Source organism: Gavia stellata, chromosome 9, assembly GCF_030936135.1.
Source record: "Gavia stellata isolate bGavSte3 chromosome 9, bGavSte3.hap2, whole genome shotgun sequence".
Taxonomy (NCBI): domain Eukaryota; kingdom Metazoa; phylum Chordata; class Aves; order Gaviiformes; family Gaviidae; genus Gavia; species Gavia stellata.
In genome coordinates, this window is record NC_082602.1 from 22424395 (window position 1) to 22496337 (window position 71943).

The following is a 71943-nucleotide window of genomic DNA, read 5'->3' on the forward strand; positions in this document are numbered from 1 at the left end:
CTTTGCTTCCAAGAGCAAGGCAAACCACTGCAGGGACCAATTAGACAGAGCTGAGAAATCCTCACAAGATGAAGGGCTCACAGCTGAAAATCCTACATCTGATGGACTGCCTTGCAGATCAGTATGGACGATGTCTCTGCCCATAAGCAAACTTTAATCTCCTAAGCAGAAAGGAAAAGGGTTAATTTTTAAGGCTGCCTTAGTCTGTCCATACCCAACAGTCCCTTTTTCTCTTTTCTTTTTCTCTTTTCCTCCTTTTTCGTTTTTCTTCTTTTTCTTTTTCCTTCTTTCTTCTTTTCTGCCCTCTAGCGACCAACCATGTTGCTAAATAAACTGTTTAAGCACACTTCAAAAACACTTTCATATATCTATTAGGCCAGGTCATGCCACTAACATAAATATGGTCCAAAGGTAGAGGCTATAGGTATGTCACAAATTACACTAAAAAAAAAAAGCAGTCAAATGCTTCTAAGCTGCTAATGGGTGAGCCTCAAGGTGGTGCTAATAACAGGTGGGTTATAAACCTCCCCCTTCCTCTAGAAAAATCCCTACCACATATATTGGGTGGGATTTGGCATATATTTCAGCTATGGTTTTCTAACCATACTATTTTACAGAAGACTGGAGGAAAGCACTGGATTTTACAGATTATTTGCTCATAAAAGAAATAAATCTACTTTTTATTTTAAGTTTATTTTATGTAATGTGAATCTCAAAAGTCAATGTGGAGGCTATTAATACACCAATCCTAAAATATGCTGAGAGTCTTTGTCTCACTAAATTAAAGTCTAATTGAATCCTGCTCTTACAGGATAATATTTTTTAAAATTATTTTCCATTCCAAAACCTGCCATAGTTTTACACTCAAGCTATCAGGAAGCCATACTGGAAAAGGAAGTCAGGCTATAGGTAATTTAGCATAATAGCATCTTTTTGGTGTAATGACATGGAAAGAATGGGGAGTTTGTTTATTTTAGATCATGCTTTTTATTTTTATAATCCTCCTCTTTTTCTAACTCACTTTTTTTTTCCATTAGCATTTGATAATAGCTTTTGCCAAGGAAAGAAACCTAGATAAGCGTTTATAGTGAACTAGTGAAAAATTGTTCTAGCTTTAAACTTCTTTAGAAGACCTGGCGAGCAGGATGTGTTTGTATTTACACTTCCACAGCCTTTTAGATACACAGTCCCTTCTTCAGTTTTGAAATGGAAGCAGCCAAGTTAATGCATTTGCTACTGCTGCTGTAGGCCTGAAGAAGGGTTTATGAACTCAAAAGCTTGTCTATTTTTTCCAGCTATGCTAATGGCGCTAATAAAAGATACAAATGGCAGAACTGCAGATCGTGTTTTCAGTCTGTGGAGCCTGCACATAGAAAGGTCAGTTTTCATCATGCGTATTTCAGAGATGCAGGGAAGGTCTGAGATGGCTGCAGGCCTATGAGCCACGTTTGATGACAGTTTATGCCAGAACATTATGGCCACATGCAAAGCAGTGGATGAATTATGTATGTGTGACAAAGCTGATAGAGGGACTCTGGTCATAGCCTGACTTTTCCCTGCCTGCTGAGCACAGCTTGTAATTTCAGTGGTGATGGGGAGAAAAGCCAGTGGGATGACAGAAAATACACATGACCAAGGCATCATGTGTTTGTCAAAGCACATGGTTTCTGTCCCTGTGCTGGCTGTATTCTTCTGTCCCGCTTCTACTGTAGCTGTGTGTAAATTAGTAAACTAAACCGTGCCAGAACATGGACACAGGCATTGGTCCTCGGCCTGTTACTGTAGCATGGTTTTGGCCTGGGACAGCTAGTAGCCTCCCCCCAAAAATTCCTGGACACCGTTTAGGCATTAGCATGGACCAGGGACAGGCAACATGAATGCAACTGCCTTGTTTCAGAGACAAGGATATTTAACAGAATGGAAGTGACTAAACTGTGGAAATTACCAGCTGCAGCTCTTCCTGGTTCTTAGGCCATTTACTAGTGTAACAATAGTCTGCAAGTTCAATTGAGTTTGGAGGCACTTTCCTGCCTTTGGAACAGGAAGCTTCTGACCCTATTCAACTACCTTTTCCAAAGTAAGTGTTTTATTATGGCATGAGTGGAGAAATACATTTCAAAATTACCAAATGAATCCTCTAGTTTGTCCCATCTGAGCTCAAGCTTCCCCATCATGCTTGTTAGTTTTACAAGAGGGAAAGAGATGCTGTTATGATCCAAAACCTTGAACTGGCAAGTCAACCAACAGTATTTTCTACTATCTGTTTTCTGAGATTAAGAAAACTATGTAATTTATATTGCTTAATTCCCATTTCATAGTTGTTATGCACTTCCTTTTGAGCAAGGTATTTTGCTATGTAAATAACTATGTAAGGATTTTGATTACATCATAAAGTTATTAGCACCAAAATGTGGTCTTACACATTTTACAGGAAAAAAAAAATCCTTCAGTAGTTTCCACCTCCTAATCTACATTCAATTACTGTAAGCAGCAAAGGGATATTTCTGTTTTTCTGGGACAAACCGCTAGCTCTGTATTTTGAGATTCTGTGCTGCAAATCTCCTAAAAAGGGGCAGGCAGCAGGTTAAAGACAAGACTACATGAGCAGTATCTTTTTATCTTGCTTCCTCCTCAACTTTGAAAAAAAGCGTACTGAAAAACTGTTCCGTATTAACAAGAATCCAGTTTTCAGATCTTTTCCTCAACAGTGATGGCCTTCGGGGCTGGGGGGAGAAGAGAGACAGCGCTTTGAAGCAGCAAGAGTTCTGTGAAGTGGAAATGGCCGGTAGACCTGCAGCCCCCCTCGGTTCACGCACACCTCCCACAGCCCATACGCGCCTCTAGGCCCCAGCGATGAGCGTCCGCCCCGGCAACGCCTCCCAGAGCGCAACGCAAACACCGGCCACTGAGGTAAGGGCCGAGCAGTGCCGTGCGACCCGCGGCCCCCTCAGCCCCCAGACTACGTTCAGAGGCGCCGGGAGGCCGCGGCGGAGCCACAGGAGCTCCGCAGCCGAGGCCACGCCACGCACCCGGCACAAACGACGCCACCCAACAGCCCCTGAGGCAGCGGCCCGCCGCCCCACTGCGCATGCTCGGTGCGACCTCGATGCGTGCGCGTCTCGCGCGCGCCTAGCCTGTCGGGGGGGGCGCGTGCGCAGCGAGGCGCTCCGTGGTGCTGCTGCCGCGGCCGCTCCGCCCGGATCCCTCCGCCGCGATGCAGCGGGCCCAGCGCCCCGCCCAGCGGCGCGTGTCGAGGGCTGCCGCCGCGGAGGGCCGCGGCCTGTGAGCGGCGCGGCGGGGGCTGCTCGGCCGCCTCCGGCGGGCCCAGCATGGCGGGGCGGCGGTGCGCGGGCGGCGCGGCCGCCTTAGCCGAGGCGCCGGGCTGCGGCGCGGCGGCGGAGCCGGCTCGGGAGCTCTTCGAGGCCTGCAGGAACGGGGACGTGGAGCGCGTCAAGCGGCTCGTGCGGCCCGAGAACGTGAACAGCCGGGACACGGCGGGCAGGAAGTCCAGCCCGCTGCACTTCGCCGCAGGTACCGGCGTGGGGCCGCCGTTACCGCCTCTGTGGGGAAGGGGGAGCCCGGGGGGCAGCCTCGCCGGGCGCCAGGCCCGCTGCCGGGCCGCGCATCTCCGCCTCCCCCTCGGCGCGGGGCCGGGGCAGGGCCGGGCCGGGCCGCGGAGGAGCACTCGGTGCGCTGTTCCCCGCAGGCCCTGCCGCCGGGGGCAGGCCTGGGCGCAGCGGCGGGGTGGGAGCGCTTTGCCGTTCCCCGTGTGCTTCCGGAGCCCGTCCCGTGGCTGTGGCCGTCTCTAGGCGCGACGCCCGCTCTCCCGTGGCTGACTAGCTGTCACCCACGCGGTGGTGGTTACTGAGTGGTACAAGTGGTATCTTGTTTCTTTCTGTTTTAAAAAGAAGACAATAAATCTCAGTTGGCATTGAGGACATCTGGACTGAGGTTTAGACTCTTGGTATTGTGGCATGTGAGCTCCCACAGGTGACACATGTCCCAGGTACTGTTTCCATTGATTTCAGCAGGTCTGCTCATTTTTAGGATTTCGCCCATGAAGGGTGCCTGTAAGATTAACAGCGTTTCTAAGCTTTCTGCGTTATCTTTAGCAAATAGACTTTGTTAATTCAGGACTTAGAAACGCAAACAACTGACATCACAGAACAACTGTTTTCACTAGCAACAGGCCAGAAGATTGTATCCCACCTTTTCAGACAAACTCCTGACTGCAACTGTTGTTTTCATGTTGTTTGTTTTGATTTTATTACAGCATTAGATGTAGGACCCCAAGGCTGGCAGGCTGCAGAAAACAGTAACTTCTTTTCAGCTAAACAATTATGGGTAGTAATAAAGATGTTTGTTTCTTCACTTAATTGCTTTGGAAAAGGTTTCTGCTTAAGGTGTCCTTTCCTCGCATTCAGTAGACTTAATAGGTTCTTGAAAGCCTCTTCAGGACAGCTGCATTTCACAGATTTAAGAAACTTGATCAACAAGAGAGCCCAGGAAACAATTTAAAATACCCTGTCAGAGGAAAACAATTTTGCAGCAATCCTGCCTGTTCGCTAATAAACTCTGAACTTCTAAACAAATTAACATGTTTGACAGCCTTTTGGAGAAGTGAGGGTTTTGTGTTTGGTAGGGTTTTTTTGTGCCTAAGGAGTTCCTCATGCAATGTAGTGATCTAGTTTATCTCTCTGGACAGGAGTGATCTGTCTTGACTTTAAAAAACAGAACTCCTGATCTATAGAAAGCTTTTTCATTAAAAAAATGCATAGCAATAAGTTCATGTAGTTGTTAGACTTCTAATGTAAAACAGATTGGTGCGTAAATAAGAGAGGCTATTGTCATGCTTGTATCTACTTTGGACTTGATACAGAGATATTAATTGCTCCTTGCAAGACTGTAGGAGATGCAGAAAGCTTCCGGTTAACATGTGGCACAAAATGCTTGTGTAATTTCTTGATTTAACACTCCTCCATTGTTTCAGGTAGAACTCTGCTGTTGTCAGCTTACCTGCAACGGACTCAGTGTGAAAGATGGACATAAGTAACTCCTGGATTTTGGGGTTATTGTTTTTGTTTTGTTTTGCTTTTCCCCTGTTATTCACAGTTGGAGTGATGCTAGCTTCTTTTGTCTCTAAAGGAATTACGTTCCAAGGATTAAAAGCAAAATATTGTAGTCTTATTTTCTTTAGCCTAGGTGGCTAGGTGTTCTTAGAAAATACATTACAAAACTTCTCTGACTAGTTTCACTCAGTTTCAAGACTTGTTTTACGGAAGAAGTGGAGCTTCTGTATTGCCCTCTTTTCTTTTCTTAGTGTTATTCTAGGGTGTGAACTTGGGTTCCATTTTTTAAGTCTTTTCCCAGATCTTACCTAGCAATTTAAAGAAATGAAACAAATTCCTCTTTTTCCATGTGTCATTTTTTAAAGGTGGATTTTAAAATATATTTTAAAAATACTGCAAGCTCTCCCTGGGCATGTCTCATTATTAAAAGTAATACACATTGGGATCTCAGTGAAGGTTGCTCTTTGGATTTTTGTAGTACAGAATTTGTGTGGTAGTTAAGTTGTACTGAAGCTTAAGTCAAGAGCCCACCACCCTTCGCAACACAATAGGCTCAGTCCTCTCTCACCATAAGCTGCATATACTTCCTCAAGTCAATCCTTTCCATCACAGTGTATGTCAAACTTGAAAGTATCACAAGGTTGTAGGGACTTGGCAGGAACCAAAATGCCCTTCCTGCAAACTAAAATTCATCAAAAAAATGAGTGCCTGGGGCAGGGGAGAAGAATTGGAGCTCAGGTGTTTCTGTAGCTTTTCATCCTGTCAAAATTAAGTGGATGACAATTATGACACAACATGACTGTAGATAAATAATTTTTTTAAAAAAAATTATATACAGTTACAGGTTTCTATTGTGATTAATATTTGGGATTTGTCAGCTAAGAGTTTGTAACTTTTTGGGGAACAAGTGCAGTATGCTACTCAGCTGTCATAGATAGTAGAAGAGTGTCAGCTGGCGGCCCTGACTAGCCCTTCTACTTTGCAATAAGAAATAAAGCATTCATGATGATGAGACAGTTATCTTGCACAGTTGCAAGCTGTAATACCATTTAGTTTGACAGAAGCTCAAGCACAAAAAAAAACCCCACCCCTTAAAAATGACTTTTTTTTTAAGTATTGCAGTTGTTTTTGCAGCAGTGGACTAATGGCAAAGAGGAACTGTTACCATAGGTAGTGGCTCCCTTCCCTGTGTCAGCAAAGGCTGTCCCCTCTTTCCACTTACAGTGAAAACAAGAGAGAGGAGGGAGTGACCATCATACAGAGTTTGGCCACCTCCTCTGTACACGTACATCCTTTAGAAAATAATGAGAAAGTACTTCTCTTTCTATATATGGTGCCCTCTTGTACAGATGCTTCCACAAGGAAGTAAGGAATCCCTGCTGCGCACTCAGTGCTGAAGAGAAGTTACAAAAATTGGTGTGATGCAAATGAGCCCGTCTCAACATTAAAATAATTACAGGTAGTTTGCTATACTTAGGGTATTTTCTGAATGGATGCAGGCTTTGCACAGAGAGAAGCTATGTGTTGCTCATGAACTGTATCTGATTTAACCTATGTACTGAATAGAGGGCATCCAGGTGAATTCTCTATGTCTATAATGAGGTTTACTACAGCTGATTTTCAATTATGGTATTGATTCCTGCTAAGGTTGGCATTTTACATTCAAAAATGTGGCTATACATCAAAGCTTTGAGGGACAGGAGTACCTTCTGGACAATGAGTGGTTTAGCTACCAGGTATGTAACTTCTGGACAGAGAATTTGACCAGAGCCTTTTCTAACATAACTAAAGCAGTTCTGGAAAACATTTTTTGATACTGAAAGAAGATACCAAGTAGCCTGTCTTGTGACTGTTACCTGAAAATACCTTGGAGTTCATTCTGGGATTAAAAAGTTTCACATAAAATTGTTTTTATAATAACTAGAAATCTGTGGGGAATGTGGTTTCTTAACAGACTTTTGAGGGAAGAGGAGAAAAGATAGAATTTGACAAAGGCATTTCTGAATACCTTTCCTGGCCTCTCTATCTTTGGCATATACAGCTTGTATACGAGATCTTCTCTCAGCAAGTAGGTTCCAGAAATTGCTTAGTAATGGCAATGTTTGTATTTTGAGCTCTGAATAGTGAAGGTGAAAGTGCTTCTTGCTCCAAGATTTCAGTTGCTGTCAGTCAGGGAGAAGGATTTACTGAATAGTCGGGTTTAGTGAAGAACATGCTGTGAAAAAGTTGAGTTGCAACTAAACTAAAACGTTCAGCTGTAACTAAAATGCTGACACTTCTCATATGCTTCTGTGACTTTGTCACTGAAATGCTGTGTAGTTAATCAGGAATAAACTTCATTTCTAGGTTATGGTTGCAGGGACCTCTACCTACTGACTGGCTGTGTAACAAAGTTTAAACAAAGTTTAAATTTGCTACCATCCCTGGTGTTGGCAACTGTATGATGATTCAGTCTGAGGGAGAAGAACTGGGTGGGGATGAAGTCTTGAGCCATACCAAAATATGGCTCGTACCTGCCCTAATAGTCCCCAAGACCCAAAAAGACCTTCATGAAACCTTTGAGGGATTTCTGTAGGCAGTGGCCTTTGGAATGTAACCAGATGGGCATAATGGGTATAGGCAGAAGTCCTAAGTCTTTCTGGCCTCTTGTGAAGATATTAGAGAAAACATGGATACAGTTGATAAGTTTGATGTCCTGGTTTATTTGCTGTTATATAAATGTGCAAGATACAGCTGAAATTAAACAATCGTAGCTGTAGAATTGCCTTATAAGAGCAATGACCTTATTTATGATGTGTTTCTAGCCCCAAGTGTGCAAGTGGGCATATTTTTTTGCTGTCTACTAACTAGAATGACAGGACTGTAAAAAAAGTGCCTCAGAATATGTAAGGGCATTTTTGTGCTTCAGTCATGATCAAATACTTATAATCATTTTAGGCATCACTGAAAATAGACATGAATATCTTTAAATTATGGTTGTGCATGCTCTCATAATAAATTTGGTCACTAGAGAATGGTCTCAGATAAACTTGTTACGTCCCTAAGGGTTTTCTTAAGGGATCTTTTCAAAGATGAAAACTGTGTGCACGTTATGTTAATTATTCCTTGGAAAGCAAACAGCCATGCTTCTAGATTTAACTTGGAGAGCAGTGCTGCTTAGTTGTTTTTTTAAAGAAACAAGCAACATGTTTCTGCAAAATACTTTTCATGTTATATGAATCTTTTTTTTTTTTAAAGCTTAGAATATGAATTGTACATGCATTGGCTTGTAGCCAGTCTCATCCTTATCGCTCCCAGGGCTCATCTATTGGGTCTTCCACAAACTGGCTGTGGGTTGGCAGAGTATCATACAAAATATTGTTCAGTTTAATAGCTGTATAAAATGAGTAAAAAAGAGGTTTTGTTGTCAGTGTTTTGTTCTTTTCGTAATGTTTTCAAGAAGCTGTTGACTCATGGGGGCCTATCGAGATATTCATTGTTCCAGTAATCTTGAACATTATTTTTCTATTGATTTTAATCTAATTTTTAGGGGTTTCAAAAACAGCCTTAGGGTATAAATGCTCCTTTAGTAAAGAATGCCAGTTCTGATTGTTATTTAGAATGGTTACTGTTATTTAAGTTTGTTTTAATCTGTGTATGTGGGACAGGGAATTCTCTTACCCCAGCCTGACACCTTTCCTCCCTAGCAGATGAAACAGAGCTTTTTGTCTCTTCCAGGTTTTGGTCGGAAGGATGTAGTTGAATATTTGCTTCAAAGTGGTGCCAATGTCCATGCACGAGATGATGGAGGCCTTATTCCTCTTCACAACGCTTGCTCTTTTGGTCATGCCGAAGTTGTCAATCTTCTCTTGCGGCATGGTGCAGATCCTAATGCTCGGGATAATTGGAATTACACTCCCCTTCATGAAGCTGCCATTAAGGGCAAGACAGATGTCTGCATTGGTAATTTTCTCCCACTCTTCCATTGACTGAGTCATTTCTTTTCACTGTGAAAAATCAAGAACATTTTAAAGACCATTTTTACTTTATGAAGCTATGGCTGGTATAAGGATTAAAACTAAAAATCTTTCATAAACTTAAATTCATATGGCAGTTTTATAAGAAACAAGTTTTTAGATCCGTCTTTGTTATTTGCCTGAGTATAAAGGTTCACATTGACATAATGGGGAAAGAACTTCAGAGTGATGTGATGGAGCTAGATTCTCTTCTACTTCAGCCTAGACTCTTATGCTGCCTTCTGCTGCTACTCACAGTGCAGTGGAAAGAACAAAACCTGGTTTTAATAATGGGTTCATTCCGTCCCTATGTGTAGCAGCCATGTTAAATTAGTTAAGGATAGGAGCTAAACTTCAATTATATTAACCACTTGTTTTGCCCACACAGTTCTTAAGAGTTAGGAAGAGGTAGAAAGTTAGATATGTGGTCAAGAAACTTAATTTTTTGATTGTATGGTTTGTTCCCATTTACTTTATTGAGGATCTGGAGAGTTGTATATGTAACATTGCCTGTTTGGCCCCAATATCAGTGCAAGATGCGTGGCCTGCTAGCGCTGTGTACAGTTTAGGGCACAGTCACTTGTGGATTCGAGGCAGCATGCTCTGGAGCTGATGTGAAGTAGCTACTGGTTTTTGTGGTGTGTCAGTCACAGTCTTTAAACTGAGATTGCTTCCTGCCAGTCTGTGATTGTTCCATTTCTGCTCTGCTTTTTTTCTCATAAAATGTGTCTAGGCTTGTTTCACTAGTTAAACTGTTCACAGATGACTGTAAGGAATTCCGACATTAAAAATTTGAGAGGGGGAGTTGGGATCAGTAACTGGATTTTTCTTTTGTTGCTTGCAGCTTACAGTAATGATATGTCTCATAAGCCTTGTCTTATAGAATTGTTTTCTCATGAAAGACTTTGGCATTTTGTAGTACTGCTGCAGCATGGTGCTGAGCCAACCATCCGGAACACAGATGGAAGAACAGCTTTGGATTTAGCAGACCCATCTGCAAAAGCAGTGCTGACTGGTAAGTGATAATCTTTAGATTATCTTCTGACTAATAACAGTCAAATGAATGTAATACATTATTTTGTTTTTTGTCTTTCTGATATTACTTTAACTTCTCTCTGTTTTATAATTCTAAATAGAAATTCCCATACGGCCTTCATCATCTCAGTCATGGGATGTGTTCTGGATAAATAGTTTATTGTGCTAGTTCAGTAACAGACTGTCAAACTTTTTGCACTTACGTTCTCTAAAATTTTGGAAGAGGAGTATAAGTAGAGAAATTGACGTATATAGATATTCATTTAACAACTAAAGAAACTCCCTTTTGTCTTCCAGGTGAATACAAGAAAGATGAACTCTTAGAAAGTGCCAGGTATGCATATTTGGAAGATATCTGGAATTTAGTTATATTTTCAGAATTGTATGCAACGGATATGTATGTGTTGCCTTGTGAGCTGGCATTCCATCTAGATGGCTAAGCTTTGGCTGTTAGCTGTGAATAAAGCTACAAAAATAGTTATATAAGTGCATTTTTGCTTTCCCTTTAATACTGACAATACAGAAGTGAATATATTACTGCTGAACATTATAGCAAGGAAAAATATAAAAACATAATAAGCTACTAAAAACTGGAATAAAAATATTTCTGCCCGTTTCATATCTTGTTTTTCAGGAGTGGAAATGAAGAAAAGATGATGTCTCTTCTTACACCATTAAATGTTAACTGTCATGCAAGTGATGGCAGAAAGGTATTTTTGTTTAAAGCCTGATTTAAAATTAGTTCACTCGTACATGTTTCACAGTTATTGTTTGACCAGATTTTAAGAATGTTAAACATAGAATCTATCTATTTAATGTATGTGGGAAAATAAGATTGTACCTCTCTGGCAGCTAGCTGATGTTTTTGGGGGTTTTTTTATCCTTAAAAGGACTATGTAGGTATTTCCATCTAGGAGCAATAAACAAACACCTTTTCAATTGGAACTTCTGCTTGACCTTCATAGCTACGGTGATAAAGAAGGGAGGCCTTCTGATGGATTCTTGTCGCTAGCACAAAGAGATACACACAGGCCCCTTATTTGCCATACAGCCTAGGCAAGTTATCGCTGCTGTTTCAGGAGCAAGCTATTCATCACTATAAGTATTGGTAAAGAATTACATGAAAAATGTTCAAAATCTCCATTCTAAACAAACCTGATAGTCTTCTGGGTTCAGCCCCTAGCCTACCGAAGGTTCAGATTATTGAGTATCAGTTTTTGGCATCCTCATGTTCTTATTAAGTATGTGTACTCATTCATTTAAGTTTTGTTCGAATGAGTTTCCCTGTTTAAGGCTTTGTGGTAAGATACTGGGATCTCCAAAACACCTATGCACCTCTGTTTTCTCATCTAGTTATGAGACTCATCCTCTAGGAACTCCACAAACCCAGTTCAGTTGATAGGTTTGTAAATGAAGAGGATAAGATTTCTCTTCACTAATTTGTAGCTTTGCCCTTGGTGCTGCTGATGAGTATGCTTGAGTGGGTTTTCTAGAAAAGATCATAGAGCAGTTATCTGACTGCTCTGTGGAGGGTAAGAATTTAGAAGAGAAGATTAAGTTTCCCACACAGCCCACTAACTTACTGCACTCACAGATGTGGATAACAATCTCTGATAATTTCTAAACTTAATCTATTGAATGGCAGGGAGACCTCTTTATAATTTAGCAGTCATTGTTTCTAATGGCCATCTTATTTCCCCTTTCCCAAGGGACATAGTTTGTCCCAGCAAATTGTTTATAGTTACGGTAGGCTAAAAGACAAAAAGGGACTGCAGGACTCAAAAATCCTTTAAGAGGGCCTTCGTTGCCAGAATGTATTAGTGATGGAGTAAATTCAGGATTTGTGTTTACAATGACTGCGAGAGTAGTCGGTTAAAAATGAACATAGTTATCAAATGTCTGATTCAAGCACTCTTTTTTTTTTTGATGTTGCAAGTATTTTAAGGACTTCAGTATTTAGTACTGTTAATAAGTTTTGAAAAAAATAAATATAAAATCAACCCTTAATTTTGTGTTAATGATTACGTCTACATTCTGTCGTTTCAGTCTACTCCTTTACATTTAGCAGCTGGATATAACCGTGTAAAAATAGTACAGCTCTTACTGCAACATGGGGCTGACGTACATGCTAAGGATAAAGGGTAGGTTCATTTTTCCTTTGCTCAAAATAAATAGAATTTGTTAAAAATTGAGATGAAGTAAAGAATAGTAATACTATTTTAACCATGAAGAATTTCTAACTTGAGACTGCTATGCCATCTTTAACCTTTCTGTTATGACAAAAATGCAAAGTGTACAGGCTTAAGACTTGTGAATCAGTAGAATCAAAGTTGAGCTGACCATAGAACATGCTGCCTTTTAGGTATCACTAGCCAAATTATTATGTCTTCTGTAATAAAATATGTTCATACACCACTGTGTAGTCAGTAAATATTTTGATGATTGAATCAATCTTAATTTTCTTCCTACTTTTTAAGCTTTTGTGCTTCTTTTTGCAAAGAATGTGATAAAAATTGAAGATCTGTTTCCCAGAGGTTTTATTTGGACTACATTTTCAAGCATTTGGTTGTTATGTCAGGAAATGTAGTGAAATATAGACAAGCTAAGTTTATTTAGTTACATAAAATACAATGAAAAACCTATTCTTAAAATGTGTATTTATGTACATTAAAGATTATGGAAAGCAAACTCTTAGTCCTCCTTTTTCCTAGGATCACTTCACAGCTGCATAAATAGCTGCCTGATCAGACAGCTTTAGTTGTCCCCTGTGAGTTGGAATTCACTGTTGTCATTTCTCCCTTACACAGTGAAAGAATTCACTTTGGGCAATTTCTCACTTGCCCCTAAGACCACTGGGTTTGAGAGAGTATGAAGCTGGCTTTAAAACCTCTGTAGCTCTGCTGTTACTGTAGAATATTGTACAGTTACTTAAAACATTAGCCAGTAAGACTTCTTTAGTTTCCAAGGGAGAAGACAATCTTACAGCAATGTTCTTGTGAAAAAGGAGATAATTACTGTCAGTCCTGAAAATCCCCTGCAGATAGTTCTTCCTCACTTAGGTTTCCGAGTCTGAGCGGAACCATTTCATTTGCAGTAAGACAGTGCAGTTAATTTCTAATCTTACTTAAACGTTTATTGTTCTGAAAAATGCTGACGGGATTTTCTGGGTTCTTCTCCAGCTTTTTATTTCCCCTCAACTTCATTTGAACATCTCTGATACTATTTTCGTAAAGTGTTCAAGGTGCAACATAGTGCTATTTGCAATGTTATAGATGCATTTGGAATTGAAATATGCGTATTAAGGTAATTATCCTCCCCCTTTCTCTCCTCTATAGAGATTTGGTGCCACTTCACAATGCCTGTTCTTATGGTCATTATGAAGTAACAGAGCTTCTAGTAAAGGTTGGTTTTTGAAGAGATTAAATTGCATATTATTAAATAAGAACAGTTTATAATAGACTAATGCAAGTTGCTTTTTTTTTATTTTGTACTTCGATTTACAAAACTTAAAGAATGATAGATTGCTTTTGCTCTACATGTTAGCTCATGATTATTAAGCTGGAGCTACAGAATATTCTGCTTGCAAGGAAGCTTTTTCCTTATAAATGTGCTTTCTGTTTTTAACTCTCTCTGCTCCAAATTTGAATGTTTTTGTACCACCAAGTAAGTACTTCCTATCTCAACCTTCTGACCCTCACCCAAAAAAAACCACAAATCCCCCCCACAAAACTGAGCAATATTGTGAGTTTGACAATAGAACAATATTTCAGAAGGCAAAGTATTAAGAGGTTTTTGAAAAGAATGCTGGTAAAGATCATAATGTTTTAAAATTAAAGAGTAATCAGTCTCTTGAACTTTACAACATCAGTTCTGGCCCTGAATTGTAGCCTTCACCCCAAAGAAAGAAAAATGTGTTAATTTTCCTAATGTAAGTGAACTCTTAGAACTGAAGTGGCTTATCTGGATTATGTTACTCTTGAAGATAAAGTATGATGCGCATGAAACTAGCGGCTCGAAGATGTGGCCTGCAAAAATCTGAGTGTTGTCCACCAAGGGGCTTTTGAACTGTGCCCATTCTCAGCTGCTACAGCAAATCGTGATCATTGTAACAGCTGGGGGTGTTTTGTTAGATGTTTGGATGCTCAGGGAATAGCTGCTGTTGTTCTATGCTGTAAGACTCAGTCCCCACTAATTCCATGTGTCTTTTATTTGTTTAGCAAAAATTAAGTAAAAAATTCTTGAAATAAGCATATATTGTAGTAAGTATAAATAGTCGAGATTTTTTGTTTTCTTCAGAGGCCAATTGTAAAGTGAATCTTTACAGTTGTGGTTCTAGACCAAAAAAACCGTCTTGCCTAGACACTACTGCATGTCTTAGCAGTTAAGCTAGAGTTGTATTCCCTGCTGTATTTCTGCTCCAGTGAATCTTGAGGGTTTTTTTGCAAAGCACGACAGCTTTAATGGAAGCAATGGGAAAGAGCATGTCCTATCAGACTTGCTTACAAACAGAACTGAAGGTGCATACAGAATGTTACTGGAGAGGAATTACACAGATATTAATCATCCAGGAGTATTACTTGCAGAACCTTGTACTTCAATGTTTTTAACTGAAGTCGACTTTGAGTGCCTGTTTCCTTCTAGATATCTTGGCATTCATATCTTGAGGGGCATTCACTATCTTAGTGCAACTGTTTACTCTAGACATTTTCTAGAGCAACAAGAAACAGGAGGTTGTTCAAAGGTGATTTGGAGTGTATGAATTAGGCTCTTTCTCCTATTTGACCTGTAGCAGAGCTTCTCTCCTTTTAGACACGCTGGAGAAAGCCTGAAGAGACTAGCCTGCCTTCGGCTTCTTTGAATGTACCTGTGAGACACTAGAGGATTAAAAACTGCAAGGTGCTGGAATGTTGTGTTACATTGAAATTGAATGTCTGGAGAATGTCTTGGATACACTTTGCATATGAGCATTGATTTTTATTTTAATAGTCTACTGCATTGAAACTAATGACAGAAGTCTTTTTCTAATGATCTGGTTTTGATGTTGCATCTTTTTTACCCCTTTCCCTTTCAAGCATGGAGCATGTGTGAATGCAATGGATCTGTGGCAATTCACCCCTCTGCATGAAGCAGCTTCTAAGAACAGGGTGGAAGTATGTTCTCTTCTGTTAAGTTATGGTGCTGACCCAACACTGTTGAACTGTCACAACAAAAGCACCATTGATTTGGCTCCAACACCCCAATTAAAAGAACGATTAGCATGTGAGTATAAAGTGAGATCAGTTCCACAGTTACAGATTGTAATGTGTACTTAGGTTCCCTAGACAAGTGACCTGCCAGAAATCAGATTTGGAAAATGCTTACACTTTCCAAGAAATTGTGCAATATTGGACAGTACATTTCATGGTTTATTATTTGAGATTGCTAGATTTTCTGAATGTAGGCATTTAAAATAATTTTATTGTCAGTTTTATAGTCATGTGGTTGTGATGGGTTTTGTAGCTTTTCTTACCTGAATACATGCTTTCCCTCATGACCTTGCCAGTATGCTTTCATTTTCCATACTTGCTCCTGTCATTGCATTGAGACTGTTATTCCACTGTGTTTTGTTTGAAGAAAAGAAAAAACATAACTGTTTAGAATGCTGAATATGTTTGAGTATGCCACAATCGCTGAAAGTTCAAAGAAATTTATGAAAGGCATTGATTTTTGTCCAGCAAACTTAAGGAGTTGAAAAGAATATCCTCAAATTCTTTCCTTGAGTGGTCAAACAATAACTCTGGGATATGAACAAAAATTATCAGTAAATACTACATTAGACTTCATGTTAGCATCTAGAAATGGGTTTCCAAAGACAGGTCAGAAGTAGAAATTTATATATGCTTCAGTTGGTTCATATGTGAAGAGTGGAACCTAGAACAGTGGTGAGTGACGTAGATCTTGTTCAGCCAGTTTGGATATCTTTGGCTTTGGTTTAGAAACAAAGCACATTCCTGTAGTGTTTTGACTTAGCTAACAAGTTCTGTCAAGTGATGTAAAAGCTTAAGTCTGAGTTGGAAATGTCTGCACCATGGTCTGCTGAATAAAATGAATATTTTTATCTAACTGAAAGAAACAATTATCTTGATCCTTCTCAAGTTAAGGAGTGTAACCTTCTGGTATGTATGTATTTCTTTTTAAAGATGAATTCAAAGGTCACTCACTGCTACAGGCTGCAAGAGAATCAGATGTAGCTCGTATAAAGAAACATCTTTCTTTGGAGACAGTGAACTTCAAGCATCCTCAAACACATGAGACAGCATTGGTAATATCTCAGGATTTATTCATTAATTTGCATATATTGTGGCTGACCTAAACATACTAGGTAATAGTTTAGAACTAAAAATTTCAGTGTCAGTGTAATTCAGACCAACTTGGAATATCCAGTGTCTAGTTAAACAAGTAACATAGATTAATATTTTGTTCTTAAGGTTAATGTTAAGACTAATCTAGATTGCCTGTTTAATTTAGGTCATCTAAATGACTTTTTCTGTAGAATAGTCTAGTTTTAAGCAACAGCAAGCTACGTATATTAACTTTGTTTGCAAAGCTTAAAGGTTTCCAGCAATTATTGGAGAGGGGGCTCTGGAAAACACCGGAGTAAATCCAAAAGCCCATGTGAAATCTCCCAAATTAATAAGCTTCTACTTTTTTTTCTGTTGACTTTGCACACGACCAGCTCTTAACTGCCAGCTGATCAGCAAGCAGTAAAACCTGTATATTGCTAGATACTTGTTAATGCTACAATTTTTAATGTTCTCAGCACTGTGCTGCTGCATCTCCATATCCTAAGAGAAAACAAGTATGTGAATTGCTGCTGAGGAAAGGAGCCAACATCAACGAAAAAACAAAAGAGTGAGTAGTTACAAATGAATGCTCCTAAGTGTTTGTTTAGCAGATTTTGCAAAGTACATTTTGAATTATTCTTTTTTTTTTTTTAAAGCTTCTTGACTCCTCTGCATGTGGCATCAGAAAAGGCTCATAATGATGTTGTTGAAGTAGTTGTGAAACATGAAGCTAAGGTATGAGTTACTGTTCATACTTTTTTCTGAGTGCCTATTATATAGGTTTTCATAGCATCAGAATGGACAGCTGAGTAGACAGACTTTTCTAAAATAATTCATTCTGGAAGGTTGTAGATTTATACACTTAAGACATAGTCCATCAGTACAGCCCTATACATTGAGGCATCATCATTGTTTGGTCCTATTTTATAAGAAATGTGTATGTAGTTCTTCTCACTGTTGACTGAAAGCTTGTAGAGTGTCTTATTCAGTGCTTCATTGTCCAGCAGTAGTAATGAAACATTTAAGGGAAAAAAAAGTAGGGGATATATACAAACAACAAGAAGCTAGACTGAACTGTAAAACAGGTAGACTTTATGTGATGCTGTGTGCAGTAAAAATTACAATGAAGGCAAAATGTTAAATCATAACACAGTGTTTAGTTCAAATACAGGGTGTTTAGTTCAAATTTCCATAAAAAGTGGAAAGGAGATATTCTCTATAATGCCTGAGTCCTCCAAAACTAGGAGTTGAATATCTCTCTCATGTAAATTTGATTACAGCCTGACTGCTGTGAAATTTCCAAGGTAATAATCAAAAACAGGAACAGTAGGGAATACAACCTTCGGGTGCAGAATTTTAAATTGTTAAATACGGTTTGACTGAAACACATAGAAAGTCCTCAATCTGAAAGACCACAATAAGCCAATGCAGGTAAAAGTTGTTCTACATGTTGGCACTGAGGATTTGTGCTGCCATGACCAAAATAGTGGCCTACCTCTGTATGTGGTAAAATTGCTGTAACTGTTTGTTTATGCTGGATTATTCACATGCCTCTAAAAGGGGGCTATTCTTCCTCAGTAAATGTAGTTATAACTTTATGAACTGCTTTTGTTTAAATTTTATCTTTTGAAATGTCATGACCTTTGGAAGTATGCTGAACATGGTTTTTTAATTAAAAATGAATACTTGTGAAACTCTCCCAGTCAGCAATGAAATCAGCTTTAATACTAAGTTTTGATGGTGGTATTTTTTGTCTGTGTTATTTTTAGGTTAATGCGTTAGATAATCTTGGCCAGACCTCTCTTCACAGAGCAGCACATTGTGGTCATCTTCAGACGTGCAGGTTGCTGTTGAGTTCTGGGTGTGATCCTTCCATTGTGTCTTTGCAGGGCTTTACAGCCTTACAAATGGGGACTGAAAGTGTGCAACAGCTACTACAAGGTACAACTGATTTATTCAAGATACACTTCTGAAGTAATGTGGTGCTTTATTTTACTTGCCTTTTCAAGTACTGTCAAGAAATAATAGTGAACACAAGCACACAAAAAAAAAGTAGTACTTTCTCCAAAAGACAGTAGTGGGTTGTGCAGTTCTTATTCCATAACCACATCCACAGGGAGAGTGCCTGCTCTAGGTGTAGGTAACAATACAATTTACTTTCTAGTATTCAGCTACACAGATTGTCAGAGATGCTCAGAACGTTTCATGGTATAGCCACCTGGAATAATTTTGGAAGAATCCTGACATACGAAGTGGGGAATCTTGTAAGTAGAAAATGAGTTTCAAAAGCAAAACATGGCAGCGCTGCATTTGGGAGCAGAGGCAACAGGGTACAAGGATTTTCAAGAGTAAGGTTTGGACATTGTACACTAGTCTACTACTGAAACTGAAATAAGAATGTTTAGTTGGTTCCGCAGTACTTCAATATGGATAGGAACATGTTGCTAAAGGCAACTTTGCAAACACTGTTAGAGCTAATAGCTACAGTTGTAGACAGTAATAAAAGGCAAAACATGTTGGTTAACTTTTTTTTTAAGGGAAACCCTTGAAATATTCAAGTTATTTCCTGGCTTAACAAATTCCTTCAACTACATATATTTACCTGTCATGCAACTGCATTTATTTTGCAGAAGGTATCCCATTAGGTAATTCCGATGCAGATCGACAGTTGCTGGAGGCTGCAAAGGCTGGAGACGTGGATACTGTAAAAGTAAGATTAAACCTGTCCTAAAAATAAGATGGAATTATATCCCAAACTATAATTTATCAAAACAAGCAATGAAACAGCCCTTTGCTGACTGTTTTAGAGTTGTGGTCCCTGTCCTAAAACCTTTGTATTTCACAAATATTACAGTTGACAAACTGTAATGTTCACTACCTCCAGAAGTTTGTCTTACATAAAAAGCGTAAATGAGAAGTCACAGGTGTGGATCTGGCGGGAGGGAGTATTTAATTTTTTTTTTCCTTGGGACACAATCTGTGAAAAGTAAAGGTTTTATGTAAAAATAAATGAAGAAATAAACTTTCTTTTTAATGAAAACAATTTTTCAAAATTAGATGTCTATAACAACATTTTGAGACTAAATTAAAAGTGTGCCAATGCTATATATAGTGATGTATGTTTTGTTTTGGGGATTTCACAGAAACTATGTACAGTTCAAAGTGTGAACTGCAGAGATATTGAAGGACGTCAGTCTACACCACTTCATTTTGCAGCTGGATATAATAGGGTATCTGTTGTCGAATATCTTCTTCAGCATGGAGCTGATGTGCATGCAAAAGATAAGGGGTAAATACTCAAATGTATATTTTCTTAGCAATTGTAATGGCTGATACCTGTCAGCTCTTGAATATTGCTAACTGACAAGCTTCCCATCTTTCTTCGGACATTCAATTTTTTTATATTCATGGAAAGTTCTGTTAGAATGAAGCTGTTCAGAATATCCACAAAAGCATTTTGAAGTGCTTGACACTAGAGCGTCAAGAATTTCTCTGGCCTTGTGTTTTTACTTCTCTTCAGTGCCACTGCTGATTGAATTTTTACCACTCTGGAAGCAGATATTCCTACTATATTAGACTATTGTGGAAATTTTCTTAAAAAATAATGTTTTGTTATGGTTTGATTGTTGAAGGTGCACTGTGTTTTATCACTTTATATCACTTTGTGAAAAAAGACCCAATTTTTAAAGAGAATTTTTCTCTTTTTTGAATTGCTTCCAGAGGACTTGTCCCTTTACATAATGCTTGCTCATATGGTCACTATGAAGTTGCAGAACTGCTGGTTAAACATGGTGCAGTTGTCAATGTAGCTGACTTGTGGAAATTCACTCCCTTGCATGAAGCTGCAGCAAAAGGAAAATATGAGATTTGCAAACTCCTGTTACAGGTATTACATATGCTGGAGACAGCTTACTTTCTTTTCTTTTCTTGTTCAGTCTGAAACGTGATTGGACTTCTTTGAGAAATTGGTCTGTGTTTTGTGGTTTCTAAATGATTGTAGTCAACTGTATGTTTTCAGTAAAAGAGATACTATTAGCAACTATTTTGTCCTTTCTCACACAGTAAATGGAAGGCTGTCTCTAAAGGATTCGAATATGTGTCAGAATATTTGCTCAATAAGGCGTAAGATCCTCAAGATGCAACACGTTTATCCTACTTATGTACTTACCACCTGTTTTTGATGTTCACAGCATGGAGCTGACCCTACAAAGAAAAACAGAGATGGAAATACTCCTCTAGACCTTGTTAAAGATGGTGATACTGATATTCAGGACCTACTTAGAGGAGATGCAGCTCTACTAGATGCTGCAAAGAAAGGTTGTTTGGCCCGAGTAAAAAAGCTGTGTTCACCTGACAATGTCAATTGTCGCGACACGCAAGGACGGCATTCAACACCACTACATTTAGCAGGTCAATGTTTTAGTTAACTGGTTTGATCAGCGTTATTAGTTACTGTGGATGAACTAGCAATAGAATGAGAAGAAATGGCCTCAAGTTGCACCAGGGGAGGTTTAGACTGGATAGTAGGAAAAATTTCTTTACTGAGAGAGTGGTCAAATATTGGAACAGGCTGCCCAGGGAGATGGTGGAGTCACCATCACTGGAGGCGTTCAAAAAAACATGTAGATGTGGCACTTCAGGACATGGTTTAGTGGGCATGGTGGTCTTGGATTGATGGTTGGACTTAATGATCTTAAAGGTCTTTTCCAACCGTAATGATTCTGTGAACTTCCTATGTCTAAGCAAATTTAAAGTGTAGCCTCAAGCTAGAGGATTCCACATTTTCTCTTTAAAAAAAATACTAGTATTTTATGCATATCAATCTTATGTTCCTCTTCTAAACTGTTTAACGACTTTGATTTTCTATTCTCTTTACCCAAAGAGGATCTTTTATTGTTTATTGACAGAGGTTTTAAAACCAAATACTCCTTAAATAGGGTGAAGCTGTCTTCACTAATAGATAATACACTGTCTTCACTGGGGTTGACATCCTAACTTTCAAGTAATTTAAGTGAATTATTACTTCTCTACAACCTGTTAAGGATGTCTTTTTAATATGTTCTATTTATTCTGTCCTTTTGGAACCTTCCAGCTGGTTACAACAATTTGGAGGTTGCAGAGTACCTGTTACAGCATGGAGCAGATGTAAATGCACAGGATAAAGGTGGTTTGATTCCTCTGCATAATGCAGCATCTTATGGGGTAAATATCTGAAACCTTCTGCGGCTTTATTTATTTTGCAAGTAAATAAAAGTGATACGTTTCATTGACAGCGTTGTGAGTCAATACTCTCTAGAAAGCTTTTGCCATTGAGTTATAGTGTAATCTTATTTGTAAAATGCGAAAAAAAATTCGATCATAGTCAGCTCATTGTATAGGTGAAGACTCTTTCGAATTTGTAAAATCATGGGTGGAGTTTACAGAATTGAGTTTGCTGAACATGAACACTTGGGAAGCCAGCACCTGAAAGGTGTTCCATAAAATGCATTTCCTTACCCATGCCGGTCAAATTTTATCAGCAAGATCTCGTTTTCACTTACTTGGCTGGAGTTGAGACACTGATTGTTTTTGTGGGCTTCCTGGATCTTTGTGCTTGGATAGAGTCTTTAATCAAAACGGTTGGACTACTTTCCAAACTGGAAGTTCAAATTCAGGCTTTTTTCCTTCAGATTCCCCTGGATTTGGGATTCTGTTGTAGTCTGTTCTTTTTTCGTAAGAGAAGAAATCTTAACTTTTTACTGGTATGTTATAGGTGAGGAAGAAAACACCTTGTTTTAATACTTTTTTTAATCATAATTACAAAGTAAACGTATTCTAAGAAAATTCAGACTGAGGATTACAGAGAAGTATCAGTAATAGTTCCGAGTTAGTTTGATACAACATGGTACCTTGGAATTTAACAGGTGTTTTTATTTTCCAGCATGTTGATGTAGCAGCTTTACTTATAAAGTATAACGCGTGTGTGAATGCTACGGACAAATGGGCTTTCACACCTCTGCATGAAGCAGCCCAGAAAGGAAGGACACAGCTTTGTGCCTTGTTACTGGCACACGGGGCTGATCCTACTCTGAAAAATCAAGAAGGACAAACACCGTTGGACCTGGTTACTGTAAGTGATGGGGCTGTTCATGGGAAATTTACGCTTACCTGCAATTTGTGGAAGCTCATTTTAAAAACTATCCTTTAAAAAAAAAAAAAAAAAAGGTAGTACAGCAACTTCTGCAAAATTTAAAATACTGTGGTTTCTATGGTGTTTATACGTTCCTGGCAAGAAAAGTCAGTAGAGCCTTTGTAAACCTTCTTTACGTATTTTCTTGCTCAAGAATTGTTATTTCAAGATGGAGTGGAAAAAAAACCAGCAACCAACAAAAGAAATTCATGCTAATAATTTGGTGCTTTTAATTCGATACTTATAGTTTGACTAATACAAAAATTGTGGCAATAAAATGTAAGCAAACTTTGTAGCAACATAAATTTAGGAAACTTATCTGGCTGTTCAGTTTTTTGAGTGTTTTTTTCTAAGTATTATAATACAATTTGAGCTATGCTTAGAGTAACTGGTTTGTTTCATAAATTCTGGTTGCCAGTAGAAGCTTTTGTTTGTTTTTCCTAGAAAATTAATTCTGTTTGACTGTCCCTAATGTTTTTTTAGAAATATTGAAGTCTTTACTTTTTATCTTATTACTGTTTTTATTTATAAACATTTTACAGTTTCATGTATGCTGTTGGCACAAAAGGCCATTTGTAAACTGCATTGTAAAATGCATATTTTTCCAATATGCATTTCTTTATTTTGAAGTATACTTAAGAAGTCTGGAATAATGATAATGCATTCCAGGAAAAAACATTGTGTTAAAGTTCCTCTGTTGTAATAAATTGTATTCTGCTATTTAGGCAGATGATGTCAGCGCATTATTGACAGCGGCAATGCCTCCTTCCGCCTTACCGACTTGCTACAAACCTCAGGTTATAAGTGTGTCTCAGACTACAGGTTCTACAGCTGATTCCCTGTCTTCTGTTCCATCCAGTCCATCTAGTCTGTCTGCTGCAAGTAGTCTTGACAACTTGTCTGGTAGTTTTTCTGAACTTCCTTCTGTTGTTGGTACAAACAGTGCAGAGGGAGCTACTGTTCTGGAGAAAAAAGAAGGTGAGGCTTTCTCGGTTAGGAATGAATGACATTTTCTACCGTATGGTAAAAAGAATACACAAGTGTGAAGTTTCCCACACGTGCACACAGTTACTGTGACACATGCAATATCCCTATTCCTTACAATGTCATTAAGAAGTCTAAAAGAAGTCTAACAGAAGTCTAAAAGTCTTATACTACAAGATTTTAGTACTTTCCCCTTACAGAATCTTCAAAATGCTCCTTTTTTTGCTGTACAGAACCAAAATGGTGAATTGTGTTTTAAAAGAGAAGTCAAATGAAATTTGGCTCCATAGCAAGCAGTGTTTTACTGCAAACTTTATCTAGTTTCTAAGAGGCTATTCTTAGATCAGATATCTTGAAAAGGTTACTTCTATAAGATTTTAGTTCTCAAAATATTTTCTGTTTGAACATGCATTTCTGGTAGCTAGTTAGTTTCTTATTTCATTGAAGCACAAAGACTGCTCCTGTGGGGGGTAAAAATCTTAGAGTACTAGGGTATATTAAGTAATAGTTGCCACTGGTTAGTGATACAGATATTTATTCCCCATCTTCAGAAGGCCAGGAATTTCTGTCTCTCAGCGCCACAGACAGTGTGAGATGTGTATCCTTAATTTTACAGTACGTGTATGAAAGTTCATTCTGAGTTTTTCTTCTTACCCAATTTCAGGTGTAGATTTTAGCATAAATCAGTTTGTGCGGAACCTCGGCCTTGAACATCTAATTGACATATTTGAGAGAGAACAGGTAAGTAGCTATATTTATTTCCATCTACTCAGCTAGAAAGCAAGGGAATGAATACTGACTGTTTAGAATAAGGTAATGAGACAGATTTGAAATAAGTGAATGTCAAAATGAGTGGAATCAAGGAAAGGAGCGTAACTGTGGATTTTTTTGATTGATACATAATATAAATAATGTATTAAAATATATGTGTATGTAAAAAACTGGGGTCAATAATGTCCAAATCAGTTTGAGAGTGTAGGCATGTTTCCTTTCAGTGGTATAAACGGTGGAGTAAATAAGTAGTCAGTGTTGATTAGTAATTTCTGGCTTTGTTTCTCTTGGCTTGAATACATCTAGAAAATTGTATTTCTCAATCAGAAACATGATTCTTGCAAGCAATGAGAGTTACATGATTGTAGTTTTTAGCATATTTATTTAAAGACAGAAGTTTGGAGAAAACAGTTGAGTAAAAGTAAATTGCAAGAGTAATACACTAAAGTCTCCAATGTTCATGTTCTTTTCACACTTGCTTTTTATCTCAACTAATGTGAGGTGTATTTTCACTGTCATTGGCAGCTGTTCTAGTCTGTTGATGCTGTTGTACAAAAAATGGTGTTGCTTTCATTATAGATAACACTGGATGTATTGGTTGAAATGGGACACAAAGAATTGAAGGAAATTGGAATTAATGCTTATGGCCATAGGCATAAAATCATTAAAGGAGTTGAAAGACTTATTTCTGGACAACAAGGTATATACTTGTTTCAAATTACTATGTAACACTGCCTTTATAGAACCCATTTTTATAAATGCTTTAGATTATTCCAAATTGTATCTCATTAAAAACAATTAATAATAAAACTTGTCCTAGAAAATGGCACTTCAAATTATAAGAATGTCTTCTGACTTGACATGAGCGCTTTTATTTGTGCTATGAATTACTGTGAATCTTGCCTTTCTTTTCTCTAATTTATTTTTTTTTCTTTGTGACACGGTTTTGTGTTTATTTAGGTAAAGCGTAGATCTAGTGCAAAATGATTGTAAGCTTTTTGAGGTGGGGAGTATTTCGCTTCATCGGAGCACTTTGGAGAGCAGAGCACATTCGCTGTTCCTGTACTGTTCCATTGCGTTCTGCAAACAAATACTATGTTTGCTTTCTTAGAAAGCCAGCTGAAATTCTTGTATATACTTTTCTTTAAAAATACAGTTGGTGTGCTTCCAGGGAACCAAAATTACCATAATTGCTTCGTTTAACAGCTTCAGCTTGTATTGAAGACTTTTTATTTGTGCAGCACTGTCAATACCGGCACCATCCTGGGAATAGTACACTTCATTTAACTATGGCTGCAAAAGAGACACAAAAAAAAAAACCACCAAACCTTTTTTTCCTTCTTGTGTCACTGAAACACCACTTACTATTGTTTTGCTGTTTCACAGAAATGGAATAAATGAGTTAGAATTGGTAGGATTTTTTTCCCTCTTGAGACATCGTCTGTGAATTCTCATTCTGAAATCTGCAGTCCATAGTAATGAGAGTGTCACTATACCAAGCTCTAAATTATTTTTTGCTCCTTAAAACAGTATTAACCAACCCTTAAGATAATCCTTTTCCTGGTAATGTAGTATTTAAGTGAATCTTCGTAATTTTCTCTTAATTGTCAGATATTTTTTGACAGATTCATTGAGTATTTTGAATAGAAGTTACTTCTAAGGTGTCATTTCAGCCTCATGCCCTGTTTGAGTTCTGAGTTTACATAACCAGTAATCATGTACTGGTTTTGTCTTCCAAGTAGGACTGATGTGTTTTTGAACATTTGTATTTGTACATACTTTAATATGTGTGTATATAGACAGAATGTCAAACACCTAAATCCTTCACCACTCCCACCCACATTCTTTGTAGACTCTTGCTGTCTTGCCATAGAAGGCCTGACATTTTCATTTGTAACATTAACCACAGGCATAAGTACTTAAACTGAGTATTTCAACAGCTCTTAATTTTTTTCTAGGGTGTATTTTTGGGGCAGGGAGGATTGTTGTGATTTGGTGGTTTTATCAATTTTCTATATCTTGCCTTTGTGCTCTGGCACTCAACTCTGTTTGCACTGATATTTTGGCATCTCTTCCTGAACACAGTATAGCCATTATTTCGAGGTTAGTAGGGCTTTTGTGGAAGAGCTTTATTTTGGTGCTTTCTTGCTAGAGTTTCTTGCTCCTGAACACTCTATTCCCATTGCACACTGCTAACATGAGGCTCCTGACTCTGGATGAATCTGTAATTTCCCTTTTCCCCACATTATTGCTTTCTAGAGAGATTATGGCAGACCCAGCATCTAACTGGTCACTTGCTAGTCGTGTGGGAAGGCTACGGACAAAAAGACACCTGATACACGCTGTCTTTGTATTCTTACGTCCAGTAATTACATTGCCATTACTTGCCAGTTGAGATTGAAGTCTGTATGTAAATTGACAATGGATTCTGCATAAAATTCCGAAAGTTTTGTTGGCATATTTGGAACGATAGAGAAGTTTCCTTTAAGCATTCAGTATCAGGCTCAGACCTTTTAGGTTCACATATCTTACTTCTTTTGTCAGCTCTTTCTGCATGATCCATGGGAAAAATATTCCTACTGAATTAGCACTTCGAGTCAATTCTCTTGTTCATGATGCCATTGCCATCAGCAGTCATGGACTCTGTACAGGGGCAGGTTGCTCACTTTTTCACTGCCTAGAGTTGAAATGAACTCTTAAGTAAGCAACTGCTTACATGTAGTTTCCCTGTCATGTACATTAATGTACTGAGCTAAGCACAGACAAATGGGTTAGTGTGTCTGAAATGTTTATTCTTGTTGAGAGAATGATTGATCAGTATCCACAGATCAATGAAAATGACTGCCATTGATCTGCATCCAGACCCAGCTGCTGTGCTTCTGACGGCATTTATAATGTATGCATGGTAATGTATGGTTAGAGGTTATGAACAGAGAAGCTGAAAAAGTTTTAAACTAATGAAATTATTTGAGGGATTCACTTTGACATCTGCAAAAATGTATGTGGCTGATGGAAGGCAATTAAAGTAATTTGTAATCTCTGACTTCCTTAGCAGCTAACCTCTTCATCTTGTAAATTGAGTTTTGAGAAAATGGTCCCTTTAAAAAGAAAAATCTCTTACTGGTTGTCATTCCAAATCAGCAGTCTTAAAGCAGTTTCTGAAACTGTTGGTGTTGTTTTGTTATATTCACAGGACTTAACCCATACCTGACTCTAAATACTTCTGGAAGCGGAACTATTCTCATAGATCTTTCCACTGAAGATAAGGAATTTCAATCAGTAGAAGAAGAGGTATGCCTTTCTTTGTAGTCTCTCAGTATTTTTGTTCCTTCTACTAAAGAAGTAGATAAAGAAGTATTGCTAGACAATTTAATAGTGCAATAAACATCTCTAAGCCTAAGAAAAACTTGCATAAGGGTACTTCAAATTTCCAACTTTGACTGCACCATTTACAATCTGTGCTCATGACGTCCATAATTTTTTTCTTACTTATGTTATTACTGCTTTTAGTATTTTGAAAACCTCTACTGTGTAGAAAAGCTCTTTGATATAATATATAAATTCTATGCTACCAATTGCCTGTCTGTTATACACAGTTTTACTCACTTCCTTCCAAAGTGTCATAATCACATAGGACAAAATTCTGAAGAAACAGTATTCTAAATAGATTAGCGACAAACTTTTTAAATTTGAAAGCTAGACCATTCAAGATGATGTTTTTAAAAAAATCATTAAACCTGTTCATGTGCATCCACAAAATCTAGCATTACTTAACATACAGTCATTGCCTAAAATTTTCTTCTATGATTTTTCTATTTTATTTAAGACAGAATTAGTTCTTTTGATTATTTGACTGTGTGAAGGATATGTGTTCTGAAACAAAGTGATCCTTCTTAAAATTCTCGATCTTCAGATGCAGAGTACTGTCCGAGAGCATAGAGATGGAGGACATGCTGGTGGAGTCTTCAATAGATACAACATCTTAAAGGTAGCTGTTGCGTTTTTATGGTTGATGGTTACACCTTTAGAGTTTTGCCTGAAAATAAAAAGTCCATAAAATGTTCTACATTTGTTTGATGAGTTCCATAATGTGGTAAGATTCCTGTGCCATTCTGAGACATGCACAGGAAAAACATCATCTTCCGGGGAAATTAAAAGAATAAGATTATATGGAAAAACTGCTTGTGGGTTACTAGTCACTAAGAAATTTTATGAGAAATTGACATAGAAGGACCTCACAGAAAACTGCAGAATATTTGAAGAAAAAGACAGAAGGTTTTATAGGAAACAAAAGAAGGTTTCTGTTGAGGGAATGGCAGAGGAAAAAACAGCAAGAAGTGAAAGCAAAATTCTTGAAGCATGGAAGTAAGGGTACCTATTTTGGCTTGATTTAACGCCAGAGATGCTTAAAACACCAGGCAGTAGACAACCTTATTTTAAATAATTTAGTGGAATTTTGGTTTGCATTCATATTTTTTTTCCCCTGAAGAAATGGTCATTTTCATTAAAATTATAGAGATTTTGATCTGCAAGTAAGTACTACTAAGTTTTATTCTGAACTGATGTTACAGTTTCCTCAGTAGAATTGATATGCTGTACCTACACACATAAGGCTTTGGCAATGTCCAGCATACCTCTGCAGAGAGTACATAATTTACTTTCTTTTCAAAGTGTTCTAGAAGTCTTCATGAAAGAGACTTCTTAATTTACTAGATGATCTTTTTACTAGTGGTTTGGCATCAAGCTATGTTTGGAGTGATACTCACATAGAATTGTGACTAAGCCTGCTAAATTTAAATTGAGAAGTATTGCTCAATAGATTTTTAAAATTAGTTGATTCTTAATTAAATGTATAGTTAGGAATTACTTAAGTTATGCTACAACAATCAACTTCTGCAGGATAAGTTAGAGAATTTGTGTTTCGTTGAGTTCTAAGGAAAGTATTCTTATTTAAGTGGCAGTATAAGTGTACTGTGGTATAGCTGCTATAGGTTAAACATCTGTCAAGTAAAGCAAACAGAAGTTTTCAGTTTCAGGGCGGAACTCACATTTTGACTGTTTCAGATTCAGAAAGTATGCAACAAAAAACTATGGGAAAGATACACTCACAGGAGGAAAGAGGTCTCTGAAGAGAATCATAACCATGCTAATGAAAGGATGCTGTTTCATGGTGAGATATTGAAATGCACCTTATAAACTTGTTTCACCATCAGCACTCTTTATTGGAGGGTTTCTACTGGTTCAAACAAAGTAAACTTTCTCAATGGAAACAGGTTCTAGGTTTTGCATGAGTTTCATATGAACAAGTGTTTGTATATGTTATAATGAGGACATAATACACACTGCATCTTTCTTCTGAAATTTGCATCTCCTTGTCTCTCCCTAAAGGAGACTTCAAAGTTCTAAGTGAAAACATTTTAGCAATTATGAATGGAGATTAAGGGGTGTGCCCGTCTCCTTGGTTAAGTTACTAATTCTGTTTTATCGGGTGTATGACCAAAATGATTAAGGGTCAAACTTTATTCTGCTATGGGTTGTTTTGGGGTTTGAGGTGGGATTTTTTTGTTTGCTTGTTTTTATAATTTCATAAGTTCGCTCTTTTTCATCATTCCAGAAAAGATAGCTTATAATTAGCAAATTAAAGCCAATTGAAAGCTCTCCTGTACACAAATGCATATTTTGTCCTGACGAGCAAATTAAGCAAGTTCACGGTACATCCTTAGAATGAAAGCTACATAGTTCCTAACATAATACATTACTTTTGGAAGCAGCAATAACACAATAATTAACTGCTTGCCCAAACTTACAGATATCTAAATCTTGTCTTTTGACTGTGGTCTGTTCTGGTCTGTTCCCCTGTAAAAGGAAATGGCCTCTTAATGGAATGACCTGTCTTTAAAGGAAAGTCTTTTAAATTAGTTAGATAATAACAAAATTAGCCCTGGAACAAAGCAATTAATGCCTTATGAGTGTTCTGGGTTTTTTTGTTTGGGGTGGTTTTTTTTTTTTAAGTCTTTATATAAATTTTTTTTTAAGCATTAACATATGTCTTCAACCACGTATGCCACTTGCAGAAGATGATGAGCAATTGTCAGAGGTTTTTCTCGTTCTCATCTGGAATGTTCTTCTGCTTCATATACAGTTTAATCATCTTTAGGCTGGAGGATAAGGCTTTGGATTGTTTATTTTCATTGTAATTCCCAACATAACTCTGAAATGCCATGTTCTCTTTGAACAGCTTTTCTCTAAAGGTGCTTTCATATTTACATATTTATATATTACAAAAATCCTTACTAAAAAAACCTGCACTTTTTGTGAAAACTAATGGGTATCAGGTGTCAAGATGCAGAATGGAACCATGTTGAACAGATTATTCTTTAAGGCTAAATTTTATGATCATTGCAAGTAAATAAATACTGGTTTACATTTATTGCTTTTTAAATGCAATCTGATTAGTTTTAGGAAGAAGGTGGGATTTGTGTAGCAATGCATTCAATGAATCTTAGTTAGAATGAAGCTTTGCCAAAGGGAGTAAAGATTCATAGAGCCTTCTTTTGCAGCAGCAGCTGTCTCAGATACTATCCTTTGTAAATACTTGTTTAAAATGTACACTTATCAGCTACTGTCATTTGTATAATACCTCTAGCAAATTGGCTGCGTAAATTTGAGGTCAGAATTTTTGGAGGTTGATTTCCTTGTATGTGTAGAAAAATTGTACAAAAAAAAGTTGGGAATGGATGGTTGAGTTATGACACATACAAAAATCTGTATACTGTATTTTCAATATTTTACTTCCTTTCTCTTAGGCTCCCCATTTGTGAATGCAATCATTCACAAAGGCTTTGATGAGAGACATGCCTATATCGGCGGCATGTTTGGAGCTGGGATTTATTTTGCTGAAAATTCTTCCAAAAGCAATCAATATGTGTATGGAATTGGAGGTGGCACTGGATGTCCAATTCACAAAGATAGATCTTGTTATGTTTGCCACAGGTAAGTCATTCAAAAGAATGCCTTTATATATTGTGCTATAGACCATCAAGTCAGCAGAGTCTCTGAAGAAAGATTTGCTTGGTAACCAAACCTTCTCAGCACTCTCTTATATGCTGGGCCTAATAGAGACTTCTTTGATACTTAAGTCTTAAAGAACCTTTAACCATCTTCAGTGCATTTAACCAAACCTTTACCCTTAACTTATTGTAAAAATCAGACTTAGGTAACCAGACAATGAAGAGGATCTGCTAGATCCTTGTGTGAAAGATGCAGCAATATGAAGGTTTAGTCCATTGCCTGTTAGAGAGAAAGGAGAAATTCAGTGATACTCAGATGCTGTATTTCTTTGAGGAGGATTTACTTTGTAACAGTTAACCCCCACGTCACTGCTGCTTCACACACTGAAATAGAGATGTGGATTTGTGGACTCTCTACCACTAATTTTCTTAAATCCACTTTTCTGCAGAATACATGTTATGTCGTATTGACACCATCAGTTCAGAATAACGTTACTCTTACTCCATGGAGTTAACTGTGGTAGTGGCCATCATTTCAACCAGGAGAATATTTTGTGTGTTTGTGTGCCTACTGTTTTGCATTAGTATCACAGGGATAAGCTCATTCTTCCAGTTTCCTTCCTTGAGTCTCTGCCCCTTTTCATATTGCTTTCTCTTTTCTGGCACTCTCAAACAAAGAGAATAATCTTCTAGAGTTATAGAGGATGTCAGAGTCTTTTAATGCTTTCTAAAGTTTTGAATAAGTTTTTTTAATTTGTCTTGTGCGAAGAGTTAGAAGAGTAAAAGTTTTGGCTGAGCAAAATGGGACATAACATTGGTCTACAAAAATGCTGAGATTCCATTGCCATTGCAGTAGTACATATGTAAAGAAGTAAGAACCCTTGTTCTGTCTTTTTATAATGAAAACAATATAACATACTGACAAATGCTAGTATGAGCTATTTCGTGTTGACCTAGAGTTTGCATTTGGCCTTGATGTTGATCTGGCTGTTAGATACAAATCTAGTGTTAGAACACAAGTGAATTATGTTGCTAGTGTGAGTGATGGGGAGGCACCCTCAGAAAACTTTTTAAAAAAACAGGCAAATTAAAAAAAAACAAAAAAACCAAAAAAAACCAAAAAACCCCACAAAAAGGTAGCGACAATCTTTAAGTACATTGTTAAGCATGCCATTTCCAGTAATTGAGATAAACATTTTTGGATGTTATTACCAACCCTTTCCTCAGGCTAAAGAGCTTTTCCGAAGGGAGCGTAACTTTTGTCATTCAAAACAGAACTCCAGAATTTTGTGAACTACAAAGAGTGACTAAAGTGGCTTTAAAGTTCCACCATTCTCCTCAAGTAAAAGCTTCAAATTATGAAGATAAGTTTTTTCTGGAGCTTCACAACCATTTTGTATTCATGGTCCTTTTTCCCTTTTAACACAGGCAATTGCTGTTTTGTCGTGTAACACTGGGCAAGTCTTTCCTGCAGTTCAGTGCTATGAAAATGGCTCATTCTCCCCCAGGACATCACTCAGTTACTGGGCGACCCAGTGTAAATGGATTGGCATTGGCAGAATATGTCATTTACAGAGGGGAGCAGGTAAATAGCGTTTTGGTTTGGTTTCTCAGAGTGGGTGTGTTTTTTTTTTTTAAAGGCATGTAATGTGTTGGGGGTTTTTTCTTACTTTTGAGGTGCTAGGACTTGCTTTTGTCTTAAAACAAACTCCAGCTGTCGTTGCAGGTGAAAGGATCTGTGTTTCCTGAATGCTCCAGGCATTTTACCTTTGACATTTTGCCTTTTTTTCTTTTGTGTAAATACTTTTTTCCCCTCTCTAGCAAACATTCTGAATTTATCCAGAAAATGGAATCATAATAAAGCATCTATGTATGTCACTTTTTCAGGCTTATCCAGAATACTTGATTACTTACCAGATTATGAAACCTGAAGCCACCACTGAAGCTTAAGACAAATTACTTGTGGGGGAACCATCAAATTTTGGATGCGAAGATACCAATGGCTGCCATCCTGTTAATTACAACGAGCTGTTGAAAAACTTTCATCCACAGGTGGTGTGGTAGCAAATGTGAACAAAATATATCATTTTTTACTTGATAAAGCTTTAATAATGTACAGTATGTTTTTCTAAAATTTCAGACATGTCCTCTTTTTCAGCACTTTAACAGATACCATTCCAGGCATAAACTGGGGTTTGGCTGTACTAAATTATAAACAAAAATTAACTTGAGACAATGGTTTTATACAATACTGCATTGAAATTTAGCAGAAATTGTAATGCTCTATACAGGAACTCATTTTACTAATATTGTGTTCTTTAAAACACTGCATTTACACTGAAAACGTTTTCATTTGTAAAACTGTAAATAAGAGCTTTTGTACTAGCCTGGTATTTATTTACATTGCTTTGTAATATAAGTGTTTTAGAACTGCAACCTTGTACAAAATGTTTCTTCCAGATGTTGGTTTGTTCATCTGTGTTTTCTCATGCACGATAGATTTGAAAAGCCAATTTTTTTTTTCAGGGTTTATCACTTATTTGTGAGGGAGAAAGCAAATTTTATCTGAAGAGGTTTAGAAATACTCAACTTTAGATTGAATACGCAAATTTTTGTTCTGTATGTTTATTTATGAAATATACATTCCTGAGAATGATGGGCTATGAAAATAGAATATTCCAGCTGAATACTAAAGTGTTTTTCCACCTACTTCCTAGAGTTGCATATTTTATTTCTGTAAAATGTCTTCTGAAGCTTTTTATTTAACTATAGGTATAGTTAACCTGTATCCTCACTTCAAGGCTAGTAGACCTTGCAAGTTACAGTTTGAGTAAATTATTTTCTTTGAATGTAGTTGGAAAATTAACCTCAAGGAGGTCCTTGAGTTCCTCTTGCTTACATTTAAGCCAGGAAGTTAAATAGTTTATTCCTAATGTGAGGGCAAACAACTTGGCCTTTTTTGTATGCTTATTTTGGTAAATTAATCTACCTGTTGGTGCCCTCAGGGTATGTGTATTGTGAGGTGGAAATGTTAAAAACCATCCTGTCATCTCCATGTTAACGTTCAAGCTGTAGTTGAAGCAGGTGCCTAGAAGCGTGTTTATCTGCAGTGTGTTTGGCTGAGTGGAACTAGTCGGGGTGCAAGGTTCTGCTCCCTGTGCTCGGCCGGCTGGGTGAGGAGTGTGTAAGCGGGATGAGCAGCTCTTCTACAGCAGCAGCTGCCTTCGGAACCCGCTTGGGTGGAGGAAGAGTATGAATGGTACAACCCCCTCTTCAAGTCTCATTCAGGGTTACTGAATGCACTGATCAGTTCAGTCAGCCCTATAGTAGCTCTCTTGTGCATTCTGCTTCTCTTGCATCTGCAGTTTTTACCTGCATATTTCAAAAATATGTAAATAAAAAATACAGTTCATTTGGGGTTAAAGTGGTTAGGAGTATATTTGAGTTGTTTTATATTTCTACATACAGGACACTGTCCCAGAAGACAATTTCTTTGCAGGGCATGTTATCATACCATGGTTTTAAATGTAGTAACTGGTCAAGATAATGAAATCGTCTTGCTGATGTGGTGGTTATGTGATTATGTTCTGTGTGAAAATGTATTGAACCTTACCCAGTTATGTGGGGAATCTGAATAATAAGATTACATAACTCTTGCAGAAAGTAATATTGGCTATGAATAAAAAAAGGCTTTGATTTTTAGGTACTTTCTCCCAGCATGTTGCCTGTTCCTTAGGTATAGTAATGCTGGAATTGGTGTTCATGCAAAATCTATTAAGTATGTTTAAAACTTTTTTGTTACTGCTAAAATGCTTCATTCTCTATGAATGATCACTTAATGTCTTGTAAAATATTGTGGTATGATAGCATTTTAATTGGTACCACAATGTTGGTTTTGTCTGTTTGGGGATTTTTTGAGCTGTTTTTTTGCATGACATACCTTGCACTCTGAAGATGGAAGCTGTAATGATTTGATAATACTGACTATTGAGGTGAACCTTTTAATCTCTTGTGCAATTAGTTCTGCTTTACTCATCTTGAAGTGTCTTTACATGTACTGTATAACATTCCATATCCATTTAACACTAAATAAATTTAATTCACTGTTTTTTTGGTAGCATGAGAGTAATTACCGATGTAGTATGTCAACCCATTCTTTTAAATGTAAGCATGCACAATACTATAACAACTACGTCGTTAGAGGCTAAATTAATTGCATTAAATAGAAAAGCTTCTAATGTGGATGAAAAACTGTAAATACTGTGGAAACTTGTAGTTTGATATATGGTAACTAACAGCTTTAGCTACCAGTGAAAATGTTTTAATAATAAATCGAGAACTAAGCTTCAATTTATGCATTTAAAACTCCATAATATGGTCCAAAACTGAAAAAGAAAACTGCCTTACGTTGGGTTTGTAAAATGAAAAGTAACCTGAAAAGTCTTACCTTTCAGATAACTGCATAGGTAGCAGTATGCTACATACATGAGCAACAACGAAAGTACTGCTTAGATCACTTGTAGTATCGCAATAAGTAAATAATTTTATTTTGGTAGGACCACTTCAATGGTAGGAGGTTTCCAAAACCAAACTTGTATAGAAGATCTAAACAGATATGAGCACTAGAGGGCAGGAAAGCAAACGTTTAGTAAGATTGAAGGTGATGAAAATCTTTAAAGTCTCTTGGGAGTACAACTTCTGATAAAATTGCTTCTGAAAATTCCACCTATCTAGGTTGTAAAAAATGAAAATTACCTTTCCATTCTGCATTATTTTTTTTTAAAAACTAAGTAATTAGTATAAAAAAAACTGCAGCAACTAAGCAAATTGAAAATGTTAGGGTTTTTTTCTTAAAAACTTTACTCATAACTTAGACTTTAGTCTTAGAAATTAAAAAATAATTTAGCCAGACTCTTTTGTCATATATAACTGAAAAACTTAAGATTATCTGTACAATGCATGTCCAAGAGGTATGTTGGCATTAATTTTGAATGGAAATAACTGTGTATAAAAGGAGTTGCCAGTGTCTTTTCTATCCTGAACTTGCTCATTAAACATCGTGCTGTGTGTGTATACATATGTGTGTATATATGAGTACACACACACTTGCTCACTGTCTCACTCACTTCATTCACCAGGAAGCTGAGAAAAAGTAAAAAAAAGTGACTTTTCCAGCAGACCACCATTGTCAGTGAGGGTGCTGCAGCCTAGGAGCCATTTCCTCTTCTTCTGCCCATCTCCTAAAATTAATGTAATAAAACAGTTTTTCTCTTTTGCTGGAAACAACAACAGAATCCCATGGGTGGCTTGCTTTCTGCCTTCCGGTAAAAAAGTATAAAGGCTTGATTTGTACTCATCTAATGCAACAATACGGCAAAGACTGCTTTCTCACCTTCAGTGAACTGGGAAATCAGACTGCCTGAGGTCTGCCCCTCTGTCGTTCTTGGAGTTGTGCTTTCCTGCACCCGCTGAAGTTGCAGTAGGTGAAGATCGCGTCAGCAAGGGAAGTGCTATAGTCGAGGGTGTGGAGGGAGGCGTGTGCCTCTCTTTGCCCCTCTCCAGCAAGCATAAGCAGTGGTACTTCTGAGAGTATCAGGGGGTTTCTTCCCTCTGCCTGTGGCTCGCTAGATCAGAAAAAGCTGCAGGCAGCCAGAACAGAATGCAAGATAAAAAGGAAAGGCATGTAGATGACTGGTTTGAAGTTAACATGTTCTGTCCTAAAAAGGGGCAAGGTTGGTAACTGAGAGAAGACAGACAGGAGGGGGGAGATAATAACAACCTATAAAGAAAGAAAGGCAAGTTCTACAAGCACTGAAAAGTTACAGTGGGAATAACTAATGTAATTACTAGGAATGGCCAAGATAATTGTGGTACATCAACTTCTCATCTTATGTTGGGAATCGTTTCTGCCCATTTTGAGTTAAAACAGCAAACAAGTGTTGATAGGTAGACATTACAGGGCTTTCAAAATAGCTGCTCTTGAGAAGAACACGCAAGTTTAGGAGGAGAAAGTTGCAGCCGGTTCAAAGCATTAACAGACATGGGAAATGATGTGTGCAAGAAAAAGAACTAGGATTTAAAAACAGGGCAAATGTCCTATATGATAGTTCTTGAAAACATTGTTTTTGAAGCATTGATTATCAGAGACAAGCTGAAAACCCACAGTAGATAGCATACCAGTAAATTTAAGTGTGTCACATTAAATTATGTACCTGGATCCTGTCTAGTGGTAGGATGGGGGGGGGATTTTAATGCAGCCAGAAAATTCAAAGAAGGAAGTGGAGGTCAGATCCATATCTCCCTCTGTAATCTTGATAAAACTGCTAAATTTATTCAGCTGCAACTCAAGTATGTTTCAGCTGGGGTCTTAATGGGTGGCAGCAAAGGGGTTTGGGGTGGTTTCTTACACGGTACAATTGCAGTGTACACGATGCCACTGCACAACACATGCAGTGACACAGCCAGGGGAACATTTACTTGCAAAGATTTTAAGTTAGGACCATTGAGAGTTTTCAAATGATCATAGTAGTCTTTGCAAACCTTTAATTTTAAAATAGATGTAAATTATTTAAGGAGAAAAAGAAAATGCACTAATGCCTAAGAATGATGATTGAGACTTCAGCTTCATGTCAGCTCATAATACTGTTTACAGATTTAGGTTGGTACATGTGGGAAAGGATTAATACAGAATGAGGCTAATAGAAATAGCCTGAGAAATGGACTTGAAAGTAGTCAGTTACTTCTGGGCTAGCAGTGTATGGTTTTATGTTGTCTAGCTGCTCTTCAAAAAGGTAACATTTTCCAGCAATATATTTGGAAGCTTATTTCACAACAAGAAATTTATTCAATTTTGTGAGACAGTGGGCATCATAGATCAATAGACAGGTACAGAAGAAGAACTTCTTACTAGCCTGATAAAGAAGTGGGTAAATAAATTAAGCAGGTAAATAAAATGGGCAAGTAAATAGGATTGACATGTAAGTAGAACTGACATTACATGAACAAAGGAAAAAATTGATTTTGTTGCAAAAATGAGTAACAGTAAACCAATTAGTGTATGTAAAACTTATGACCCACCTGAGGAGGATATTGTATCTAATAGTTTTTAATTATTGAAGTAGTCAAAGTGGAAGCTGACAGCAGTTACATTAAGTATTGTTTTAATTAATGATAGCATGAACTACCAAGCAGTCCAAAAGTGTCATCTTTAAATAAATAAATAAATCTATATATGATGACCAATGCCTTATAGATAGTCGTTCCCTATTTGGAAGTATTTTACTGAAGCATTGCTAACATGCAATACAATAAATTGGATTTGGGTTGGTATTAAAGGGCTTCATTTTGAATGATAAATATTCATTAGAGCACCTGTTTTCATAAAACAAAGTAAGTCAGGATATAGGAAAAGAACTAGGAGGACTTAGCAGTGGGTTACTAAAACCCAAAGATGTATAAATAATCAAAAAACTATATAAATAAGGGCAGCTTCACAGATAGCATAGTCCCGGCAATAACATGAGGCTGCTGAAGCACGTAGTGTAGAAGGTGTTATTTAATGCAAAGATTCTAAAACCAGTCATCGGACAAAGAAATAAATCTGACTTCAAAATAAAGGGACTAATGGTAAAACTTATTTCAAAAGATTAGGAATGTGAAAATGCACTAGAAGCTGCAAAAACACAGGTTTTGAGAGAAGAAAAATTTCTCCTATTGGGACTACAGCTCTATGAATGGAGAACAGGTTAGTGCATCACGAGTAAGATGGATTTCTAAAAGTGCAGAACAGACAGACCTTGAAGAAAAAATAGGGTGAAAAAAAGGGGCGGAAGGATTGACTGAGCATCTCTGAGGGTGGAGGCAGATATGTTAACAGAGAAAATCTGGTCAGTGGTATACCAGAAGATCGGAAATAGCCTACACAAAATTAGAATGAAAGACACTAAGTGTCTTGCTAAGGAGACAAAAGTAGAGAGAAAAGTGCTGCTTTTAACTATGGTGAAGAGTAAGTCAGATTTGCTGAATTTCTGAAATAAAAAACTTAAAACCTTCTATCCAATGTCCTATTTATACATGCCACATAAGTGTTTTAAATATCTTTAAAAGTATCTGCGCATTTGTATAATCAAACTTGAAACGCAATGGAGTGGCAGAATGATGAGCTGGCGCTAGCACATTTCAAGCAATCCTCAATAGTAGCACACACAGAGCAGGGTAGTCCCAGGGGGGAATTCTAATGGGAATAACCTGTTACGGATGGGATTGGACAAAATAATACAGAAACCTGCTCTTTTTATGTAATTGTGTATTAAGACCATATTCCAAGGCACTTCTGAAATACCACCTGCTATTAAAAGTGTGCTTAATCAATTATAATTTTGGAAACACCTAATAAAAAGAACAGATGTTTGTAAAATACAAGAAAGCAATAATAGTAATTTCAGACATGGACCAATTAAAAGGAATATTTCATACTTACAGTAAATGGAAAGATTTATTCACGGACACACTTTAAAACCAGCTTTTGATTGTTTTATATATATAAGTACTCTGTGTCTGCTGTAGGGAAGTAGTCCAGCAGAAATACTGAAATCATGACTATAATTTGCAAGAGAGATGAGAACCTTGTACATGTGGCAACTTTTAACAGCCAAGGACTTGTACAAAATGGTCCGTAAACAAATAGTTATGGATTTAGGTATGCCTGCTTCTGAGACTCCCTTCTCCATTCCCAGAAAATGCCAGCTTTTCAGTAAAGGAGTTTAACAAAATGTGTGAGTTAAATATTTCATACATTAAGTTTTGGTTGTGTTTATTTTTTTGAAAAGAAGAAAGATTAATGATGCGATGTTGTACAATTAATAGCTTAAATATCATTAATTGTGTAATAGGGTGCATTGTTATGTATTACAGATGTTTTATTGCAATATCAATAAATAACGTATTTTTCTTTACAAAAAAGAAAAAAAATTGTAAAAAATAATGCTTAATATGTCTCCTTCACTGGACAGGTTTTACAGTACAGATTTTGGGGAGATTGTGGTTTAGCGTCTTTAACCTACTTGAAATACTGTTAAAATAGTGGGTTTGGATTCACTGACCTACTAGTTTTAGCATAATTAATTTTCTCATATCTGTAAACACAATGAAATTGCATGTATTTGCCTCAGAATTCTGTTATTCTCAGAAAAATTAATCGGAACTATATTTGTACGTACCCTAATTTAGCAATACAGCTATTTTGAGGTTATTAACCATAACAGTTGGCTTCTCAAACTCGGACACAATTCATTCTCCCCTGTTGTATCTAATTCTGGAGGTAAAACGTACCCAGGGGTTCCCAAGCAAATTCATAAAGTATGTCCTTCAGTTTTAAAGCTTACTTTATTCTGGTTTCTTCTTTTTCACAGGATTTTGTCTCTTTTGAGCCAGTGGACTTTATTTATTTATTTAACTGTAGCTACCTAAAAAAAGCCTCACTTCCTTATTACTAGTTCTCCCTTATACTGAGATCAGCATGGGGTTTGGCACGTAATACTGTAGGGAAAAGGCTGTACACACATTTTGTCTCTAAAATTTACTTCCTGAACTAAGCTTTTGCAGGAGCGGCTTGCAGGGGGTCCAGGAAGGTTGGGGCGGCCAGATCATCTGCCTCTCCTCCCTGCGCGATACTGAGGGGTCCCTGTCGCGTTCCCCATCATCACTGCTATGGGTGGCTCCAGAGGCCGCCGCTGTCAGAGACGTCACTAAACAAATAACGTTGCAGCCTGCATGCACCTGAAAGACTCAGGGTCTCATCGGTGGCCTTTTGCACCTTCGCCCTTGTAACAGACCACAGGGACTTGCTGGCGTTAAGGACCGCAGCTTCTTGGTTCAGAGTCTGCCCTGCTGTAGACTCTCTACCTGGTCTGAAGAAACCCTAGAAGTCTGTTCCGTGGGGCTGGAGCTTCATCATCTAAAATGTTTCAGTGATGTTTTGGGTGGCAATGTGGCAGGAATGTACACGTCCTACAGAAACAGAAATTTCCATGCGGATCTCTGTACCTGTAGATGGCAGACAGCCCACTATCGTTTTCATTGCTGGAAATTCCTGTTTCTCTACAGATGATTCTCAACAGCATTCCGTGTAATTTTGCCTGATTTCTTTTTTCAGCCCAACTCTGTAATAAAGCGATTTGACCCGGAGTTCTGTGATAGTCACAATATCCACTAAGAAGCTGAAAGGCATTTCAGTTTAGATAAAAGTGAGGTTTATCCAGCTTGCTCCCAGGTAACTTTTCGCAAAAATATCTGCTGTGGCACTTTAATATACACCCTGTAAAGCAAGTTAGATTAATCCTGGTTGATACTAAAGAACCTAAATTGCAACTGGTAATTTTAAACCTTGTATTTGAGAAGGATAAAGTGAGTATGTATTTCTAGAGGTCTTTGATTTAGAGAACTTTGCTTGCTTTGAAATTGGATGTTTCTATTCTCAGTGTTAAATCATAAGATCACATCATAATAAAAGCTGTTTGCCATTTTAAGTAGTTTCAAGTAAGTAAAGAGTATCTGCCTGAGAGAAAAGGAACTATGTCCAGCTTGTATTTATAGTTTAGGATTCAAGAAATTAAGTTGAGGAGCCTATACTGCTAATTGTTAAGAACAAGGTAGATTAATCTGCATACTAACGACGTAAAATGCATGTGAAATCTATAGCTCTGTATGTGGAAAGCAGCACAAGCGAGACCACCAGTTCTGCCAATCAGTCATTCACAGTTCCCACTGTTTTCCTCTATTGTAGCAAAATGTGAGAAGCTGCTCTTAGGCCACACAAACAATGCTCTTTATTGGTCTTTACTGAGGCATGATCAGGCGTCTATGCTGAGACTGCCAGCCTCAAAGAAGTGCTGCTGGATGACATCTGGCAGCCTGGCTTTGCTACAGATAGATTTATGAGCTGTGAAAGATGGTCAAATTAACATCTTCTGCATTCTTGATAGGATTAGGGTTTCTGGGACATGCAGTCATTTGCATATTGCCCTGACTTACCACATTAGTATTGTGTTCGTGGCTCATTTTAATAGATTTTTGTGGGGGGCTTTTTCCCTTTACATCCTACCATTTTTCAGTCACTGTCAGCAGGGACACAGCTGTGTTGGTTTAACAGACCTAGCAGACATTATACTTCTTGCTCTGACTTCTTCCATTTACAATCTTAATGCAAGTCAAGAGCAGCAGCAGTTGTAATAAGCTCTTTCCCTTGGGGAAGGATGCTCTTCGCTAGGGATGAGCTCACGCATACACACGCAAAGTTGAATGACTAATGCTCTTCTGTGAGAGCCCACAAAAGTTGTCCCTAGGAGTTAAAGAGAGAAGATCTGACCCAAGCTACCTTTCTACCACCTCAAGCAATTATTGAAGGTCTTGGACAGCTTAATTTCATCAATAAAAACTTAACTAAAAGCCCTGCTAGCATTACATGCCTGTTCCTTTCCCTTCACGCCCTCCCCGCACAAGACAGACTGCACGATCTGTTTTTTGCAAGGCTGGTTGTCCAGTGTTGCTAAAACACAGCCCGTGCGTGTCACTAGACTGGAGATGGCTTCCGTTTGCTATGTCTGCACCGAGTGACAATGGCCACGCACCCCTCGGCAGCTCCCCAGGACCTGGTGCCTGCCTGGGTGGTGGCCCAGGACAAAGCCTCTTCCTGGGGGACAGGGAAGGGTCTGGGCTGGAGCGGTGGAGCCCCGGTCAGCACCAGGGCAAGGCTGACAGCAGAGGTGGGAGAGGGGGCTTGCGGGGCCCCTGTGAGATGGCAAAGGAGGTGAGGGCTGCTGGGGTGAGAGCGTGGCCGGCGCTGGAAGATGCTGTATGAGAGCACAGGCTACTGAGGGTGGCCGTCGTCCCTTCAAGCTCCCAGGGTGGCTCTTAGCCTTCAGGTGTGGGTAGGAGTGATAGTGGAGGATGTAAAATGCAGCTTAGATGCAGCATTAAAGCCCCATTAAATGTAAGGCCAGGGACTCTGTTTAATTCAGCTTCTGATCAAGATACTAGCAGGAAAGCTATTAGCTCATGTCAGCGAGGCCATGATTTTTGTTGTCACAGAAAAAAAAAACCACATTCTCTTCAATAGCCTAACTGGTTGAACTTCTTCTCTGAGCGATCAACCCCACAGCTATTTTTTCTGCCCTCCAGCTTTGTTTTCCAGATAGAAATAAGCCGTGTAAGTGACACCCGCTGTGGCAGGATGCTGGACGGGGGGTTTAGCCTGCACCAGCAGCTCACTGCCCGTGGGGCTTGGAAACAACAGCAAGCAGCCGGCCCCAGCCCAGAAGATACAACTCCGAGCATTTACAGATAAAAGGCAAACAGAACTGCAGTTAATTCTGTGTAACCACGTAGATTTCAAGTTTTTGGTAATCTTTAGAGCCAGAGATCCATGGCGTTTCCATGCTGCTGCTGGGACAGCCTGTCACCCTCTAGATGCTCTGGCGAATGTGCATGGGGAGTTTAGTAGTTCCACTGGGTCATCTTAATTCTGCTGTGTAATTCACTGTACATGACGTTCAGTGAAACACTGCTGTTAGCTAGTTTGAAGTCACCCTTTCTTCAGACCAGATATAGGCAAACATAAAGAAATGGACCTCTGTGGACCCCTAATTACATTCAGTTGCAAGAAACAAACAGCTTATGCTGTAGACTTACAGCCATTTCAAATGAGATTTCAGCAGTCCTGTCACTGAAAGAGCCAGGCTCACCTGCCTTCGGACACTCACTTCTGGTCCTGTGCCGTCCCTTCGCTGATGCCGATATGACCATCTGGGGGATCTGACCCCGCCGAAACCTGCCCTGCCCCAGAATGCTTCAACCCAGACTGGTTCCCTGATCTCGTTGCATAAACACTTGCACTGACATAAAAACATGGGCAATAGCAAAAACAGAGAAGGACAAGGCTGCCTCTTCCAGCTGCAAGGCCAGCTTCTGCCGACTGCAGCTGATGGCGTAAGCAGTGTTCCCCAGCCTTGGGGTGCCAGCACGAGATAACCGGGCTGACTGCACAAGCATGCAGTGAACGGGATTTCCAAGGTGTGTAGAAAACAGAGGGTATCCAACAAATCACTATTTCAAATTTACAAAGAGTACTTACATGTACTTAGTCCTTGCCTAGACTATGTAATAATAAAAAATAAATGAGCTGTTCTTCTTCAGGAAATGACGACTTTTCCAGCCTTATCTTCTGAATTTTTTGTGCTCACTTCCACTCTGATTTAATGTTAGGTGGTGCCTTCTCTATAGAGCCAATTACTTTTGCTGCTAGTGACGCACGATAGAAATATTTTCATTAACCTCATTCAGGAGTTAGCTCTGAATTTCCAACAAGAAGTCTACTCTGCTCCAGCATCTTAGTTTAAATAACTTGAAAGGATTTAGCAACTCTGAGAGTCTCACTACATCGTCAAGTTGTGGGCAGAGGAACTACAGAGGCAGGAATGTACACGATCATCTGAGTCTAATTTCCTTGAGCAGCAAAGAGCATGGAGAAGGCAATGAAACGTCTGCACGACTATGGCAGGTGAGGATCCACATAAAAGGCAGAGCAAGCTGTGACAGATGATATTCTGGTGGCATTGGCTGTGTACTCCTAATTTTGTGATGTTATTTTGTTCCTAAGCCACGTTTGCCATGTGGGCACATTAAAAGGAAGAAGGCAGCTGGTGCCAGGCGATTTGGGCTCTCCCCACCCTCCTGGCTCTGTCAGAAAGGGTCAGCGGAGCCTCTTGGTGGCCCCGGGGCTGTGTTGTCCCCACAGGTGTCCCCTGCAGACAGCTGGCCCCAGCCCCAGGGCTGCCTCATCTCCCAGAGATGAAAATAGGAGCCTTTATCTCCCTTAGAGCTATAATAACTTCTTAAAGCAAACTATTTTTTTCTTTCCCAGTAGTGTTTTCCTACGGGACTACGGCACCATAAAGTTCCTGGCTCAGAGACGTCCATTGAAATAAACCGTCGCGTTACCGTTGCTATTTACCATGGACTAATAAAGCTTTAAAAAGCCCCCAGAAGCGATTAAGATGCCATTGATGTGTACGTGTGTGGCAGAGCCGGGTGCCGGAGGACGTTCATTGGCCCCGCGCTGGGTGGGATGACATCGGGCCCCGCTTCCCATAGGGCCTCCAGCTTGCCCCGACGTCTGCTGAGGGCTGCAAGAGAATAGAGCCGAGGGGAGAAAACCTTCACATCGCACCCTCTCGGCTCCAATGAGAACACAGGCAGCTTCAGCTAGGGATAAAAGAACTTAAAAAAACCCAAAAACAAAAAGAGAGAGACTGTAGTCTTGGAGCTGCTATTAAAGGGAGATGAATCGCGAGAGACCATTTCATGCCGAGGGACTTTACAGAGCAGCATCCTCAAGAGCCGTTAGCTCTCAGCGAGAGTGGTGCCGAAGCCCTTTGCTGTCAGGACAGAAGCATGCATATAAATTTTATACCATTTGTCTCTGAGCAGAGACAAAAGATCAGCTCTAAATCCTCAACATCTTGTCTCGACTAACATGAAATAATACTTTCTTGTGTGGCTGTCTTGTTATTCTTTTCCCATCAAAAGAATACTAGTGATAAATTTAGTCATAATTTTGAAAGGTTTTTCTCTTAAAATGAAAAAAGAAGCGGCAAACACATGGGGTTGAGGCTATATTCATTCCTGTTAGTGCAAATCATGCTGCTGCTAAGGATGGCGACTTTGGGAAGTGCACAATACTTTTTTTGACTGAAAAGAAGCACAGCTTTAAAAAGTCAGCCACTAGGTTTTCTTCTGCTTTTCACTAAACTACGTCTGAGGGTACATCTCATGTGTTTTCTAATTGCAAGTGCAGTTTGAAAAAAAATAAGAAATTACTGTAGGATTTTTTGCTCTTTTTCAACCAAGAATTCAAACCGCATAGACATTTTGGGACCGAAGACCTTCACTTACTCATGCAAGAAAATCTGCTGAATCCAATAGTCAGACTAAATAGGGGCTCTGGATATAATTTGCAGAAAATAATGCTTTAAGATCTTTTTTATTAAATTAACAATGTGTGCCAAAGTAGGTATTACATACAATTTTACATTTTAGGATTTTGATCTCTTTTATTGAACCAGATTTTGTTCTATGTATTTCCATTCTTAAATAGATATTTTAACTTCAGTACTTTGTGAACATGTAATAAGAGATTATTTAGTCTTCACCATGAATTTTCACCATTTCATCAAACATTTTCTCATTTTATGACCGTTTAAACAGAAAATAATGTCATGTTAGAGTCTGAAATTAATTACAACTTAATCCTAAGAAGCCTTACTTTACAAGGAGCACTTATTCCTAGATTTCCTCTGAGAGATGAACATAAAACTTCTCCAGCTGATCCAACAGCTCTACAGTGGGTGTAAAATGGGTGACTGAACTGCACGACACAGTTGATAGCGTGGCCATGGTGCTGCGCCTCTTGGGCACTACCCGAGCAGGCAGCAGAGCCCTCTGCCCAGGGCACACGCTGACAGCAAGCTGTTCTTAAATGCATGTACCTGTCCAGAGAGCAAGGGCCAGCAGCAAGGACAGAGCTCTGAAATATATATATTAAAAATATAATTTGTATTTAATATTAATAATTAATTAATAATTAATAATTTATATATTATAATAATTAATAATTTATATATATACTTTTTCGTTTTTTTCTGTCAGTGAGGCACCCGTGTGTTTCCCTGGTGTGCTGAGACCCCCCCGGGCTGACCCCCAGTGTCTGTCCATGCCGGCTGGGGCTGCATGGGAGCCCGGGGGAGCCTGAGGCCACTCGGGGCGCAGGGGGGGGTCTCTCCCATGGGAAGGCTGGAACCGACAGTAAAATCGGAGCCGGGCAGTCAGGCCACGCTGCTATTCAGCCAGCGGGAATTCGGGCTGAGCTCAGGCTGCGCCTTGCCCCCCTCTCACGCCCTCTCCCCCCGCGGAGAAACATGCATCATTAACCTTCTGAGTGCTTGAAATAAATTGGGAACAATATTTGCCTTCCGAGAGGCCAGCGCAGACTGTACACACTTCACAAAGCACGGCACATACCAAACAAGGTTAAGCCCTAAAACGCTGAATTATTTCTAAAGCATAGATATTTTATACATGCTTGTACTTAATGGATCTCTTCCACATAAGGGAGGAGCGTGAGGGCTGGGAGAGTTCATCTAAACTCTGTAATACTGTACAGTTAAAAGCCTCTTTCATATAATTGTGTTCATGAACTGAGCTGGGAATTCCTAAAAATCCAAATTATTACAAAGGAAGGGGTTTGGTGTTTGGCAAAATGACAAAGCCTGCCAATCACTGACCTCTTGTGCTGCTTGGCTTTACGCTGAGTCTCGGGCAGGGCTTGCGGCACAAGGGAGAACCCCGAATATGTTGGAGGCACTTAAAGAGAAATTCCCAAAGGTTTCAGGTCCCGTTATCCAACCAGCTCCCACTTGAATGGTTGCTTTTTTGTGTGTACCTCTGCCTTACTCTTATTTGTTAATAGCCTGATGGCTTTTAAGTTGCATCACAAGTCACAAAAAACACAGCATCCCTTTGTAGACTCCCCCAAAACAGGCTGGTCTTAAACTTAGGTAACAAACATCAATGTCAAATGATCAGATGTGGAAACATCAAATACGTAAACACAGGCATGTATAGCCAGCCGATAGAGACGAGAGTTGAACTGGGACTGCCTGACCAGATTTCACTTGTTGAAACTGTGAAGTGTTCAGAGGAGCTGTGGAGGCATGAATGAGACGGAAATTCAGCTCTCCTCTTCCTACAGCGGTGCAGGAAAGCGGGTTAAATCCCAGTTTGTGTCAAACACCTGACAATTAAGCTCAGTTTGTGCCAGACTCTCTTTAGCTTTCCTTATCTCATAGGAAATTGATCTTTCTCGTTCAGCCCATGTGACCTTCAGCCCCAAGGAGGGTGGGGGCTAGGCTAAGCGTAAATCCCAGTAGCCCAAAACCCTAGGCACGTCCCCTTTTCCAAAGAACAATTTCTGACAAGTATCTGTAATAACTAAAGGACTTCTCCAGCCTCGCTGAGGCCTCGGTTTAACCAGCTTTTGGAATAAGCAAGATTTAGACACGAGTCCTTGATAGTTGTATAGGGCCTCAAGCGCTGGTGCTCAGCAGCAGCGCTAAGGGCTCCCACAGAGACATGGGGGGACATGTGGGTGCTGAAGCCCGGGCCTGGGAACCCCGCAGCACCCACCCCTTGGCCAGGGCATTGGGGTGCTGGGGACAGCCTGCAGGGTGGCTGGGTCCAAACACACCACAATATATAGTACTAAGTACATTTTTGCACTGCTGCACATGTAAATAATGACATCTTGCTCGGGTATATCTCTCCCTATTCCATCCTCCTGGTATTTTCCTAATATCAGGCATTTTCCACATGGAAGTGCCTAGCACAGAACCTGGGAAAGAGTAATTCCTGTTATGCGCTGGGACAAAAGACCAAACCGCTCAAAGTTTGGGGTCTGCAACCCCAGAGCCGTCCTGCGAGCTGCCACCTCAGGGCTGGCGGCTGTGCCAGGGCTGTGTCTGCCGCAGCGGTCCCCACGTCACGTCTCCGGGCAACCTCCTCCGGCAGCCCCCCACTTTGTTGCAGGTTTCATGCCCACTGACATTTCTGGGTGAAATTCTCTGCAGCTTAGCCATTTCAAGGGTTCTTTGTTTTTCTAAATCGGCCTCCATAGACTGCTTCCTGCAGTACTGTGGTGCTTGTGCTGGCAGCGACCCAGTGCCACTTGTGAGACTATCGTCTTTTACTTGTCTGCACCGAGATAGCACAACCTGCTGCCTTTCAATACTGTGTCTAACTCTGCATGTCTTGAAATGGGTTGGGAAGAGGGGAGCAGGAGCGGGAGCAAAGCTCGGCAGTGTTTTTGCAGGTCCTGAGTGTGTAACAAACAAAAGGAGGACAGAGAAAGTCATTTGCAGAGTCAGTAATGTAGGTGTGTGCGGGAGTACTTGTGTGCTTTGCTGCAGTAACTAATCCACTGAGGACGTACAACAGCCAGTGTCCACTAAGCCAAAACTGTATTTAAAATATGCTTATGACAACTCAGTAACACTGTGGCACCTTACCTTGCAAAAGGTATACTATATGTGGTAGTATACTGGCATGCATTGGCGTATTTTACTTTTGGTTTCCCTTTACAAACCAAGAATAAATGGGTGGATGGTCCTTCAGAGGACAAGAGCTAGTCCCGTTGTCCAGGCAGGGCAGAGCTCATGTGCTGTCTTTCCTTTTGTGAATACTGGACTTTTCTCCCTCCTCCGTCTAGCACAATTCACAGGCGTTAAGCTGACTTACAGACACGGAAATGCTCTCAAGACACAGCTGTGTCTGTCTAAAGCTGCCATCACTGTGAGTATTATTCCTATGCTGAACCTTTGGAGATTCCTGTTCTTAGTTCAGCTCTGCTCAGATAGTGAAGAAAGATTTATTTCATTTATTAATTTTGTGATGTCACTTTATAGGATGGGATTGTTGCAACAGCACAACAGCTTACTGTCTGCTTGGACCTCACAAATTAGAGTAACATCTTGTAATTGTCCCTTCAAAATCATAAAGTGGTGAAAGTGAGATTTTTGGTTTGCTATTTAATAAGATGAAGGGTTTCCTATGTGTAAAAAGAGTAATTAAAGGCAGCTGCACTAAAAACATACCCAGATTCAGCACCTCTGATTTTTCTCCAAAGGAAGATGAAGAAACGGTATTGCCAGCTGTTGCGATTCTGTTGGAAGCTCTAGACACTGAGATATCTGTTGGTATGGTCTCATGAATACATGATGAACTGTGAATTCAAACTGGCTGCCATCTCTTCTGAGCAGCCAAAGGAAAGAAAACAATGCTGATTGTGTGCAATATGGCACAAAGCTGATTTTTTTTTTTACCCCTGAAAACTTCCAAAGAATTAGAACTCCCAGAATTCAAAATCCAGAAGCTAAAAAGTCAATTGATTCTTTTTTTTTTAAGGTAGCTCATGCTTTTCCTTGAAAGACTGACATAGTATCCTGATACATTTAGCTGGCAGCACCCTTGTGGTGATAACCCAACCTGCAGCTGCATGTGGGGAAGGTGCCCTCTCGTTGATTATGACCAGGACCACCTGCCTCTGGGGTGGAAGAGCTTATCAGGCCTGTGGGGCAGGCAGCCAGGGCTTGCTCCTGGCAGGCTGGCTATGCTGGCTCTTCTTGCTGAGGACATTGGGTGGCCAGGAGGAGCTGAGGAAGGCAGGGTGAGATTACAGGAGCCGTCTGAGCCAGGAATCAGAGAAGAGGTGAAGGACCACCACAGCTGTAATGGGAGAGCAGAGGTAAGGCTGGCTGCAGAGTGGATGTGTGGGCAGATTTGGGTGGCTGAACTAAATCTGGAGGGGTGACAAGTATGTGTTGTGGTGGAGCTGTCATAGGGCTGGAAAGGAACAGGTTCTGCTGGAGGTGAAGATCTTGGCTACAAAGCCTCCCTGTGTCTGGCTGGCTCAGCTGGTGGTGTCAGCTGTCACCTAACCATGGGCGAGGATGAAAATGTTGAGTTAGGAAGCAAAAAGTCACAGTCTTCTCCCTTGAAAATAAATCTGAGGATCTGACTATGGTTTTCCAGCCCTTGGGATCTGCAATACCCGATGTACAAAAACTGAATTTTGTTACCATTCAGCTCTAGGCATTGGTGTTACTAACCACAGTAGATGCAGTGAATACAGTCTGTTGGCTTGTTGTGTTTTGTTACTTGGTGGTGCTACAGGAAAGACTTTGAGCTCTTCTGGAGAATCAGGGGAATAATGTGGTGAAACACGGAGCAAGGGATCCTCTTCTTTCTTCTCCCTCTTGGGTAAAACAATGAATTTGTTCAGAGTTCCTAGTTGGGTTTTTAAACACAGGGCAATGTGGGTAATCGGATCAGTTGCCATGGTGTTCCACCTTTGCATCTGACGGTGTGAAATGCAAGCCCTAACGGCACTGCACAAAGCTGCTGTGCCAGTGCCATGGAAGTAAAACAAAGCTGTGTATTTTTGCAAGATATCGTGCGATGCTACGGCCAGCAGCCTGCTGTATGGCTGTTTGTACAACACTCGTGAAGGAAACTGAGCTGTAATGTAAAAAAAATATTGTGCAAGTTACATACATTGATGATGAAGCTTTTGCGTAGTGCTGGTGAGGATTACCCAAGCTACCTGCTGTAAAGGAAAATGCCTTGGCACTAAGAGCTCTATACAACAGTCCAGATCCTCTTGAGAGCCACTGGGCAGATCCTTACTGCCTCTTGGTGGCCTCCCCACAGCCATTCTTAAAACCGTCTAGAAAGAGCCTGCAAGTGCTCCCAGTCATGGGCAGGCGCCTGGGGCTGTGTAGGACCGCAGGCGCCTAGGTGTGCCAGGGGCAGCTGAGGAGGGCTGGTTTGCAGAGCAGGGCATGTTTGTGGCTACCTTCCTACCACCCCTCACCTGCGCTGTGACCGTACTCACGTCTACCTGTGGCACATGGTATATGAAGCAGGTCTGGGGACTACAAGCAAGGGGTTCAACTCAAATACTCCTTCTCTATTAAATGTGGAGGTTAATGGTGCAAAAGTAGGCCTAAAGGACAGATTGCGAAGGTACACATGCACTTAGAGCTGCATAAGCAACAGTTCTGTTTTGGTGCTTTCGTTGGCTTTTTCCCTTTTCGTGTGCCTTTCTTCAAGCACGTTATGTTGTAGGTTGGGTGCATTTAGAGGTTGTCTGAAGGGGCCGTGTTTAGGATTAGCAATTAGCAGCTCTCATTGCATAACCTTTCTGAATGCTCTGTAGTTCAGCTTTTAAAAAATAATTTCAAAACTAACACTGCATTTGTCCCTGGGCAGTATTTCATCAGTCTCAAATTCTCTGATGGAACAATTATGTTATGAATCTACGTTAAGGAAAGTGAACACTACTTGTTATCTTGACAGATTTTGAGCAACCAAGTTGCAAGGGCTGTAAGTCAGAAGCTTGCTCTCTTGTCTGGGTTAAGTTCAATTTAAAATAGTTAGAATTCTGATTTAGCTCACTTGCATCATGTCCATAGGCTGCTGTGCATACATGTGAGGCCAAATAACACTTTGTCCTAACAAGCTTGCCAACAGCTTTGCTGTGAAATTCAAACTTTTGCAACACATTGTAACCATTTCCTTTGTATGAAAAGGTGAAATTCTGGGATCCATCAAGGTAAATAATGCTGCCATAAGAATATATACGACATGGCTAAACGCTCACTCGCCTCTGATGCTAGAGCTTTGACAGAGGTGTAGTTTCCTGAGGCAGAGAGCTGGTTAGGCAGTGAGCACTAGCCTTGTGAAAATAGGGCTAGCTTCCTCTTCTAACCCAGCTGCTTTCCCAAATGATTCTTCAGGTTAAAAAGAAAGTACACCTGTTTGAGGGAGACTGGGTTTTATTTTTGACATTGCCCTGTCTGCTTTATCCATGGCTTATGTGGTTGTTTTACTGCACCTATCAGGGATTTGATGTTTAATCACTGGTCCTGTCATGTGTGAGGGGACCACGATGGGTGCTCTGCTGCTGCTGGGGTACCGCTGCTCTGTGCCTCGTCTGCTGATGCGACCAAGTGTTCTCCTTCAGGAACAATGTATGAGAAGCAGCCCTGGGAGTGACTGCAGGGGTGGTTTCGAGGTATCTCTGTGGAACAATTAGATTTATGTAAGCCTTAATCAAACACCTCTCTGCAGACAGGTATTGTTCCAGTTTCTGCACAAGTGACCCACCAGGAGCTTCTTCTTTATGAATGAAGGGACTAGGTCCTTCCCACATTTACCTCGAGTGCAGCCCTGCCCTCTGCACAGCTGTACTGGGCAGTGGGGCAGAGACGTTGTTGATGCACAGTCGGGTATGGGCTGTAGGAATCACAATCCATGTTTTTACAGTCTGAGTGGGATGTGTCTAAAGAAGAGAAATCGGAACTGAGGAAAACCTGAGCTTTCCTTAACAAAATGTACCACAGAATTGTGCTTCAGTAAGTGGATAAAGTATTTAACATCTAAAACCCCTCTTCCCCCTTGGTAAAACAACTTGCCTACTTCAACACTGTGTCCCTCTTAATGTGACTGTTGCTTTGCCCTTAGCTCATTAGCTAGGTGAAACACCACTCATCTCCAAAATGCAGTCTCTGTGCCTAGCTGCTTCTCAGTTTCTCCACCTTTTCACAGCTGGTTTCCCACCCAACTCTGTTCCTGTTCCTGTTCAAAGTCAGTCAGTGATCATCTGCTCTGTGGAAACAGGACTGGACTGGCTTGTTTAGCTTGTGAAATCTTCGTAAGCAAGGAAGGTTTTGTCTAGGACTTGCTGTTCAGCGAAGTCTCAGTTGTTCCTTGTTTTGCTATAAATGGTTTTCTAGTTGGGTAATTTCAGTGTAACTTTTAGGCTTACAGAAATTGATTTAGGGGAAGGAATAGCTGTCTCTCGGTGTTTACATCCTCTGAAAAACTTTAATGAACTCGGATACATGGACTATCCCTAGATGCTCTCATCTCAGTTAGCTGACAGATGTCGGGCGCGTTGTCGGGCAGTGACGGTGCTGCAGGTGTTACAGGGCTTTGACGAGAAAGGAGTCACGTTAGCTGCTTGTCAGAAAATAGTCACCACTTTATTGGAGAGGAAAAGAGGAAAGCTGACGAAGCCGAGGGACGCCGCTGGCAGGCGGCTGAGGGCTGCCAAGACCGGGAGGCCGGGCAGAGCAAGCCCTGGCCCGGCGGACCGGCGGCCGCGCTCCCTCCCGGCGGGGCGGGGGCGGCTCCGGCTCAGCCCTCCCAGAAGCCCACGAAGAAGCTGCACAGCGAGTGCCACCGCTCGGCGCAGTAGGTCTCCGCCGGGTCCTCGGTGGGCTCCGCGGCGGCGGCCGGCGGGGAGGGGCCGGGGCCGGGGCCGGGCAGCAGGCGGAGCTGCGCCTCGGGCGGCGCCCGGCCCGGGCCGCAGAGGCGGGCGCTGAGCGGGCCGCCCTGGGCGCAGGGGTGCCGCCGCCGCCGCAGCCTGCCCAGGATCTGCCGCCAGTACTGGCGGCTGCGGGCGCCGTAGGCGGGGCAGCGCCGCGGCTCCCCGCGGTAGGCGCAGCTCCGCGCCGCCCCGCCGCCCGCCGGCGGCCGGCAGCTCAGCCGCAGCTCGCTGGCCCCGGCCGCCGAGCGCAGCTCCCAGCTGCAGCGGTGCTGCTCCGGCGTGGAGAACCGCCCCGCCTGCGCCGCCTCCGCCGCCTCCCGGCCCGCCCCGCCGGCGGCGGCGGCGGCCCCCAGGGCGGCCAGGGCCAGCAGAGCCAGGGGCAGCCTCATCTCCTCGGCGCCGCGGGAGCCTTCTGCGGTGCCTCAGCGACGGAGCGTCCCGGCGCGGGGCCCGCCGACCCGCCGCATCCTCCGCGGCCTGCGGAGACACGGACACTGGCGGGCGGGTGCTCCCGCTGCTCGCCCCGCGGGAGCGCGGCCCTCGGGGTCGCGCCGGGCTGAGCCGGCTGGCGTTGGTTTCGGCAGAGGGGCGCAGAGCGGGCTTGTCCCTCCAGGGTCGTAACCCGCGGGGCTGCTAGCTTGTTCCGCCCCCCGCTCCGCTGACGACCGCCGATGGCGGCGGGGCCCGGGGGGCACCCCAGCCGGGGAGCCGTACCCGCGGGGCGGCGTGAGCCGGGATCCCGCACCCGCCGGCTGCAGCACCGAAGCAGCGAGCGGCCGCCGCTCGGCACAGACCCGGCTCCCGGCAAACCGCTCCCCTGAAGCCCCGTCGCTTCCCCCCGAACCCGCTTTCCCCGCAACGCCCCCCGCTGTTTCCCGCTCTGTCCCGAGGGCACTCACGGCGCGCTGTGGGGTGAGTGGGGGTGCCCGGCGACAGGCGCGCCCGGCGGTCTGCGGTCTCCGGCTGCCGGCGGCGGGGCCGGGCACGGGGGTTATCAATGGCCGGGGGCTGCTCCCACCGACGCCCCTCCCCGGGCCGCCGCCCGCGGGGGGACACGCGGGGAGTTCTGTGCCCCGACGGCACCGACTTGCGGGAAGTTCGCCGACCCCCCCCTCTCCTTTTGTTCGAGGAAATGGGACGCCGGTACCGCAAAACCAGCCCGGGGCTGAGGTGGCCGAGGGAGCGGGGTCTGGGTGCCGAGTCGGGCAGCAGCGGCTGTGCGGAGAGCCTCCGTTCGGGGGGGGGGGTGTGTGTGTGTGTGTTCTGGTGGACGAGGATAGATTTGGTTATTTTCCTTCGCACTTGATGAAGTTGGATCACAAAAAGGGATTCTCATTATTATTATTATTATTATTCTAGGATGGTTATTTTTTGTTAATGTGGAGACAGGCTTCGATATAGGGAGGATGTGTTTTTAAAAAAAATGCCAGAAGCTTCAAGAGAACGTAGATGTGATCTTTGCATTACTGCGCTTTTGGGGATGGGAGATCAGACAACAGTTTTGGGAATCTCCGGTTGGACGTAGACTCAAAATCCGCGTCCTTCAGCTTCATGGGCGATGATGTACTTTGCACATCTGTTCCAAACTGCTTATCACTGTGACCCTCTTATGAAGACGGAAGACAACGAGCCCCCGAGTCCCCGGCAGCTCCCCGCTGCCTCCGCAGCAGCGGATCAGCAGAAGAGCGTGTCCCTGCTCAGCACGCCGAGCCCAGCACCGCATGGCAGAGACACTCCTCGCCCAAGGCACTTGCGGGAGAGGTCCAGGCTGTCCCCTGTGCTGTCACAAGCTTTTGGAAAGATTATTACCGAGCTGTAGATATAGATACACTCATACCCCCCGTGTAATACCCTATATTTACATTGATGCGGAGATAGTATCCAGACCGTCATGCTGTCAGTGTAATGCAATAATTGAACCGCAGCTACCCTGAAGCAGGCAGGGCTGCGGGGCGTAACGCGGGCTGAGGCAGCCGTGGCTCCCGTCCCAAGTGGCGGGGGGACCCCCGGTGTCCACCACCGCCCCGGCCAGAGCACAGCAGCGGCGCTGCGGGTGGAACGAAAAAGCGAAGTGTAGCCTTCTTTGCCCAACGAGATCAATGTTGCTGTAATGACGGCTGGCTGAGACAGTGACATCTGCTCTAGGCTTTCTTCCTGTGCCATCCCTCCTTTACAGTCACTTCTTTAAAGATACACCCCCCCACACACCCACTGCTTATAGTAGGGTAAAGCCTGGCAAAGCATCCCAGAAGAGTGCCTCAGTTACACATGGATATTTGGGGGTACTAGTACCCCTCTAATCTTTCTTCATGGGCTGTTCTATTTTGGACAAATAACATGCAGTGGGACTCAATGGAGGAGAGAGAGGCTGATATTGTCTCATTTGTCTTTCTGTGCAATAAGTTCTAAACAGGAAAGACTTCTGCAGAGACTGAGAGAATGACTGCTGGTGGAGAGGTGGGATGCAGCGTCCTTTCTCCAGTTTGGGGGAGGGGGCAGCATTTTCAGATAGATCTCCCATTTATTTCCTAGCTGCATTTCATACTTAGAGTTCTCCCTAGTTGGTTGGTTGGGGTGGGGGGAAGAGAGGGTCATGAGAAGGAAATAAAATGGCTTAGGCAACAAACCACAGGAGAGGGTTTACAACCAAGACTCTCAAGTGGAAGCTGGTATCTCCTTCTGTCGTGGAGTTACATTCATAACTATCTCTGAAGGACAAGGCTTAGCTGACCATTAGCTGTGTGTGGCTCCTTGCTTGGCATGCTGGATTGTGTAAATCCCTTTCATGGATGCAGAGGACTTCCCATGGGCTGTATGAGGAATCTTGGCATCTAACTTAAGGCTGTGGGTACCATAAGGGATCATAAAGAACTGCATTGTGACTTTTAAAACCCTCTGCGGCTCCAGTGAGCATAAAGCACATCATGTGCCTTAGCTTATTAGTCCACCAAACCTTGGGGTTGCTTTCAGATTAAGTTCTGAACACCTGTAATTGCTATATATTATTACACTGAGATCCTTGTCCATTTTCCACATTCTTGTTATCATTCATGCAATGTGAAATGGAGTTGTTTGAGAACTTTTATAGCAGGTTATCTGAAGTGTTACCAGGCTTGGAGGGAAATATTACTGTGTGTTTTAATGAACATTTTGCTGTTACAATTTTTGGACAGTTTACTTTAAATCTCATACAAGTTATTACTGTTCAGGAACTAAGGAAAGAAAATGAATCAGAATGAAAGCTTGCCTAGCCTCCCTGTATAGTAATTTTATCTTCCTTAATCTTCTTTGCCATGTTCTCCTGATACCTATATTTACACACACATTTTCCTCCATGATTGTGACTCATCTTTCACAGTAAAGCAGATGTTAGTCTTTGATACTTATTGCTTCTATATTAATTTTCCTGCACATTCTACAGTTTTATCTCTTGGTTTTGATGGGGATATGGGGGGGGGGGGAAGATCATTCTTACATTAATAAAATCACTGTATCCCTTTGTTCTGTGTTTGCAGTTAAAATAATCTAGTCTGCATTGCTGCTGTAGCTGGGTTGTGACTTCTCTTTCCCTGCTGTCCCCCTTGCCTTAGAATATAACCTTTATAGTTCCAGAAGTCAGCTGCTTATGGAATTATCTTTGAAAACATGATCGGTGTGCACTGTGGCAGAGATACTTGCCTTGTATCTGCAGAAGGCCTGAAATAAATCTCTGAGGAGTTAATGGGCCTGTCCATCTAGGTAAATGAAATAGTAATCACACTATGTGACTCCTGCAAGGAGACTAAACTGGAAGGAATTACAGATGTACCATGTTAGATTGCAATTTGAACTCCAATCCAGATTCTAACCCAAATTCGAAGTTTATGTGAACACTCACAGGAACAGTCTAAACCATGGGATTTGGCTCAATGGAGAGAAATGCAAGATACAGGTCTGAAACATCTGCATAAATCCAAGATGATGGATGCTGACTAAATAACATGTCTGCAGAAATGCATGTAAGGCTACAGTGAAGCAGAAGCTGAAAGTGAGACATTTGTCATGCAACTGCGTAAGTAAGGGTATCACCTCTAAGACACAAGAAGTAAGGCATGGGCTAAAGCCAGGCTTTGACTGAGGCATTGTATCCAGTTTTAAGCATTACTCTTCAAAAAAGATGATAAAGATCAACTGGATTGAGTCTGCAGAAGAGCAGCAAGAACATTACAGACCTAGAGAACTCAATTTATAATGAAACAATTTAAGCAATGGGCTTGTTAACCTAAAGAAGAAAAGAACTAAGGGGGCAAATATGGCAATAGTAAAACATTCAATCACTGCTTAAAGCTGTCTCCTTCTTATGCATCTTTCCATTTCAAAAGTTCAGACCATAGCTTTAATCAGACTTTTCATTGGCCAGTGAATAAATTATTCTGTTAAATTTTAACTCTAAACTGAAAAACGTATATTCTGCTTATAAGCCACTTCGCCCACATTGAAGATACTGTACAGGGAACTGGGTTAGGGCTTTGACTTCAGGGCTTTGAGCTTTGAAAATTAAGGTGAGTTAACCATCTGTTTTTTATGAAAGCTCCAGTCACCGTGAAGAATAATACTTCTTTTATTCTAGTCCCTAGAGTTGCAGCAACAATTGTTAATGATTGCAAGAGTAGTTTTGCTTTAAAAGTGGAAAGTAGCCACAGTCTCCAGCCCTGTCATTATAAGCTCCTTTTCAGAGAAGTGGGTAGTGTAAAGAACGTTGATGATTCATAAACCTAAATTGTTTTAAATATACAACATGAGCATAGCTGTGTTTACCCTGCTTGTCTGAGCTACCAGTTTTCTGATTTCTTGTTGCTGGCTCAAGAGAATAAAATCACATTTAATGTGGTAATAAGCATCGTCTACAGGGAGATGGACTGACTTTCTGAATTACCTGGTTTTGTTCAGGGCAAGCCAAGCTCTGCATGCTATAAAAGACAAACTGGTGGCTGAAGAGCCATGCAGAGACAGGTTTCTCAATTTGGTCATGAAGCAGAATAGAACATTACCTTATGCTGGGAAGGTGCCCAACAGTCCCATTCATCTTTGCTGGGCACCTCAGAAGTTCAGTGCCTAAAGGGTATCATGTATTTACCGGCTTTACTGGTAGAGCTGTTGAATGCTTCATGTCCAGTTATGCTGGAGGATCTTCTGAATGCAGACAGTTGTAAGGTCCCTCACTCTGAGCTAGAGCACTGCAAGGCAAAATTGTGAAGCATTTTTCATCTTCTTTCCTCCTTCCATCACAAGCTGGCAAATTAGCGTGACTACTGAAAAGTTTTGTAAGATTATTTACAGGTTAATGTATAATTAGCACCTTTGACCCGCAGATAACTGAAATTCTGGGGTTTGTGTCCTATTTCCAATAGTATAGAAGGAACAAAGTGAAACAAGAATTTACTTGCTCGATTTTTTGTTTCTTTCTAAGCCTCTTCTAGATTCTATTTAAGCACTTCTCTAGGGTCAGACTGCCTTTGTCCAGGTTTTTGGTGTGGTTGTGTGGTGGTTCTTTACTTCCCTGCCAATAAAGTTCCAATGAAGTTCAATCCAACCTTTCATTCAAAAGATGGCTTTTTGCAAAATGATGGAAAAGTTAAAGAATCTGCATCGTATTGATCAGAGATCAGCAGATTGATAAGTCAATTTCTTATGCTGCAGAATCTGTTTGAAATCATCCATATGCCCATCCTTCAGTCAACAGATCATGCTGCTGCTGAATGCTCTCTCGGAAGCCAGGCCATTGCAGGGTGCTTTAGAGTCATCCCAGAATATGGTTTCTGCTCAATTCATTTGCTTTAACAAAAATGTTCCACATATGTTTCCATCATCTTTTCTGTCTTGCATTCCCTGCAGGTTTTTTCACAAGCTGGTCCAAGTCATTTGCCTTGTGTTCTCCAATGCTGTGTTTTTCACACTGGAGTTCAGGAAATCTTAGTGATTTGAGTTTTTGGTAGTGGTTCCTTTACTCCATAGGAACAGCTTTGTTCCTCGCACCATGGGTATATTCCTTTCTTGCTTTTGTATGTTCTCAACTCAGATTGAGACTCAACTACATGCTAATTTTTCTAAGCATGTAATTTTTCATATTTAAAATGCCACCTATTCATTGCTTTCTTCTATAATCTGCCCTTCTACTGTGAGGATGCTTCTTCAGTTGTGTAAAGGTTATCATGCTTATTCTTCACCTTCATAAGCAAACTTAAGAAGTTTTTTCATTTCTGTTTCTCAAATGTTTGTCAAAGAGTCATTGTTGTCTCCTTTCACTGAGAACCCACATGACCACTATTTCGTACCTTCATTCTTCACCGTATAAATAACAGACTGACCTCAGCATTGACAATGCCCCTGTTGAGCTTGGTATGGGAGCTACTAGAACACCCCTACCACTCCAGGCTTTTCTATCAGCTGATCAAAATTTTAAGTCTTGTGAAAGGCTGAACGTCAGCTTTGCCTTTTCCATTCTTTAAGCTTGTTCAAAATAAATCAGCCTCTGGCCTCTAATAGTGAAAGAAATCACAGAAAGAATTGATTTCAGCTACTACTAAACAAGGGACTTCATTAGGATACCAAAAAAGACCACTTCCTTACATAGAACTTACGGCTGCTCATCCTACAGTTGATTTAAAGAAGCAGAAAATGTTTTCCTCATTGTTGTAGCAACACACATACAGACCTGTGTGTAATTAAAAAATGCAAGTATTGTAGAATGAAAATGAGTTGCCTTTGATCTTGGCCACTTATTTTAGACACAGACAGCACGGATGGGGGGAACCCATTTAATCTGAACATTTCTAGAAATGTGAAGTGTTAGAATTAACTCAACAGATACATCTTGAGAATATTTCTTTGCTGTCTCTCAAAATGTGGTGGAGATGACCAACATGCTCTGAAAGGCTTATTTCATCATTTAAGTGAAAAGAGTAGTTAAAGAGTGGAAGGGGAGGAAGGTAAAATCATGCAGGCGATCAGCTCTTTAAATGTTACCAGAGAATGCTTGTATCAGATGGTGTGAGAGCATTTTTATTCAAGAAGCAGCCGGCATAGCGTGAGGATGGCAGACGGCTGGTAATGTAAAACCTGGTACTGCAGCATGAACTCCCCATTCGCCACATGTGGGAGGAAACATGTTGTTCAGATCACCGAGAAAACTCAGAGGGGTGGGATTGCTGCTTATTTTTCTTCTTTTTGTGAAATGTGAGGGAATGTCACATTCTGAAAATGTAAGTTGTGAGGGTTTCATTAACAAAATGTAGTTGCAGAGCTTTTCAAAAAGGAAACAAATTATAATTATTTGACAACCAAGTTGTAAACAGAAGACTGAGTTCTTTAAAATAGATTAAATGTCTTGTGCTTTGAGTAAAAAATTTCAAAACTATATATTGGAATACAAGCTTAAAAAAATACATTTCTGGAATAAAAGGTCTGATCTATCATTTTCCAGTTAAAAATCCAGAAAACCTAAAGGGCAAATGTATAAAACGTACAATAAACTAACCTGGTATGCTTAATGTTATTTCATTAAAAAAGTCTATTTTTTTCTAAAGAAAAATGTGACATGGATAATGCTTTCTCCAAATCATCACAGTAAAGTACCTCACCTGAAACTGGAGCAAGTTCAGACGTCCAACTTGTTCAGACATTCAGTTTATTCAGAGCTTAATTCTTCTACCAAATTGATCCCAAACTGAAGGCTGGAGATTGGTTGTCCATTATGTGAGCTGATACGTAGACTATTACAAGGAAGAGTAAATGTCACAAGAGCTAATTATGAAAGATGTTGTGTATCTAAAAGATGGATGTTCTTCTCCAAAAAAAAATTTTTATGGGTTATGTTTATTTTTATTTTTATATTGTGGTTTTATCTAAAGATCTGAGATAGTGGGCAGAACGGTAGTGTATTAGACACTAGCAAACAATTAAATTGGCCCTGCCCTATAAATTAAAGTCATTTTTATGGGGCAGGAATACACAGGCTATGCAAGCCCATGTATACTCTGACAAAATATGATTCATGGCTCTTGTATTACAAAATTAAAACCAGTTTGATGTTGTGTTTTTTAAGTAGAACTATACTATGCATAACCATCAAATAAAAAACACACCATAACGAAGAAACACCAAGGAAAGACACTTGATTAAAAGGAGAACTAAGAACCTAATATTAATAAAAGCAGTTGAGCAGCGTGTGTGTTTGCCTCAACACTACACAGGCCACCAAGTTTCCAAAAGAGTGTTTTCTGGTTTGATAGAAATGTGCATCCTGTTACCAAGCATTTGTTGCAGGCACAGTTTTTCAAGCAGTTCTGGCATTTTTTTTGTGTTAGAAAATACAGTATTTTATTCTCATGGTAGAAGAAAAGAAATAATCTGCCCATAAACGTGAGTAATAGTAAACACTGCACTTGTACCTTTTTACCTCTCTGTTTTCTTGTTTTAGTTTGCTATTCCTAGCTTTTTGGTCTGGATCCCTAAAAGCCCAGGTGCACTGCAGCTCTGAGTTCTGCTGCCAGGCTCTGCCTGCACTCGTAGTCCTAACATGTCTATGAAAGGCTTCTGGTACACGTGGAGAACTTCACGTAGGCAGTTGTGGCAAGTTTGGAAGTGATAACAGAATTTATACCCAAAACATAATTTTCCCTTTGCATACCATAGCTGCTGCTCTTCACGAAGAATATAATTACTTCCCCATTGCCTTGCTACTCAATATATACCAAGGGATTAGCAAAGTTGCACAGAATTGGTCAACTGACAAACTGAAGTACCTTCTCTTATTTCTTAAGCATGATAAAAATCACTCTAAGAGGTTTTTTTCCCCTAAATTTGGAAATAAAAATTAATCACAAAACCTAGAAACCTTTTTTACACCTGTGCTAGTTCTTCAGAGTTGTGGAGAAACTAGTTAATTCTTCCCCTTTCTTCTGCAAGGAAGGAAATGGGTATTATTTTTGTGGTACATACAGCAAAACTGAAATGCAGGTAGAATGTGTTCCCATCCCTAAATCAGGAATGTCAAAAACCCAGGCATCCTGACAGCCAGCCAGACAAGCCTAGCGCACTGGGGATGTGGCCTGGCTCTGGCTATATTTTGGTGAGGTCCAAAGGAGAAGATCACATAAAGTCCTGCCCTGACACTCTGCTGCTGCCCCTGCGCTGCAGCCCATCGTCCCCACTGCCATGTGGTGGACTACATCGCTGGGTGACCACCAAGACTCCAAGCAGGACCTGGGACTTGTTAAGCCTGGAGAGGATCATTCTTTGGGATCTACATTTTAATCTTTCTTAAGACCTGGTGTTTCTGAAAGAAGTCTTCCCATTGCGGACTGAGTGCATCCGGAAGGAAGCTGCTTGTTGGAGACAAGAGGTGTGCAGTGTTATGTTAGTTCCATCACTGGACAAAGCACCTTGTGTGTGCACTTTGCCCATTTGTGCAATCACTCTACATCCAGCATGGTCAGGTATGTATCTTTTCTTCTGTTAGCAGACTATAGTTGCTTTCCCCTTTCTGTATCCTGGTCTCTCTGGGCCTAAAAGGCTCAATTAGAAATGGAAAATATTTTTTCCACACCCTGACTTATTAGGACAGCGTAGTGTTGAGACCTTTATAATTACCAGGTCAGGTGGTAACAGAAGCGCGGCAAATACCACAGTATCAGGCAGGGAAGCAACTGCTTGTAGTGTATGGATGCATGGTAGCAGGCTATACAGAGCGGTGGGGTTGCATGCACACAGGCTGAAATTTAGGAAAATCTGTTTTGTGGGATCAAGATTGCATGATGTTAGATGCTTGCCCTAAGGTTTTTAAAATCACAATGACTCCTTCTGCTCCATACATTCAGTTCTTCCAGGTTAGGCCCTTGGGGGTGCTGAAGTTCTTTGTATTTTCCATTGTATCAGTAGGGTGAAGTTAGACGTCTATGTTCCTGGAGCAATATGGAATGAACAGTTTTTCCTTTCTTACCACACATGATACCTTCACCAAGGATGATGGGTTTTCTTCCTCTAAAATCCTATAGCCTAGGTCAGAATATAATGTTAATGAGGCAAAATACCTGTTTCATTGAAGCCATGCTACAGTTGGGGCTAACAGACAGTAATGAGTATTTACTGAATGGAAGTGTATGATTTTTCTAAGTAATGTAAAAATATTCGTGTCAATACTCAGTGGTATGCAACTACATGAAAATTTCCCCTGTACTGCTGTTTTGCCTTCAAGTTTATTTCTTTTTTATTCTGTATAGATTTCCTTCATCTTCTGTCAGTGCTTTTCCCAGGGATTACTCTTTTGATGGGACTGCAGGGGAACTAGGCTTGTTGTAGCAACACCTGGGGAGAAAAAAAAAATATATTTAGAAGCACATGACTTGAGGCATTGTTTGAACTCAGTTTGTGCCACCCCAAAATTACACCTTTCAGTTTTATAAAGTAAGACACACTAAAAAACAACTGAAGCTCAACGAGACATTTGCAATTCAAATTTTTTGCCTGTCCAACTTGCCTGTCTCTGAAAGTTAGGCTTAAATTCGCAAAGGGGATTATTCAGAAGCAAAATAAAATGATGTTTCTATAAAAAAAAGGTAACGCGTATTCAGATAAGCAGCTATCATGCATTATCTGGAAGCAAAAGTGGTGGTAGTAGTGAGTGGAGTGACCTGTGCTTCAAATGAACTCAGAGTTTATTTGAATTATCAGTCTCAGGTCAGCTACCAGAGCAGCACAGAACATAAAACACTTTATCTGTATTTACTTGTCCCTGGACTAGCCCCAGATGTGCTAAGATGGTGCCTCTGAGGACCATCATAGCAACTTTCTTACCATCAGAGACATACCCCCACCTCAAGGAAATGGCTTCCACTACAAATATCTTTAAACCTTCTTTATGCTTCTTCAGTAGCATAAATTGTCAGCAGAACAGTGAAAATCTAGCCCCTTTTTGAAAGAAGCCTGCAGTAAGCTGTCGTGCCCCAAAACATCCTATTGTTCCCAGTAAATGCTCTATATGTTATGCTTGCTTGTGCCTTGTATAGGCGCATTTTATGAAGTCATTTAGGCAGCTACCTTGCATTCCCCTTGAGAGCTTGCTATCATCTAAATATCTATTAAAATCTAGCCTTAAGAGGTTCTTAAAATGCATCAGTGGTGCAGAACTTTTATTGCAGCTCAGTCAATAAAAATTGCCTTTGTTTTCAAGAAGAGTCTTCCTATCAGTAAAAAGCTGTTAGGCTGTGTTAAAAAGTAGATCAGGTGGCTGGACTGGCCCTGTGGTGAATACCTGTGGTCAGTGCTAAAGTGTTCAGATAAAACAGGGGGCCTAACAATATGCAGCTGCAAATGAAAAGTGGGAAAGGAAACAAAAGCAGAAGTAATCACTATTACCTTCTAAAAAGTGTTTGAAAGGAGAACATCACACTGGAGGAACATCTGCATAAAGGTAAGAGCAAATGTGGCTTTCATTGTTGATGCCACTTACCTAATGATTTGGTTTCTAAAGGATTATCCTGTTCCAAGCTTCTTCCTGGACACTGTGAAGAAGACAGCGGGACAGCACCATCAGTCACACAGCAAAAGAAGGCGCAGTCGCAGGCCCAGCACGCTGATTCCCTGCAACGCACTGTTAACAGAGTGGCTGCTGCAGCAGGAATAGACAGTACCAGAAGTAATGCAGCCACAGTGCTGTGTGAAAGGACACGAGCAGAGCGCCTCAAGGATGTCCTGTTCATGTGGAAGAGCCACTGTCCCCAAGTGCCAGCATCCTGGGAAAGGGACAGGCTTTTGAGAATATGGTCAAAGTCTTTCCTTTTTTGGAGGTCCACCTAGCAGAGCAGAGGATTTCTTTTGACCATTGCTGCGGGTGTGACAGGCATAACAGTGGGAGTGACTGTAGCAGAGGACTTTCAGGGTTATGATGGTGCAGATGTTTCTTTTAAGCTCTTGAAGAGCTTTAGACTGAAGGCTGGCAGCACATCAAGGAGGTATCAGTCTGGTGCTACTGTAATTCATGGCTTGGAAGCGCTGGTACTACAGGATAAGCACACTTAAAGTGAAAATCATGGTTGTCAGTTACCACTATCAATGAATTTATTGTCATAATGTAGTGTGGCAGCACTAATCTTCTCCTATAGTCCAAAACATAAGAGACAAAATGTCTACTTACCAGTTTGCTGTCTTGAAACTCAGCTCTGTTATATATTTCCCTCCCTCTGTTAACAAATGCACACCAAGAACACTTGCCATGATGCTGCCTCTGATGACTATATTACTGATTTAGGTATTAGTAAACACTCTATGCTCTGTGTTATTTTATGCATTCATTTATTTAAACTACTTTCGAAAATTGATAGTTATTATCACTTCAGTTTATATCTTATTTCCTGAAATCTAAATGGGATGTTAGACTTTTCAGACTGACCATCAAACAAAAGATCAAATCCAGCTTTGCGTACATAGTAAAGATCATTACCTCTTATCATGTTTTTAGTATGATCTCTAACTGATTCAGCTTTGTTACCAACAGAAAAAAATGCAACTAGTTTGCACAATTGATCATGTTATCTCCTGTCTGTTACTATCCTGCATCACTTCTTTTCCCTTCAGCTAGTCAGAGTGCAGGGAGTTTTTTTTCTCTCATCCTGAAGTAGGTATCTTCACCTGGCCCAATAAATCACTCTAGACTCATTTGACTGTTTGGTCTAGAGCTCCATTGACTGTAATAGAGGCTCAGACAACTTGCTCACATGTAGTTAGCTACTTTTCATGCAAAAGTTATCACAGGATTTGAGCCCATGAAATAGTGTATATAAAGTCCATTCAGCCAGTTCAGATCTAAATATGAAGAGAGTAAAATGAAGTGAGGTGTTCTTACCGAGGGTGGGTGCAAAGATGAATTTAATTAGTTAAAAATATATTAAAATGTTGAACTGCAGAGAACTCTATGAAAATGATCTTCAAAGAAAAAGGGGAACCTAGCAACGATTTCTGCAAATTTTACAAATGGAAATGTCTTCTCACTACCTAAACTAAAATAAAACTGGCTCAAGATGAAATTCTGCTCCTTTGGTTGGTGAAGATAAACCTACATTTTCCCCAACATCTTAATTAATTTTATGCTATGCACAGGTAAAGATCCTGTGTATGTGTTCACTCTTCATTTATTGCTGTCGGTAGTTCCACTGATAGGTGGTTTTCCTATCAAATAACCAGTTAACTTAGAAAAACATGAAATGCAGGCATAAGCCCTGGGTTTTCTAAAATGTCTTGGATGATTAGACAGAGGTAGGGATTGGTGAGGGACAACAAACCCAGATGAGGATTATCATAAGTGGGTTTTTTTTCAAGCCAAATATGCTAGGAAAATTCATTACTCTAGCATCTTTGTGCCTTTCTTTGGTGTAAATGCAAATCAGTTCTTAAGAGAACCAGAAACTTGAGGAGGAGCCCTGTGCCCAGAGGGTGCATCCTGCTGTATGTCCCTTTGCAGTAGGAAAGGGGAGAGGATTCAGGAAAGTGAGTTAAATTATAACAATGAGATAAATAAAGTTGAGAATTATGTGGTGGGAGTCTGTAACCATGGTGATGAAACCACTTAAGTACATTAGAGTCCAGGGGGACTGGACTGACAGTGCCTAACATCCAGAAAGCCACTTCAACGCCCCAGGTGAGGGGGAAAAAACAGTTTATGAAGTATAGATAATTTTTTACAAAGGAATTTTTACTGAGAAATACTCAGCTGATTGAAATATACCTAATATGGTGTGCGTAGGTGCATCATCTGAAATCCAACACAAGAGGCATGATTTTGGCAAAAGCCAAACAACAGATGCTTATGGCAATTGAGTTTTATAACACATTTCTCTTTTTGCTACCTAGGTCAGCTGTTTCTCACTGAAATTAAAGTTTTACTGAAATGTTAAGGCATCGGCTTAGTATTAGAGGGGTGAAAAAAAAATATCTACAGTTGAGGTGTGATCTTGGCTTCCTTTACATTGATATTTCCACTGAATTCAGCACTTGTTAAAGTTACACCTAACTATAAACTTGTGGATGAGATTTAATATTTTACCTTTATCATAGCAACTATATGTAATAGTTGCTAAATCAGACCTATTTAATTAATTTTCCATTTGTACATATATTTGGATGGACTTTCTAAGGACAGACACAATGTTATTTAGTTTGTATTCAACTCAGCAAAACAAATGACAATAATTTAGCAAGAAATAAAGGGAGGAGGAGGGAGGACCCATTTTGGAAAATATTATCTCCTCTGATGCCTTGGAAATATATTTTGCAATATCTAAAGGTGAAAATACCTTTCACAGCCTTTTATGAAATGCCCTGCCTGAAAACATCCAAGTGGAGGAATCCAAAAGGTTGTATAACTGTAAAGCTGAATATCCATTTGACGGTACTAGGCTTTCGCTCTGAGAAGTGGCTGCTTAGACTTTGGACAGTGGACTCGTTTGTCATTCTGGTGGTGGTGGTGGTTTTCCTGTGATTTTCTTTTTTTCTGCTTTGCTTATTATTCAACAATGAGCAGTGGGTTGTGGGAAGGAGAGGAAGAGTCAGAGCTGGAAGAAGGAAACCCTTTACCCTCTGCAATAGCCGCATGTCTGTGTGCATTTGGGAAGGAGAGGGAAGATGGAAGACTTTCCCTGCAGATCGGATATATGGGTACACATCTAATCTGAGGGGAGGGGGAGACTGGAAGGAAATCTAATCCTTTTAGGTTTTGCTTATTAGGATTTTGCTAATGAGGAGTTTCTTTGAGAATGTCTTTTTCTGTTATTATGGTTTGAATTGTAGAATTGTCCCAAGGCTTTATGTTTTCTCATACCAAGTCACACGTGCTTTTTCAGTCCCTTCTCGTTCCTGGAACCGATACACATAAAGGCAGTGCTGTAGCTCTAACAAGCTTCCTAAAGTCAATGGTGATCTCCTGAAAGTCTGTGTGTAATGCAAAATAAAGCCGTACATAAATAAGATGACAGGCAAACAGATAAGCAATAAACCACAGAACACAAAAATATAAGCATAATGTCAAGGATGCACGTGTGTTACAGTTAATCTTTTAAAAGTATTGCTTAGGAAACAAGATGAAACTTTGCATCGATGCAGTGTTCAAATACATCTTTGCTGTCCTACTGTTGCCTCTTGCTACAAAGGAGCTGTGTGTAACTGGTGTCACTACATTTGGTCTTACAACCAACACCCTGATGGCTGGTTACAGAAGTGTCACCTGGCATCTCTGCTGGCACCTCTGCCACACAGGGTTGTGGGAACCAGCCTTGGTCTTTCATGAGGAAGGAGTTCTTGTCCTTGCCCTGCTGTATGTCCAGCTCTAGGGAGCTCTGCCTTGAAGTTCATGTTTCCCTTTCCTTGAAGAATGCCGTTTACTTTTTAGCCCAGTTGTCTAAGAAGGTATGCACACATGCATCCACATATCTGTCTCTGTTTACCCCCATGATTAACTTTTAAACCCGATGAACAACTTCAGAGAAATTAGACAGCAGGGAAAAGCTCTCAGCTGGATGAGCATCTCTACTCAAGGAGGCTACAGAGACATTATCCCTATTTCTCATGTGCAATGTGAGAAGGGCTGCTGTGTCGGCTCAGCTACATAACCTTTTAATTGACCACAAAAAGTTTGTATTCGTTTCAGTTGTGTAACAGAAAGAAAAAGCTCTCGGGAGGTGTAGCTGGTTGAGAACTTTGTAGACTGACAGAAGGAAAGGAAATGGACATTATTTGACTGAACAGTGAAGGCATTTGGCATACATCGTAAAGCCCTACTTTGCTGAACGGGAACCTGTTTTGAGTCGGATGTTTAGACATTGGGTAGTAAGAGTGTTTAGATAAGACATCTGTGAGGTTGGACTGTTTTGACACTAAAGCTATTTAAAAATGATTTTTAGGTCACTGTGATGTTAATGGTATTGTAAATGTGGAACTACTAGGCATGGAAGTGAACTGCTTTTAGTCAGTAAAATACCTGACAAACTGGTGAATACATAAAGTAGTATGTAAATCTGATGATCTGAGTTACAAAAAGTGTGTTTGAGGATAGCCATATATCTCCTTAAAATAATACGTTCATCATTTGTGATTCATTTTGTCCTCCCAAGCCAAGAAAGTTGTGACCCAGAAATGGATAACAAAGTACTGCCAAGGTTTTGCTTTGGAAGGTGTTTCTTTTGAGTGGCTGCAATGTTGTAAATAGGAAATAATTTTGCGTCTTAATTTCTCCTGAAGTGAACCTTTGGCTTTTTGCAATAATTTTAATATATCTCATCAGACTTGAACCTAACAATGCTAATTGAATCTTGTGTAATCTAACACAGCAGCTTGCTCTGTCATGAGAAAAATGTCAATTAGAAATCACAGCTAATCACTAGAAAAAATTCTTGGGAAAATGAGTCTTGCTCATTTACTGTTCACAGAACTGTGTGGTCTGTAGTATGCTTAATATTCAGGAGCCTTCCCAGTCTAGGAAAATAAAAATACATACAGTTATCAATACTTATGTGTTACTAAATCAGCAACAGCAGAAGATGTAGTCTGAAGGGCTATGTGGTGTAGCTTTCATGTGAAGTACCTTCAGTAATATGCCACTTAAAATTAGTATAAGCAGTTTATAATATGCAATTTCTGAAATTTATTGCAGCCTTGAACGCTGCAATACGCTCCGCTTACTACAATGGACCTTACAGCTGTAAACTGTTGTAACGTGTATCATCTGCACATCAGTAATGACCATTATCAATTAGGTACAAACAGTTATTTTCAGCATCACTTACACAGAGCAATTTTAAATTGTCCCTTTAAAAAGCTTCAGTAAAGACCAGGGGTTTTCTTCAGGTACATATCCATTTATTTTCAGGTACAACCTGACCTATTAATGAACCTTATTTAAACTATAGCCACAAGCACAGGTACAAATAGCTTTCTCCCTTCTTAACACAAATATAGTTCAATAGATCAAAGCTACCATGCATTTCTGATTATTCTTAAGAGAAAATGTAATTCAAATATATTCATTGCTTAATTTCTCCCACCCACTCTGTCATACACTAAGTTTTCATTACTTTATGTATTACATCCAGACTACTTCCTGGTCGAGACAGCTCCCATAGGCAGAGCAAACCTTGCAAGAAGGTAAGTCTTTCTCTTCCATTAATTAACAGCTTTTATCACTAATAATGATACTGTACACACACTAAAAAAAAAAAAAAGCTCCTGTGCATATTAATTTCATGTGTGGCCTTGACTGCCAGAAGACTGCCTGCCCAGGAGAAGGAAGATGTGTGTGGGCAGGGAGAGTTAACTCTCCGAGGGATGGAGCCAGCTGAAGCTCTTGCAACAGAAACAGAAGTGTAGCAGGCAGCGAGGGAGTCACACTTCAGGGTAGTATCTCATCACGTCTGTCAGTATATCCCCAGGATGGGTTTTAGTGTGGAGGGGGTGAGATGAGAAGTCTCTTACAGCTCTAAGACACAATTTTGTTTTTTTGGAGGAGATAAAAGATGCTGACACTCTTATGATACATGTTTCTGGTTTATGTAAGAAGGAAGAAATGTAGCAACGAAAATCCTCTCACAAATTCATTGACCCTTTAGCATCTGAATCCATGTACA

The 71943-nt window shown here is 40.4% G+C and overlaps 2 protein-coding genes across 2 annotated transcripts; one reads left to right on the forward strand and one right to left on the reverse strand.

The window, feature by feature from the left end:
- Positions 1 to 3329: 3329 nt before the first annotated feature.
- TNKS2 (tankyrase 2) lies at positions 3330 to 34547 on the forward strand. Its single transcript, XM_059820844.1, has 27 exons — positions 3330 to 3531; positions 8787 to 9011; positions 9984 to 10079; positions 10397 to 10433; positions 10734 to 10809; positions 12146 to 12240; positions 13435 to 13501; positions 15172 to 15358; positions 16279 to 16400; positions 16899 to 16990; positions 17079 to 17157; positions 18192 to 18363; positions 19053 to 19132; positions 19566 to 19711; positions 20143 to 20308; positions 20613 to 20832; positions 21515 to 21624; positions 22343 to 22531; positions 23317 to 23569; positions 24240 to 24316; positions 24926 to 25046; positions 27540 to 27637; positions 28260 to 28334; positions 29411 to 29516; positions 31153 to 31339; positions 32785 to 32941; positions 33244 to 34547. Exons 1-27 carry the CDS (start codon positions 3330 to 3332, stop codon positions 33304 to 33306), a joined length of 3498 nt encoding a protein of 1165 aa, XP_059676827.1. The 3' UTR covers positions 33307 to 34547.
- A 19615-nt stretch (positions 34548 to 54162) lies between these two features.
- FGFBP3 (fibroblast growth factor binding protein 3) lies at positions 54163 to 54684 on the reverse strand. Its single transcript, XM_059820836.1, has one exon. The coding sequence runs from the start codon at positions 54682 to 54684 to the stop codon at positions 54163 to 54165; it is 522 nt and encodes a 173-aa protein (XP_059676819.1).
- Positions 54685 to 71943: the final 17259 nt, after the last annotated feature.

Coding starts and splice junctions, on each gene's coding strand:
- FGFBP3 (XM_059820836.1), bottom strand. CDS start 54,684: ATGAGGCTGCCCCTGGCTCTGCTGGCCCTGGCCGCCCTGGGGGCCGCC.
- TNKS2 (XM_059820844.1), top strand. CDS start 3,330: ATGGCGGGGCGGCGGTGCGCGGGCGGCGCGGCCGCCTTAGCCGAGGCG. Junction 12,241..13,434: donor GTACATGCTAAGGATAAAGG/GTAGGTTCATTT, acceptor TCTCCTCTATAG/AGATTTGGTGCCACTTCACA. Junction 15,359..16,278: donor ATTAAAAGAACGATTAGCAT/GTGAGTATAAAG, acceptor TTCTTTTTAAAG/ATGAATTCAAAGGTCACTCA.